At 39.4% G+C, this 63,201-nt stretch overlaps 3 protein-coding genes across 3 annotated transcripts; all 3 read left to right on the top strand.

Moving 5' to 3' along the window:
- The first annotated feature begins 13,205 nt into the window (after positions 1-13,205).
- LOC145003394 (7-deoxyloganetin glucosyltransferase-like) lies at positions 13,206-14,897 on the top strand. Its single transcript, XM_078962522.1, has 2 exons — positions 13,206-13,784; positions 13,903-14,897. Exons 1-2 carry the CDS (start codon positions 13,268-13,270, stop codon positions 14,838-14,840), a joined length of 1,455 nt encoding a protein of 484 aa, XP_078818648.1. The 5' UTR covers positions 13,206-13,267; the 3' UTR covers positions 14,841-14,897.
- A 13,647-nt stretch (positions 14,898-28,544) lies between these two features.
- Positions 28,545-29,910, top strand: LOC145003047 (uncharacterized). Its single transcript, XM_078962207.1, has 4 exons — positions 28,545-28,780; positions 28,843-29,503; positions 29,571-29,678; positions 29,782-29,910. The coding sequence occupies exons 1-4, from the start codon at positions 28,545-28,547 to the stop codon at positions 29,908-29,910; spliced, it is 1,134 nt and encodes a 377-aa protein (XP_078818333.1).
- An 18,481-nt stretch (positions 29,911-48,391) lies between these two features.
- Positions 48,392-51,399, top strand: LOC145003395 (7-deoxyloganetin glucosyltransferase-like). Its single transcript, XM_078962523.1, has 2 exons — positions 48,392-48,990; positions 50,351-51,399. The coding sequence occupies exons 1-2, from the start codon at positions 48,486-48,488 to the stop codon at positions 51,283-51,285; spliced, it is 1,440 nt and encodes a 479-aa protein (XP_078818649.1). The 5' UTR covers positions 48,392-48,485; the 3' UTR covers positions 51,286-51,399.
- Positions 51,400-63,201: the final 11,802 nt, after the last annotated feature.

The following is a 63,201-nucleotide window of genomic DNA, read 5'->3' as shown; positions in this document are numbered from 1 at the left end:
TTTGGCTTTCCTCCTTTCTTGACCTTATCAACTACATCAAGAGTTTGTTGCATCTCGGGAGTGATGACCCTTGAACACGAACCTTGAAGCTTCTTGTATTCCCCAATGATTTTGCTTGCACCAAACACACACCTATACATGGATTTAGGAATTGATCCCACAAATGAAAACTTGGAGGTGTCAGCAATGATGATCTCTGTGGTGTGAAACGTGGAGATTAAATACATTAGAGAGTCTGCAATTACTGAATTGTTGAGTTTTTTAATTGCTTGCTGCACCACGATGGTCCAAAATCGAGCACTGGAAATCTCCCTGTGTCAACTATTGGAATTAGTTCTTTGCACTAGCTGAACCCATAAAATAGAACCATAGTCCAGGTTGATGCCATGATAGAGACCATAGATGATGGTCATGAACAACTTACTTGCACAATCAGACCCAATTACCATTTTAGAGAAACCCTTATGGAGTAAGGTAAAGATATCGTTCCATTGAAGAGGAAGGTTAGGTTTTCTGAACTTGGAGATGGAGGGTATAAGTTCCGTGTACCCCATTTGATAAAACATTTCCATGATTTGAGCAGTAGAGATTGAGTCTGGGTTCACCATTGAGTCGAAAAAAGTAAGCCCTAGAAGTGAGCAAAACCTAGCCTTCGAAATTGAAGTTTTCTTCTCAAATATGTCAAAGGTAATATGTTCCTCCTCTTTGATGTAGGCTACTAAAGAATAAACATTGGATAGTAGCGACCTTGGAACACTCTCGAACTTGATTAGAGCGGTTACCAAAGGTGAGTACTTCAGATATTCGATAATCTTTAACATGTATGCGCCATACTTGATTGGATTCAAGTCTATAATCAGGTTTTGATTTTGTTTGATGGTGAGGACAGATGATTGAGCAGACTATTCATTTGCTGACGAAGAAAGAGCCATTATTGTTAAGCAAAGAAGAAGATGAGCAGTAAGCAGAGATTTCATTTACGGTTCTTCAGAATATTTGGAAATGGTAAGAATTAAAGGATGAAGCAAAATCCCTTTTATATGGAAAATGGAAACATTGGATATGATTCACCTTTGAAAATTCACTTGAAAAAGGGTGATATGACAGCTATTGCCCCTGAAAAGGTATCAGGCGGCGTCACGATTGGAAACCGTTCAAATTCCACGCGCTTAAATTTTAATTCTTATCCCCAAAAGACGCGTCATTAATATCCCCAACGATTCAAATTCCCTTTAGCGCTTTCAAATAACTTTGGAATCTTCTTTCGCTTTAGATAAACGTTCATCATAGTGACACATAAAACGAGTGTCAACTATTACTGCAAAAGAAAAGAAACTTAGGTGCCACGAACAAGACTGTGGAAAATCATAAAGATCTTCATGCAAGAGTGTGCCAAAGAGAAAGAAATAAATCAAAAATTATGTGTGTGATTTTAGTGATGTCAATCAAGACACGAAACTGTGGATCCTGGGGACATAAATCTCTTCCTTCAAAGTCAAGAGAGACTACGAAGTGTCTGTTTGGTTTCCCGTTGAAGTATGATCAATTTTTTGTTAAGAAACAATGAAAGGCATCTTTTAATTTTGCTCATAGGTTGGCTGACTCTGTAACCAAACAACAAACTCAATATAAGTATGAATGTCGGATGAAGTACTCGTGTAACCAGTGTAGTCAGTTGAACGAGTAGGTTTGGAATTATTTTAGTGACTAGATGAAAGTGTGAAATCTCAAAAAAAAAAAGGATCTTATAGGAAGAAAAGTCTTGGTATAAGAACAATTAATAAAGATCTCTCAAAAACAAAAAGATATTTCTTGGTACAATCCGCAAAGGTGGAGTTTCGTTAATTCCATGGTGAAAATCTAGAACTGTTAATTGTTCATCGTCAATTCACGTAAGTGTGTTGGATTGTGGGTTTCACTCAGTACATGGTGGACGAAGCTAAGATCATGAACATAGATGTTTCGTAACCATAAACCTTAGTGGTATTGTTGAGAGTCTCAAGGGTTACATTTTTTAGTGCGAAGGCAAATGGAGAAGAGTTAAGGTGGTTAAAGAACCGAAAGTACCTCTGCTAAACGAAGGTGACCAAGCAGATAACTCTTAATTCGATGTGAGAAGAGTAAGGTAGCTCATGACTAATGTGAATTTAACAACCTAGTTTGGAAGAAACAAATGGTAGATTCACTTCATTAAGGCTTCACATAGAGTCTATTGAGGCTTCAGACAACATGCAACAACATGTTTCTAGGAACACCTAGCTAGTACAAAGATATAGAAATAACACCTAACGTATCATTCATTTTTGCATGCTAACCTGCAATGCTTCTCAAGGAAATAATGAAATTTAAAAGGAAATAATTTTTGTATTTTGAAATTTTTCTGAAAAAGAAATAAAATACTTTTGTATTTTGAAAATTTTCTGAAAAAGAAATAAAAACTTAAATAAAATTTTTTTGTATTTTGAATTTTTTCTGAAAAAGAAACAAAAACAGAAATAAAATATTTTTGTATTTTGAAATTTTTCTGAAAAAGAAACAGAAATAAAATATTTTTGTATTTTGAAATTTTAGAGAAAAGTAAAACAAAAGAAGAAAGTCTAATATACAAAATATACAAAAACATTAGAATAAGATCATTCGTTTTAAAGAAAAAATTAAGACACGAGATAGGACAAGCGTTTCTCTCAATTTGTGTCCAAGAAATCGGAAACGAATTAGAGCGAGCATCCGTACCACTTTGTGTGCCTTGAAATAAAAACAAAAGCGAAAGGATTACTACGAAAGCGAAAGTAGTTTTGGAACTGATTCAACTTCCATCATTCCTGTGACATCCCCATTTTCACGGCTAGAAAAGACCGATTTGTTTATGATTTGTTTCAAAAACAGAGTAATCGTTTACAGAAAACAATTGTGGAATTTGTTCCCAAAACAAAATGTGATAAGAATTCATCAAAGAATTTCTTTAAAGAAATGTATTTTCATTAAATAACAAAATCTCGGGATGTCATGTTCCGATACATACCAAAAGCATAAACAGTATAAAATAGATCTTACAACAGTTATTTATAACTACTGATCTATAATCCAAAATCTTTCGTCAAGTCCACCAACTTATACTCTTGTGCCATTACCTGTAATGCAAAGAAAACTGAGTGGGTCAGGCTTGGGAGCGTAGTGAGCATATATGGTTTTCAACCCACAATAATATAATTATTATATTTAAGCATCAAACCATCAACCCAATTACCCATCCCCATTATCTTCTTTATTTCTTAAGGTTTTACCCTAAGAATCAACTATCCTTTATTCATTCGTTCTTAAGGATTTACCTAAGGAATTAGCATGAAGTCCATTGCTGCCAAAGTTTATGTATCAGGTACTAAATCCATAGCTATCAGGCACTAACTCCATAGTCACCAACGTTCACTTAACAAGCGCTAACTCCATAGTCACCAAGGTTCACTTTAACATGCTCTAACTCCATAGTCACCAATGTTCACTTTAACAGGCGCTAACTCCATAGTCACCTAGGTTCACTTTAACAGGCACGAAGTCACATCGTCGCCATGGTTTATCTAATAGGCACGAAGTCACTTCGTCGCTAGGGTTTATCTAATAGGCACTACGTCTCATAGTCACCAGGGTTTACTCATACCATCTATCATCACACACCAACTATTCCATCTACCCATGTTCTAACCAACATATTTGTAGATATAAATTACATATATGGTTTAAATCATATACAAACATGTATAAAACATTCATCCAACATCCATCTCAAATAAAAAAACAATATATAAACACATAACACATATTTCATAGCAAATACTTCATATCTATGTGTTACAAGAAAGTAACTACAAACTCACTTGATTAGACGATGCTCGGATAGCACTACAGCTTGTAAAAGTAGTATTCTTTGGTAGATCTGGAAGGTCTTCACACACCGGGCTTCTCGCAGGCAGAGCTTCGGCTCGGAAACTCTTTTCTTCTAGGGATCTTCGGGCTTCAGGACTTGCTTCGGGTCTCGGGATGATACCGGGGATTTTGAAGGGTTAAAATAGCGCTTAGAGAGGGTATCGGGACTGGGAGAGAAGAGATTGAGCAACCAAACTCGGTTGCCCCTTGAATTCTATTTATAGGACCATTTTCTGGATTCACGTCGTGAATCTCAAATATTCATGTAGTGAGTTCAATAGTCATCAGGTGCATCATCACAACTTCCATCTGTCAGGCTCTAGAAGTCATAAATACTGAGTTCATGTCGTGAACACTGCATTCACATCGTGAAATCTGATAGTTTTGGGGTTTCGCGTCCCGAACTTCACAAATTCATAACTTTTGCATACAACATCCGTTTTTGACGTTCTTTATACCGACGCGTAGGTAAGAAAAAGATATACAACTTTCATTTAGACTTGGTCTGCTAATTTTGACTTTGTTTTTATTAGATTATTTATATATTATTTTTAGTAGGCCGGGACAGGAAAATTCTGTTATAAACTCATAACTTCATCATCTGACGTCCGTTTTCGTCTGTCTTTTTACCGTTGAACTACTATCGACGATATCTTCGATTATCATTTAGAGTTTTTGGCTAGAAATCACTCGATCTCATATTCAAACTTCGGGATGCATACTGCTAATGTTGAAACTTTGAAAAAGCATAGCTTCCTCATACGAAGTCAGATTTAGACGTTCTTTTTATGCGCACTCTCTATTTAACGTATTCTACGACTTTCATTTAGATTGCTAAGTCCAAATATTGCTCTAACGTAAATTCACAATATACATCGCGTTGTGTCGTGCCGGTTCTGTCGTGAAACTTCGACAAGTCATAACTTCTTCGTTATAACTCGGATTTCGGCGTTATTTATATGTACGGAATCCTTGTAACATATACTATAACTTAGTTAACATTAATCCTTCTAAATAATCTTCCATCAAAAATTCATTTTTGATGTTTATCGTCTCTAAATTGACTAGCCCAGATCTACGGGCGTTACAATTCCTAGGCCTTGGAGTATTCTATTAAAGATTGCTTCAGACAAAGCTTTTATGAAAATGTTTTCCAATTGGTCTGCAGATCGTACAAAAGGTATCTCTACGTTGTCGTCTTCTACATGGTCGTTGATAAAATGGTACCTTAGTGCTATGTGTTTCGTCTTTGAGTGTTGCACTGGGTTATGACAGATATGAATCTCGTTTTCAGAATCAGAATAGAGTGGGATTCGCTTCATGCTTAGGCCATAGTCTTGTAATTGACTCTGAATCCATATGATCTGAGGAGTACAAGATGCAGTAGCAATGTAATCAACTTCGACTGTTGACAAAGAGACACATGTTTGTTTCTTGGACTGCCAACTGACAAGTTTGTCATTGTGAAATTGGCATCCTCTAGTTGTGCTTTTTCTATCTAACCCGCATCCTTCAAGATCAATATCTGAAAACGCTTGTACAAAGAAACCTGATTTCGCAGATACCATATACCAAGTGATGAGGTTTGTTTCAGGTATCTGAAGATATTCTTGATTGCCACCATTTGAGGTTCGCATGGATTTGCTTGGAACCTAGCACAATAACACAAAGAAAACATAATATTTGGCCTACTAGCTGTTAGATACATTAAGGACCCTATCATTTGGCTATAAAGAGTCATATCAACAGCTGGTTTTTCCAGAGAGGGTGTTAGTTTCGTTCTGAATGCTATTGGAACCTTCACTTTGGAGTCTCCCATCATGCCGAACATGGACAGTAAGGTCTTCGTGTATGCTTCCTGATTTATGAAAATGCCTTCTAGTCCTTATCTTATATTCAATCCAAGGAAAAAGTTAATTGGACCCATAACGCTCATCTCAAATTTAGTTTCCATCAATTTTTGGAATTCGGTTAGGAAGCTAGGATTAGTAGAGCCGAAAATGATGTCATCAACATAAATTTGGATGATCATCAAGTGTTCACCCTCTTTCTTGCAAAAGAAGGTTGGGTTAACCGAACCTTGTTTAAATTTAGACATTTTAAGGAAACGAGTAAGAGTTTAATACCAGGCTCTCAGAGCTTGTTTCAGACCATAGACTGCCTTGTTAAAAATATACCAGTGATCAGGATACTTCTCATTTACGAATCCAGGTGGTTGTTCCACGTATAAAGTCTCATTTAATTCTCCGTTCAGGAAACCACATTTAACTTCCATCTGGAACACCCTGAAATTCTTATGTGCTTCATATGCCAGGAATATGCAAACTGATTCCAACCTTGCAACAGGTGCGAAGGTTTCTTCATAGTCGATACCCTTTTCCTGGCAATAACCCTTAACCATGAGTCTCGCTTTCTTCCTTATAACATTACCCTCTTTGTCTGGTTTTTTGTTAAACACCCATTTCAGACCAACCAAAGATTCATCCGTTGTAGTGGGAATCAATCTCCAAACCTTGTTTCTTTCGAACTCATTGAGCTTGTCTTGCATTACCGGTACCCAATCAGAGTGATCGTATTGATAGTTTTAGGTTCTATCTTAGTGACAAATGAATTAAACATGCAGTATTCCACTTGAGAGAATGAAGAAGTATGCTTTTCCATTTGAGATCGTGTAAGAACTCCTGCAGACGATTTACCAATCACTTGTGCTTTTGGATGATCTTTGGTTCATTTCGTTAGTGGAGGGTAGTTCGGTCATAAGATGGATCCAGTTCAGCATTCAGGTCTCCAAATGCTGATTGAATGTCTATATCATCATATGCATCTGTATACTCCCCCTCAAATGATGAATGAGTCTCAAAGACCGAATTTGCTTCTTCCCTATCAACTGGAAATTCATGTGAAACGTTTGAATGTGAATCCTCTCCTTGGAGAGGATCATTAGATTTTTATGGCGCAAAAGGTTCCTCCTAAGCACTTGCATTGGAGTTAGAATTATCCCCCTGTAATGTAGGGCTCGTGTCTTGAGGCACGTTCGTAGTTGATGGTTGATGGTCCATGTCTTTCGTAGCTTCATCAATTATCTTCTTCAATTCATCGGCCTTGTTGTTAGTTGCTTTCGCTTCATAAGAGATAACCTTCTCTGGTTCATCAAATAGAAGCATGATTTCTTCATAAAGATTAGCTAATGGAATGGTCACTAGGTTCGTTTGAGGAAAGATCTATTTTTCTTGACAATCATTCGCTTGAGTTTTCTTCAAGTAATTATCAACGAATGTGACATAATGGGTTTCTTCAATCCTTTTGGATTGTTTGTTTAGAACCCTATATGATTTCGATGTCGGCGAATATCCCAGAAAAATGCCTTCTTCAGCCTTCTCATTAAACTTGTTTTGTTGTTCCTTGGAATTGAAAATAAAACACCTGAAATCGAAAACATGAAAGAATTTGACTTTAAATTTTCATTTATTGATGATTTCATAGGGAGTTACAGAGAATATTTGATTAAGAAGAGATTTGTTTGGAGTAAAACAAGCAGTAACAACAGCATCAACCCATAAGTATAAAGGCAGGTTTGTGGACGAAAGCATGGTCCTAGCAGCTTCACATAATGAACGGCTTCGTCTTTCGATGACCCCATTTTGCTGTGGAGTATAGGGAGCAGATAAAGTGTGAGAGACTCCCTTATCAGTAATAAATCTGTCGAACGCTTGGTTCTTGAACTCCAGATCATTGTCACTTCAAACATTGCAAACCACCTTTCACAGTTGTAACTCAATTCTCTTGAAAAAATCATCTACAATTACGAGAATATACTTATTACCACCAATACTTTCGATTGCTGATGGGCCACAAAGATCAATGTGAAGTAGTTCGAGTGGCTCAATATTTGTGGTCACTATATTTGGATGACTTTTTCTGCTTTGCATTCTCAATTCACATGCGGCACATAGATTAGGCCTGGAAATCATGTCGTGTTCGAGTTGGCGTGTCGTGGGTTGGCGGGTCAAAATATGCCAACCCAAACATGACCCATTTAAATATACAAGTCACGGGTTGGCGGGTTTGGGACATAAACCCATATATGACCCGTCAACCCATTTATTTATATGGGTTCACAGGGTGGAGTGTTTGTGGGTTACATTTGGGTTCGTGGGTAAGATTCCATAAATAAAATTAACAATTAAACATGAATAAATTCTTGATGGTTGATACAAACATATCCGAATTTTAAACACTTAACTACTTAGGCCTTAAACATCCAAATGGAAATTAAAAATATTCATATAAACAAGTTCAAACTAAACATTAATACAAACATAGATAATACTTATTATATAATACTTATTAAATATTGATACTTGATACATAAATATTTTTAAAAATAAATATATATTTTTTTGAGAAACCCCTATATGACCCGTTTAATAAACGGGTTGGTGGGTTGAAAAACTCAACCCAAACCCATTTATTTCGTGTCGTGTTGTGGGTCATGTCGCGGGTTGTGTCGAGAATTGTCAGCCCTAACATATATGATCCTTTTCATATTTCAAGAGGGGAAGACCTCGCACATGATTACCAAGAACTAGCTTGTTGATATCTTTGAAATTGAGGTGCGAAAGTCTCTTCTGACACAACCAACTATCGTCTATGGAAGCCTTAGTAAGTAGACAAATAGAAGGCTTCCCTCATATCGAATTCATGTTCAATGGATACATCTCGCCTTTGTGTTTTGATTTAAGCAGCACTGTTTTCGTCTTCTTTTCGATAATTTCAGAAGCTTCATCATCAAACGATACCTTTAATCCTATACCAACAACCAATTGCGAAACACTTATTAAGTTGTGTTGCAGTCCCTCAACATATGCCACTTTGCGAATAGAGAACTCCCCATTATTTATCATGACATAACCTTTAATTTCTCCAAGTACATTATTACCAAACTTTACAAAACCACCATTATTCAGTTCCATGTATTCTCTCAGCTCCTCCTTAATTCCTGTAATATGACACGAACAGTCACTGTCGATATACCATTCCGTATCAAACTGCTCGTCACAAATAATCTACAAAAATTAAGCAGATTTAGGAACCCAAAGGTGTTTGCGTCCCCGTGAGCCTTTTTCAGTAACTGGATAAGCAATAGAGAGCTCAATCATATACGTTCATTTTATTAAGTTTGTTTGATATTTCTTCTTTATTTTGAAGACCTTAATATGATCATCTTTCAAGTTAGTTTTTTTGTTGTTGTTTGATTCTTATTTGATTCAAAACAAACTTCCTCTCTTCCTCCTTAGATTTTAAAGGAATGTGAAGCAACCTTTACCTTCCCTTTATCTTGTCGCGAGAATTTGGAAGAGTGCAAATCTCCTGGTTTATAAACGAAGGTGGTTTTGGGAGATGATTTATGATTTGAATGAGAGGTAGTTTTTGAGACAATGGATCTATGATGAACTGTGTGGTTCAGATCCGGAGGGCTGTTAGACCGACAAGGTGAGGCGCCCTTCAGATTCGCGTGTGAATAGGCCTTCTGGCTTTTGGAATTGGCATCTGATCCAACATTCGTCTAAGGATGGAAACGCTTTTCATGATGAACATATTTAGGATTCCTTGACCTCCATAATTTCTTTCGTTCCCGTAGATTTTTCTTGTACCTGGCATTTCGTTGATGTTTTGTGCTGTGAACTGTTCAACAGATTTGTGAGCATTCGTTTTTGCCCTTGTCTTTCGCACATGAGTGTCTTCTTGAACGTAGGAATTATCAGTGGGATTATCCTTGGTCCACTGGAACTTCCCTTTTCGTAGGTGACATTAACCTTATTTAAAGGTTCAGATACATAACTTCCTTTAACTCTCCAGGAAGTCTTTTCAGATAGACCTACAGTTTTTTCGGCATTGTCAATTGTGGCGGACCAAAAGAAGACATAACGTTATAAGCTTTCTTTTTCTGCTTGATTTCCTCAAGCTTGCAAAGATGGTACGCCTCATCATCTTCTCCCTCCTTCTTCTTGTTCATTCTTCTCAGCATGCATTTCTTAGCCAAGTGATTCTTGCCGTGATAATAAGTGCAATCATAGCCTGAATCACCAGCAAGCCTTTTCTCTTTCTTATCTTTTTCTTTCTGAAAACTATTCACTTTATCCTCTTTCACCTTTTTGGAACTATAGCTTCACTACCAGTTTCGATTTTTATTAGAGGGAAACTTTTTCTTTGCGAATCTTTTAGGATTCGACACCATTAGAGCGAACTCTTCATTCGTGAGTTCACAGTCAGAAAGGTTAGACTCAGCATCATCCTCAGCAACATGTTTCCCCTTTGCAACTAGAGCCAACGTACCCATGCCTGACACAACTTTTGTTTCATTATTCACTTCACTTTCGTGTGATTTCAAGATCCCTACTAGCTTTGCTAAGGTATAATTTCTAAACTGCTCTTGAGCTTTCACCGTTAAAACCACTGCCATCCACTCCGACCTTAATACATTCATGAATGTTACCTTATGCTCGATGATATCTCGTCCAATCCCATGCTTAATCATCCTTCTCAAAAGATGATTGTAGCTATTCAATGTTTGACTCAGATTTTCATCTGCCTTTCGTGCGAAAGCACCAAATTCAGACAACAAGAGTGTTTGAGTAGCATGCTCCAGGTCAGCATTTGTTGAATAAAGCTGTTTAAGCCTGCCCATATGGCTTTGGCGGTATCACAAGAACTAACAAGAAGAAACGTATCAGCTTGCAATTCAAATCTAATGGTTCTCATTGCTTTGATGTTGCTATGTAGCTTGTCTCTCTCATCTTGAGGAACTTCTTTGACATCAAGAAGAAGTCAATTAAGGTTGGTCTGAGTTTTAATCTCCCTTCTTGTTCCAGAGTGAACAAAACTTCCAATAGTAATTGCTTGCCAGATGAAGTAACCATTATCTTCTAAACCTAGAACATAATCTTAAAAGTGAAGTGCCCAAACTTCATAGTCGTTGGGAAAGAGAATGGGAATCCTTGTTGTTGATCCAATACTGCTGATTGAATTGATTTGAGAATCGTCGTGCGACATTTTAACAAGATTTTCGAAACCTATTCAAGAATCGGACGTCTAAAAACTTAAGGTAATATTGAGATTACAATGACAACGTCAAGAACATAGAGATGACGACTGAACAAGATCCAATATTATCAAAAACCCTAATAACTTCTTTTGATAGAAGAAATGCGTATACATTACATAGTCTCCTGCTCTGATACCAATTGATGAGATTAAAATTTAAAAGATCGATAAGGTTCAAATAGGTAATGCAAAAACACAATGATAATCAAATAGATATCGAATGATTAAAAGTCACACCTGAGTTTAACTTGATGAAGAATTTCAATTATAGAGGCGTGATTAGGGTTTACAAAGATTTCCAAAGATAAAAGTGTTAACCTCGTACGGTGCATCGATGCACTATAAATACATAAACCCTAATTAATAAGACGGCTGGACAGGCCCAAACCGTATACATATTGGACTAAATACAAAACAGCCCATTGATGCAACACCTAACACCCAACAGAGTTGATCTGTGTTCGGAGTCATTACGGACTCGGGGTTGAGGCAGACCAGAGGGAGTCGATCTAGGCTCGGAGTTAATATGGACTCGGGGTTGATACAGGCCCGAGGTTGTTACAGACACGATACATCTTTGTGTTGTTATATATGCTGTATGTGGTATTTTGCAGGAACTCACTAAGATTCGTTCATACATATGTTGATTTATTGTGTTTCATGTACTTCAGATGATCGCGAGAAGACAAACGTTTGATTGTACACATTCACCTACAGTTTATGTGATTTTGCGTGCTTTGATACTCTCATATTTTGGAATGATTGTATTTGATACTTATGTTTTTCATGACATTGTTTTTGGGAAACAATATTTTATCCTTATTTAAAAATATAAAAAAAAATTGAAAAATGGGAAGTTAGAAAAGTCAACTATTTCTCTCTTACTGATTTATATCGAACTCTCATTTTTGTTGAATTGTAATTTTCAACTTTTGAATATAACTTAGGTTTCTTAAATCAACAAAAATTATTAAAAAAACCCTCTCTTTAGTTATATTGTTATTTTATAAATATTTATACGAAAGATTTTTATTAACTTGCAAACGGAACTAGTCTCCGTGGATTCGATCCACTTTCTTATTATACATTATCTTGTGTGCAATATCTAGGGTTATTTAGTTTGTTGGCACCGACAATCACTGTGCGAATCCTATCTTCTAATAATCTTCACACAGAACAATTGATTTTAATAAGAATCCACTTAACCCAATTGAAAGAGCACAAATTGTTATTCCATCTATATCCAACAGCAATCTCACATACTTGACAACAACACCACCTCTTTTGCCATCTCACCGTGTACAACTGTCCGGGCAACCTGAAAATGGAAATTCACAAGACGAATTATCAAATCAGAAGGTTGGTTAGCTTCTCGACCCCTCATCAGTTGCCTCGACCAAAACCAGTTTCGTTGAGCTTCCATACTGGGACTGAAAATCACTATATCCATGATTAAGCAATCTTTATTAATTTAACGGCATAAAGATTAAGACATCTATCTTTCAAAGAATGCCCCACACCAGCCATATTTTCAAAAGAAATGTTTTCTCCCTTTCCCACTAGTCTTTTGAAAGGATTCAGCCAATTAATTTTTCTATATTCAAACTCAATCTAAATTTGAGAAATGTTGAACCAAACACCTTTTAAAGTTCTTTTAGGCAAGGTTCCATCAAGCTTTAGATTATGAATGAATTTAACGCAAGAGAACCGAAAGGAACCGTCTTTATTTATTAGTCTCCACCATCATTTTCGAGAGAATAATCCTCATCAAGGCTCCCAGCTCCAAGAACTCCCTTATCCACCGGTTTAATAACCACTTCCCAAACAACCTAATTAAATTTTATTTTCACATTCTCACCTCTCCTAAAAAACTTGTTCTAAATTCTAATAATTTTAAACAAATTAATATCCTCTTGACAAATATTATATAATTATAGATAAGTTAAAAAGGGTAAAAGTGAAACTTAAAAGGGGCCTTAATGTAACTTCATCTAATCATTATTGAATCGGTGGCCCATAACCCTATCCCTGCACTCTATTATGGGAAAATAAATGGATAAGACTTAAGTGCTCTATTTTGGCAAAAAAAATCCACAAAATTGACATAGAAGAAAACTGTCGCTTTAAGTAATGACTGATAGATTATGTCAAAGAAAATTTGTGTTTTGCTTCTAACACGTGGCTATAAAAATAGAAAGACATTATGTATTAACTGCATACTGTCAACAGAATTTTGAAAAAAATGGAGAAGGCTTCCATGGATTCTTTACAAAAGAAACCACATGCGTTGTGCTTACCAGCCCCAGCACAAGGCCATATTAACCCCATGCTAAAAGTTGCTAAAATCCTCCATTCCAAAGGCTTTCATATAACCTTCGTTAACACCGAGTTCAACTATCAACGGCTCCTCAAATCTCAGGGCTCCGACGCCCTACATGGCCTCCCTTCCTTCTGCTTCGAGACGATTCCCGATGGCCTTCCTCCGTCACAGAACCCTGATGCCACGCAAGATGTTGAATCCTTATGCAAGTCCTTCGATAAAAATTTTATGGGTCCCTTTAAAAGTCTCCTTACCAAACTGAATGCTTCATCTTCTCCGGTGACTTGTATAGTGGCTGACGCTGTTATGGGCTTCACCCATGATGTGGCCAGCGAATTTGATATCCCCGAGATAGTTCTATGGACCAGCGGTGTTGGTTGTCTAATATGTATTCATGAGTATCCCAGTCTTTTAGAGAGAGGTTTAATGCCACGTAAAGGTAATTATACACTCAATTTCCTTCGAACATCAGATATATGTATGGATGTATGCGTTTGTACATATATACATTCATGTGCGTATGCACTTTAGTTTCTAATTTCATCAATTTTCTACAGATTCGAGTACTTTAGTAAATGGGTATTTAGATATCCCGATAGATTGTGCACCAACCATGTCTGGTTTACGACTAAAAGACATGCCTTCGTATTTCAGAAACGCCAGCTCTTTTGACGAATACATGGGTGAGTTTTTGTGTTTACAAGTAGAGAGAGCAAAAAGAGCTTCAGCTATCATCGTCAACACATTTCATGAACTAGACCATGACCTTTTGGAGATGCTTTGTTCAATATTTCCTCCATGTTATGAAATCGGTCCTTTAAATTTACTAGAGAAGACAATTGTTGATGAATCTGTAGCATCACTCAGTTCAAGTCTCTGGAAAGAAGAAGACAAATGTTTGAAATGGCTAGAATCTAAACCACCATCTTCAGTTATTTATGTGAACTTCGGTAGCCTCACAGTGATGACACATGAACACCTAGTCGAGTTTTGTTGGGGACTTGCTAAAAGCAATTGTTCGTTCTTATGGATAATACGTCCAGACCTCGTGAAGGGGGACTCTTCCGTTCTTCCAGCAGAGTTTTTGGAAGAGACAAACAGTAGAGGGATGTTGGCTAGTTGGTGCCAACAAGAACAAGTTCTAAATCATTCATCAATTGGAGGGTTTTTAACACATAGTGGATGGAATTCGACAATTGAAAGTATATCCGGTGGAGTCCCAATGATTTGTTGGCCATATCTTGGTGACCAACAAACAAATTGTTGGTCGTGTTGCAACAAGTGGGAGGTTGCCATGGAGATTGACAATGATGTAAAGAGAGAGGAAGTTGCGAAGCTTGTCATTGAGTTGATGAATGGAGAAAGAGGGAACGAGTTGAGGAAGAATGCAATCGACTTGAAGAACAAGGCCAAAAAAGCATGCGCCTCTCCTTTTGGTTCATCGATTGTTAATTTGGATAAAGTGATTCAGCTGCTACAAGCATTTACAAAATAACTCATTGTCTATGATGCATGTGTGTTTATTATATTATAGACCATTTGATTGCTCAAAGTGATCGATGTTGTGTTGTAGATGTGATTTTATTATTTTGCCTTAATTTGGAAATCTTAGAGCACTAGATATAATACCATTTTGATGTTAAATCATATATCATATCATCAATGGTGTTATAACATCAAGTGGAAAAATGATCATCATGTTGTATCTTTTTACGACACCATTTTTTTTCCATTTTATAATTTATTTTTTATTTAATTTTTGATTTTTTTTTAATTTAGACAAATATTTTTTAAATATAACATAATACATAAACATAATGTTTAAAAATTATGAATAACATATAATAATTTTTAAAGAATAAAATTAACTTAGAGACTAAATTACACATAACATCCAAATTAAAAAAAAAAAAAAAAAAAAAAAAAAAAAAAAAAAAAAAAAGTATATAACATCCAAATTCAAAAAAAAAATAAAATACAATGTTATTCGTTATCGTTATTGTTACCAAAGAAGATATAATCCGCCAAATCCTCTCGAAGTTGTCTGTGTTTATTTGAGTCATGAATGTCAACAACGCGATGCAAATAATCTGATATTCCTGGTTGAAACTGAACGTGTCTGGGCTCCGTTGGCATATAGTGTGCAATATTTCGCCCTTTATCTTCTACTACCATGTTATGCATTATGATACATGCATACATGATATATCGTAGAGTTTCTAACTCCAATGGTCGTGTTGTATGTTCGACTATATGTCACTTCGCCATCAACACTCCAAAAGCATGTTCCATATCCTTACGTGCTCCTTCTTGTCTTCTCTTAAAAAAATTGTCTCATTCTTCAACCGGGTGGCGGAACGCCTTCACGAATATAGAATACTAAGGATATATTCCATCTGTAAAGTAATATCCATATCTGGGTGTTGGCCTCCCCTTCGGTCCTCTCGACCGGATACTGCCTAGCATATCTGGGTGCTGGCCTCCCCTTCGGTCCTCTCGACCGGATACTGGGGAAACTATTTCTCCCCTCTACTACTACCACATAACATGTATCACAATATCATAATCTATCTAACATGGTTGGGTATGACTACCCCTTCGGCCCTACCGACCGAATATCTTGGGGATTATCTCCCCTTACTGTCACTAGCACATAAATACAACACAGGTAGTAGTAATCCCTTAGATGAATATCACAGAGACAATCATCTACATATAACTCCTGCTGGTGGGCGGTATTGTGGCCGTAGACCCACCACTACTGGAAGGTAACTCACCTCAAAGTAGCTGCTGATCTGATCGGAAACTGACTGTCTACTGTTGCTGCTGCGGACGCCCTCCAGCTATAATTCCCACAAAACGATCAGTCAAACACTGCTAGATGTACTTAGGGTAAAATGACCCTTTTACCCTTGACCAAGTCGAAATCCAAGTCAAAGTCAACTTCCAGTTGACTGGACTCGCCGAGTCCGCGAGTAACTCGTCGAGTCCTTCCCTTACTAATCCGGTCCTACTCGCCAAGTCCCTCTCCCCACTCAATGAGTCACCCTTGACTCACCACTTGGGACTATAGGGCCGACTCGAGTACCGACTCGCCGAGTCCGCGAGCAACTCGCCGAGTTTGAAGAACAACTCGGCGAGCTCCAGGCAATCTTCATAGGACTCGCCGAGTTGTTCATCCAACTCGCCGAGTCTAAGACCATCTTCATAGAACTCGCCGAGTTCCACTTTGGGACTCGCCGAGTTCCTCGACCCATTTCCCAAGTAGGCCAGATCTGAGACATGCAATGCTTCAAAACCACATATCTATGGTCCTAGGGCATGTTTACCACGTAAAGTTGCAAACTTTACGTGCATGCACGGCCCAATGAGCTCAAACATGCAATTCCAAGCTCTTTAAGTGGTCCTACACTCAATAGGGACCTCAATCACCTCAACCATAGAGACTTTATGCTACTAAGATGTCCTAAAGGTCCAAATCCGAAGTCCTTGCAGAACATTAACCATAAACACATAGAGATTTAGGTTCTTAGGGCTTAAAACCTCTTTTTAGGGACAAGAAGGGGGTTCAATGAACTAAAGATCAAGGTAGGAACTTTTCTACCTGAATAGAAGCCCCTCACAGAGTACATTCCGGATCTTCTTCTCTTCTTGCACTCCTTAACCTTCTCCTTCTTCTCCCAAGCTCCAAACCACCTTCACAATGCTAAAAAGATCACCTACAAGGACACAAAGGGCTAGGGTTTCGTTCTACAGACCTCTGGGAGTGCTAGGGGAAATGGAGGCTGGGTTAGATCATTTAAATAGGGTGCAAACACCCGGGTTAGGATTTTAGTCCAGACAGGGTCTACTCGCCGAGTCCCACAGGCCTACTCGCCGAGTAGACAGAGCTGATCCCGTGTCTATTCCTGCTTCTACTCGGCGACTTAGTCCTTCAACTCGCAGAGTCCAAGATTAAAATGAAATACAGAAGGAGAGTTAATAATCAAGAATACATACTAGGAACCAGGTGCTACAAATCTCCCCCACTTATTTTAGACTTCTTCCTCAAAGTCTGCTGCTCGATCCTAAAACAACTCGGGGTAATGCTCCATCATTTCTTCCACCGGCTCCCAAGTCCACTCGGACCCCTTTCGGTGCTGCCACTGCACCTTCACTAACTCCACCCTCTTGTTCCTCAGATCCTTCGACTTCTGGTCGAGGATTGCGACTGGGCGCTCAATGTAATTCAGGCTGTCATCAACCTGTATATCCTCTAATGGTACCACTGCTGAATCATCCACGAGACACTTCCGCAGCTGGGAGACATGGAAGTGTGTTGTGGATCTGGATGAGCTCAGCTGGCAGATCTATCCTATATGCCACCTTGCCCACCTGGGCTACAACCCTGAACGAACCAATGAATCTCGGGCCCAACTTGCCTCGCTTCCTTAATCGAATGACGCCTTTCCAAGGCAACACCTTCAGGAGAACCATATCCCCGACCTGGAACTCCAGGTCTGATCGACGCTTGTCGGCGTAACTTTTCTGCCGACTCTGCGCAGTCTGCAGCCTGCTCCGAACCTGTTGAATCATCTCGGTAGTCTTGAGCACCACTTCGGTGCTCCCCATAACTCTCTGACCAACCTCTCCCCAGCAAGTCGGGGTCCTACACCTCCGTCCGTACAACATCTCGAATGGAGGGCGGTCGATACTCGCGTGGTAGCTGTTGTTGTACGAGAACTCAACCAAGGGAAGATAAGTATCCCAGCTACCACCGAAGTCTAGCACACATGGCCGCAACATATCCTCCAGAGTCTGGATGGTCCGCTCGTTCTGACCATCTGTCTGCAGGTGAAAGGCGGTGCTGAAATGCAAACGAGTACCCAACTCGTCATGAAACCTCTTCCAAAACCTGGAAGTAAAACGCACATCCCTGTCCGAGATAACAGATATTGGCACCCCGTGCCGCGCCACAATCTCCCTAATATAGATATCGGCCAATTTCTCGGCCGAAATGCTCTCCTGAATCGGAATAAAATGAGCACTCTTGGTCAATCGATCCACGATGACCCAAATCGAATCTACTCCACGCGTGGTCCTGGGAAGCTTCATGATAAAATCCATCGTGATATCTTCCCATTTCCACAACGGGATGTCCAACAATCGCATCTTTCCATGCGGCCTCTAATGTTCGGCCTTGATCTTCCTGTAGGTCAATCACGGCTCGACGTACCATGCCACATCCCGCTTCATGCAGGGCCACCAATAGTCTAGGCGAAGATCCCGATACATCTTTGTCGCCCCTAGGTGAATAAAGAATCGGGATTTGTGCGCCTCCTCCATCAAGATCTGGCACACGCCTCCGTGATACGGCACCCACACCCTACAATGTAGTTTCAATAACCCCCGGCTATCATAATCGAAAGAGGTGACTTGACCCACTATTCGCTCACTCTTTCGATGCTCCTCCTTCATAGCCTCCCGTTGGGCCTCTCGAATCTGCTACAACAGAGGAGTCACCACGGTCATCCTCATGCAAACATCCCTGATCGGTGCTGCCTTGCGGCTAAGCGCATCGGCCACCGCATTGGCCTTCCCCGGGTGGTAAAGGATCTCGCAATCATAATCCTTTACCACGTCCAACCATCGACGCTGCCTCATGTTCAGATTCGGATGATCCATAAGGTACCTCAAACTCTTGTGGTTCGGGTAGATGGTACAACGAACCCCGTAGAGGTAATGACGCCAAATCTTGAGAGCAAAAACCACCGCCCCCAACTCCAAATCATACGTCGGGTATTTCGCCTCATGAGGCTTCAGCTGCCTCGAGGCATAAGCAATGACATGCCCCCTGCATCAATACTACGACCAGGCCTGAGATCGACGCATCACAATATACCACAAAATCCTCTACGCCCTCGGGCAGGGCTAAGATTGGCGCCTCGCACAATCTCTGTCTCAACGTCTCAAACACAGCCTGCTGCTCAGGTCCCCACCGAAAGACCACGGCTTTCTTCGTCAGTCGTGTCAGGGGTACGACTATCTTGGAGAAATCCTGAATGAATCTCCGATAGTATCCTGCTAATCCTAGGAAATTCCGAATCTCGGATGGAGACTTAGGAACCTCCCATCTCATCACGGCCTCGACCTTGGCCGGGTCAACTAGAATCCCGTTCTGGTTGACAAGGTGTCCTCAGAAATTGCACCTCACGCAACCAAAACTCGCACTTTGAGAACTTGGCATACAAGCTCTCCCTCCTCAGGGTCTCCAAAACCTCTCTCAGATGCTCCTAATGCTCCTTCTGTGTCTTGGAATAAACCAAGATGTCGTCAATGAAAACTATCACAGACCGACCCAGCATCGGTCTGCATACGTGGTTCATGAGGTCCATGAACGCGGCAGGAGCATTGGTGAGCCCAAACGGCATCACCACGAACTCATAATGGCCATAGCGCGTCTGAAACACGGTCTTCTGCGCATCCTCCTCTCTGGCCCTCATCTGATGATAACCCGAACGCAAATCGATCTTGGAAAACCAAGACGCTCCCTGAAGCTGGTCAAAGAGATCATCAATCCTCGGGAGTGGGTATCGGTTCTTCACCGTTACCTTGTTCAGCTCCCACTAATCTATACACATCCGATGTGACCCGTCCTTCTTTTTCACGAACAAAATCGGGGCTCCCCAGGGTAAACTGCTCGGTCGAATGAATTCCTTGTCTAATAGCTCCTGTAGCTGCGTAGACAACTCCTGCATATCAGGAGGAGCCAACCGATTCGGTGCCTTGGCTATTGGAGCCGCACCAGGAACGAGGTCAATCCTGAACTCCACCTGTCGCTCTGGAGGTATCCCAGGAAGCTCCTCTGGAAAAACATCTATGAAATCTCGCACCACCAGAACCTCACTCACCGTCACCTTACCCGCCTCCCGGGTATCCATCACATACGCGACATAACCTGTGTATCCCTGCTGAAGGTATCATCTAGCCCTCGCTGCTGAACAGACTGAGGGTCCACAGTGGGGCCTCTCGCCATGAATCACTAACTCTCCCGCACTTGGGGTCCTGACCTGCACTAGCTGCTGTGCGCAATCTATCACCGCCCCATTGGGGCTCAACCAATCCATTCCTATAATCACCTTGTTCCCACGCAACGGAATGGGAACCAAGTCCACTAGATAACGCTCCTCAAATAACCTCAAAACACAATCCTTGAACACTGCTGATGCTCGCACCGATCGATCATCGGCAATCTCTACCTCTAAAGGGCAATCCAACATGCCCGAAGACTCAGTGAACTTCTTGCTAAGCGCAAGGGAAACAAACGACCGGGTAGCACCCGAGTCGAACAACACCTGGACTAGGATACCGTTCACATGGAACGATCCTAACACACACACACACACACATATATATATATATATATATATATATATATATATATATATATATATATATATGTATATATATGTATATATATATATATATATATATATATATATATATAAACCGAGCACATATCAATATCATAACATCATAAAAATGAATGAGAAGGAACGAATCATACCCGTCACCACATCAGGTGCAGCGCGTACCTCCTCGGCGGTCAGCTGAAATACCCGGCTCCTCACCACTGGAGTCTCTGCCTTGCCCTGCTGGCCATCCGTGATCCGCAGGGTCGCTGGAGCTGGCGCCTTTACCGGCGCTGGAACTGTCAACTGGGGGCAATTGGCCTTCTTGTGGCCCCTCTGGTTGCAGTGGAAGCACAACAACTCAGACGTCTAAATAACTGCTGTCAGAGCAGTGCAATCTCTGCTAAAGTGCCCAGTCTTGCCGCACTTATAGCAGCCTGATGATCCCGACCTGCACGCCCCCTCGTGTGACTTGCTGCATTTCCTGCAGCGGCCCCGTCCTTGTTGGCCTTTCGGCCCCACATCTGATCACTTGGGCTTCTTCCCCGAAGCCCCTCCTGACTGTCCCTCTTCCACCTTCCATTTCCGGATGTGCTCCAAATCTATCTCCCTCTCCCTCACCCTGGCAATCATGGAGTCCAAGGTAGGGCAAGCTGAAAAACTAACGTGCTCCCGGATATTAGCCCGGAGCATATCATGATAGCGGGTCCTCCTCATGTCCTCGTCGCCCGTGTAATGGGGCACCAGCAGTGCCCTCTCCCGAAACTTGGCGGTGATCTCCACCACAGTCTCTGACGTCTGTCTCATGTCCAAAAACTCCCTGGCCAGCTGCTGAAGCTCAACAGCCGGCGCAAACTCTGCCCTGAATCTGGTCACAAAATCTGACCAAGTCATAGCCTCAATCGCTGAGGCTCCCAACGAGTCACCCACTGAATCCCACTAGTCTCGAGCTCGGTCTCGTAAGCACCCTGCTGCATACCTCACCTTCGACCCCTCGGGGCAGAAGCTAGTCAACTGTGTAGACTCAATGTCTGCAATCCATCATCTGGCAGCTATGGGGTCCTTCGCCCAATGAAAGTCCGGTGCACCACTGCCCCAAAAGTCCTTGAAGGACAGTGTGCGAGATCCCGACTGGCCAGATACCATGTCAATCCTGAATGCCCGGAGGCGATCCTCCATCATCTCCAATATCCCCTCCTTGATCGACCCGAAGATAATGGGGGTCGACTCAAGGATACCTCTGGTGATCTCAGACGCGATGAACTCGCGCAGCCTCTCATCTCCTGGCTCAGAACCTGATCCCGAACCCGCTCCCTCTCCTGAACTACCAACTGTTGGCCTCGGGCATAGTACCACCATTCTGAAATACAAATAAATAACAACTATTAGCGATACTGATACCCCTGGAGGGATCCCACCGACTACAAGTTCCCTGGTCTTATCTTAGCCTTCCTCGGGTCGGGTACGGATCCTCTGCTTTCAGTAGTACGGGCCCATACTACCTTCCACATCTATCCGTACCTTCCCCAAAGACCGCCTCGACTCAACCAGGTCCCTTCCACTACAGCTGATCACTACTACTCTTTATCCTAGGCTTACCATAGGAAACCTCTGACTCCACCCAACCCAGTCCTCAGCTGATGAAGGCCTCTTGGTGATGTCAATTAACTATTACCTGAATACAATCACATGTGATGAGGCTCGGATAATGCTTCGAGTAAGGGACTCATCTCTACAACGGTTAGGACTCAAACAAGAGCTACGCAATAGAGTCAAATCCAACACTCTGAGATTATTCAACCCTGATCACATGTGGCTTTACCATATTCACCTAACAGTTAACTCCCATCACTTCAAAACCCACATAGCACAAAGAAAACATCATTTGGACATAAGGAAAACAATCTCAAGCAACTCTATCCTCGTAGAGAAAACTGAACTAGCATACAATGCTAAACTCGTATTATCAGGAATAACCTAAACAGGCTACCCTACTGTTGTCTACTCAGCTCTGGCATGTAACTCTTTCATATACTGAAGCACATAAAGCAAGCACATAAGGCATCACTCCTAGATCCTTAGTCCTATTCTAGCATGCTGTTCTACAAAAACTGATAACATAAATAAACTTGTATGGGTACATTGGGGAATACTTACTTGAGCTCGGCCGGTCACGCACATCACACACTTTGTTCTTTCGTAAAACCCTTTACTTAGCCTTTTAGAAAACATTTTCTCTTTCCAAAATCTTTTAATCCCTCGATTTGAGTTCAAACACCCCCAAAGGTGTGTCCGAATCCCTCAAACCAGGGCTCTGATACCAACTTGTAACGACCCAATTTTCACGTCCAGAAATTTTGTTTTTAAAACTTTACTTAGAAAACACTAATAATTAAAACATTGTTTAATTAAACTATTTCACATCGAAAACCCAAATTTGAAATCCACAACATGTAAACAACCAAAATATCAGAGTATCAATCCCAGAATATCCTTATCTATTCTCTTAGTTATCTATAACTACTTTATTTGCTTAGACTTTAATTTCGGGACAAAATTCCCTTTAACGGGGGGATGATGTGACAACCCGAAATTTTCATTCGGTCAAACCATAAAGTCAAACACTTCAAATTATAAGTCAAGCTCATTTTTATTTGTTGTTATCAAATTTAAAGTTCGTTTGATTATTCTGATAATTATTCTTCAAACAAACGGGTGAAAGGACGTGTCGTCTTGAGTCCGCAAGTACCACGTAGTTAGGAAATTCACGGCCAAACTTTTATGTTTGGGCCGTAAATCCTTCCAAAACCGCAAACTCACACCTTAAGCATGATTTTACTCCCCAAAACACCTCACTTCTTACTTGCAATCTCAAGAGCAAACTCCAAACATTCTCAACTACCATCCCGTCTTTCACCCGATTTCCCGAAAACGTAAGTACTTCTTGGCTTGATTTGTTGTTATATCATAACAACTAGTGATTATACATCATTTCATCCATTCAATTTATGGTTTTCATTAGATCTTCAAAACACCAAGAACACACACTAGTGTTCTTGGACCTTAAACACCCAATCGAGCTTCGATCTTGTAAGTGCACTTGCTATAGCTTCTTGTATGCTTAGTATGACCCTTATAACACTTGAACATCATCAAGAAACCATAGAATAAAGGAGTTTATGTCCAAGGATGATCTTGGGCCGTAAACCCCTTTCAAGGTGGTAAATTGGACCTTAGCTCCTTCTTATGCCTTGGATGCCAACCTTGAACCCTCCTATAAGAGTTTTTGACCTTAAACAACAATAAAAACATGTCCCTAAGAGATTTTACAACCATGAACACATAAGAATACGGTCATTTGGCTGTAAACTCCAAAAGGTGGTCTTATTATGCCCTAATGCTTTCCTAAGGCTTAGACTTGATCATTTGATGCCCAATCATGACTTGTAATACCTCAAAACACAATTTGGCACATTTTACCATGCGTTTACGGCCCTAAACTCATGGGGAAATGGTCATGGGCCGCAAACTCCATAAAGGGGTGGTTCATGGGCCATAAACTCCAATACCATGTCATACAACCCTTAGGAGCAACCCTTTCGTACCTATAGCACTTGAATCAAAGTGTTTCTATGATCTAGGGTGCCTTAACCTGATTAATTAGTTATTAATTAACTAATTATATACATATATGTTTGATTATATGTTAACTAGGACCATTGTGTGTGTTCAAGTCCTCACTTGACACTTAGAACCTTGTCCGACACTTCCAAACGATCCGCTTACTATAGGTGAGTTCATACCCCTTAATTAACCTTTTTAAATGTTCTTAAATGTTTTTAAATGCTTTATGGGGGGATACAAGTTGAAACATGCTAGTTATTAAATCAATCACATGTGATTAATAACTAGCATGCAAATAGATTTACTACACTTTTAGCGGTTTTACCAAACAAATTACTTCAAATGACTTTCCAAAACATTTTTACTAGTTTAGAACTCTTTATCAAACTGTCTTACATACTAAATGTTTCTTTTCCAAACCCTGTTACAATTGTGTTTCCAAAACAAAGGATTCATTATACTTTAAACTGTTCTTATCAAATAAACTGTTTTACAAACTGACATCAAGTCACCTTTTCTTAGTTCTTAAACTCTTCAAAGGTTTTTACAAAACTTCTTTTATACTTTGATATTGTCAATTGCATGCCTAGATATGTATAGTTATATAAGTAATGTTTGAAGGACTTAGGAAGGCTGACCCGCCTTATTTCCTTTTCCCCGTTGGGATGTGGTCTGGTAGGGTATCCGTCTGAAGGTCGTTTAACTATTAATTATATATCATGTGTACATATATAGTCATAAAGGTTCTTCCAGTCAATTCAATACCCTTGGGTAGCAAGGGTATACTTCCATGTTTATACGTACAAGTTATATTACTAGTAAGCTACAATAGGCATAGTTTAGGGTTTTACTAATACTAATACTAGAACAATGAAACATATAAAGAGTCGGTTCATACATGATTCATAACTTATAGTGATGAGAAACAAACATAATACATAGTGATGAGAAACAAACATAATACTTAGTGATGAGAAACAAACATAATACATAGTGATGAGAAACAAACATAATACTTAGTGATGGGAAACAAACATAATACTTAGTGATGAGAAACAAACATAATACATAGTGATGAGAAACAAACATAATACATAGTGATGATAAACAAACATACATGCTAGACAGAGGAAGAACACACAATACAACTTGCACATACATTACATATACATTACATTCAGTTATGTGAGCTATTAAACGGGTCATGGCACTATCTTCCATGACCATTTTTGTATCCATAATCTCCTTAATTAGGGAGCGTATGAGTTTTCGTATAGATCTATACTCGATTGACTATCCTACACCTTGCTGCTCGCTACAATGGGACTTGCAATTCTACAGGTGCCAAATGTCATTTCTTACGACATCTTACATCATCGTTTTACTATTGAGTTGGTAGCAGGATACAGGCCGATCACATGTTACTTTAAAATTCATTTGGTTTACGGTAGTTAGTACAGTAATAGTCACTTATTATAAAACTACAGTACATTATTATTTCCCCATTACATTCACTTCGTGAACATTCACACGATGCACGATAATGTAAATCTATATTTTTGGTTAATGAAAGTTAGACTAGGGAAAATAGACACTCTTACAATAAACACAGTTAGATACTAGATGCCTTGGTAGAAGGCTACTTTCAGTAGGAAGCATAGGGTTTTCTAGGTTATTCAAAACTTTCACATACTCATACTTACAAATACAGTCTTACAAATACATTATTAAAAATACAGACACTAAAATACTTATGATCTCACCAGCTTTAAAGCTGATACTCTCTTTGAAAATAACTTATATGCTCAGGTCAACAGTAGACAGGTACTGATGCAAGGTTTAGAGAAGATGGAGTTCGTTCAAGACTCATCTTTCATTTTGATTCATACTTTAGTGTATATTAAACATGTCAGAACACTTGTATTAAAATTATATTATTAATGCAATGGATGATGTTGTTGCCTGTTTACTACTATTCATTGTTGTGATACTGTACATAACGTCCTCTGCCCCAGAACGTTTCCGCCGTTCTCGGTTTTGGGGTGTGACATATATGCCCTAAATAAACAAGGAAATATCATATTTACCCTAACTAATATATATATATATATATATATATATATATATATATATATATATATATATATATATATATCTTAAATGAACAACCATAATATCATATTTGCCCTAATTTTAAATCTTAATACTTTTATAATCAGTAATTGGTATTTAAAATCATTTTAATTATAAAAAACAAATAAATTGACCATAATAACCCTTTCCAAACACATTACCAAAGCCCTACGTTGATGAAAGATGCAATCCACACACATCGCCTCCATGATTCTTGCCACGTCATCATCTGCACCACAAAAAACCTCGATTGATCGTAGCCAATTAGCGATTTTGATCATTAGTGGCTTGACACTAGGTGATATGTCATTCATATATCTAGTGATTTCATCTTTGGATTCTTGATTATACCTGCATGGAGTGTGATAATACATGTGTGTAGTGTGTTTTATGTGATTATACACGTGTGTCGAGTGTTTCAATACCATTGATGGTTGTGTGGGGTGTTTATATGTCATGAATTATCTATTTTATTTTTGAAAACTGAAGCTTTTTAATGTACATTAATTACACAAATTATGACCCATACAAACCTGTTATACATACGTTCATGCATAATAACACAAAAACAACTAATTGCTTTAAAGATCTTTGTCACGCTAAACATTTTGTTTTTTGAAAACTAAAGCCTTTTAATGTACATTAATTTCAATAAGTGTCGTTATTAAGTTTTGAGTCTTCAACTATAAGCAATTGACTACTTTATAAACCTAATCAAGCCAATATTACATTACATCTATTGATGGATATGTATTATTTCTACAAAGGCATGTATCAACGGTTTAAAGGAAACCCTTTGTCTTCTTTGATTAAGGCTCTTATGGCCATGCGTACCCCAAATTTCAGATTATGCCTTTTTATTCTAGAAACTGTAGAAGTGGATGAGTAGTTCATGACTCTTAAAGTTCTTTCCCACTATGATGAGGCTGCCGAATTTTCTCAATTTTATGATAAAGCTACTAACAACATAATATTCTAGATGTTTAAGATTATTAGTTTTTTTAGAGATGTTAATGTATATTAATGTTTTGCTTATTTTTTAAGATTTTTTTACCAAGATCGAGAATTGATAGATGGAAGATACTTTTGACATTATCCTTGACAACACCTCGAAACCGGTATCAGAAAATATGGTCGAGTCTTCAATAAGCGATTACGTTCCTGCAAGTATACCAATGGGCAAGTACAAGCTAAAATTAAAATACGATGGTTTCTTTCGGTTAGCGAAGAACACTTGTAAGAAAAATATATTGCTTTGGCTCTCAACAATGCATCCACATAGACACATGGTCATACAATTTGAGTCAACTAAACAAAGAAGTTATAAAGCGTTATTCATCAAAGAACAATCCAAAATTTTCAATTTCCTATGTTGATAAGTGTGCATCAGGCCAATCCTTTATTGAGCTTGATTCTGATGAGAAGTTCATGGATATGCTTAATATGTATGAAAAAGAGAAACAAGTAACCATTAACATCACAACAGAGAATAACCACAACTCAAATAATCACTATGCGCATAACCATTTATGTGACAACATAGATGAACCCCATGATGATTCAGATTACTGTCCTAGTGAAGAAAGCTATTATAGTCACCTTAGTTCTGAGAATGATGACAAGCCAACAACTGATGAAGAAAAAGCTTACTCTTTTAGTAAGAATACTCTATGCATGAAAGTTGCCAAAAAATTTGAAAATGTGGTTGCTTTTCGGAGAGCTTTGAACGATTACGCAATCATAAATGAGTTTGACTACTATATTCAAAAAAGTGACCCGACACAATTCACAGCAAGGTGTGAAAACATAGATTGCAATTGGAGAATTTATGCGTCTGTCATACAAGATGGTATTACCTTTGAAGTAAGTACATACCTAAGTTATTTTTAACATGATTTCCAACTAAAATATATTTATATATGTTCATTTAGTTATTGTGCAGGTTAGGAAACTTGAATAAGGACATACTTGTACTCGAAGTAACATGGGTGGTAATAAGCGTGCCACTCAAGGATGGATTGCAAATATAGTTACTGAAAAGTTGAAGTCTGATGGGGACATTTCTCACATGGAGCTTAGAAAAGTGGATTATGAAAACCTACAATGTTAACGTACCATACCTGAAAGTATTTAAAGGGAAAGAGCAAGCATATACTAATATGCATGGTAAATGGGAAGACTCTTTCATGAAGATGGATGCATTTAGGGAAGAATTGCTAAATTGGAACCAAGGAAGCATTGTCGAAATTGACTTTGATGTAGTTGGTGGCAAGAAACGCTTCAAAAGGTTTTTTATTTCTCTGGACGCTTATTCGAGATGGTTTCTTGTTGTTGTCTCCCTTATATTAGTCTTGATGCTTGCCATTTAAAAGGAAAATTCAACGGTGTATTGGTCGTGACAACTAGTGTTGACGCTAACAATTTCATCTTCTCGATAGCCTATTATGTGTTTGAATCAGAGAACACACAATCATGGACATGGTTCCTTGGATCACCTCAAAAAGAAATTAGGACACCAAGTGGTCTTGTTATCTCATTAGACATGCAAAAAAGGTTAGAACTTGCCATCATGCATGTTTATCCTAATGTTGAGCATAGAGAATGTATACGATCCTTAAATAGCAATTTCAAGAAACATTTTCATGGTAAATTCTTCAGTAATAAACTATGGAGGGCTGTAAAAATCTACTTGCCTACCAAGCATGATAGATTATTGAAGGACGTTGGTGATTTAAGTCAAGACGACATCACATATCTAAATACCAACCACAAAAAGGTATGGAGTAGAAGCAAGTTTCGCATAACTTCGAAGTGTGATTATGTCACTAATAATATTTCAGAATCATTTAATTCTTGGATTGGTGTATTGCGCTATCAACCCGTGCTTGATCTACTTGACGCAATTAGAGAAAAACTTATGAAAATATTTGATAAGAAAAGAATGTTAGTGAACAAATGGAATGGTACATTGGTTCCTATTGTTAAGAATCATGTTAACGACATTTCAAAGGTAAGTATGTTAAATTATAATTGAATTACATATCTATAATCATCTTAACAATATCTTTTTTATGTAGAACTTGGGTGAATATGAAGTTTGTAGAAGTTGCGACAATAAAGCTGAAGTGAAATGCAAGGGACAACGATGGGAGGTCTACCTAAATGAAAGAAAAAGCAATTGTCAGGTGTGGCAAGTTACGGGCCTTCCATGTGTACACGCAACAACTTTTATTTCTTTTACGAGAGATGTTAATTGTGACAAACATGTTGATTCGTGTTGCACTATAGAGAAATTCAAAGAAGCATATGCTTTTTAAATTTCTACGATGCCTCGAGTGGATGAATGGATGCAAAAAGATGGGGAGAAAATATATCCACCTATTATCAAACGCCCGGTTGGACGGACCAAAAAAATAGGATCAAATCGTCAGATGAGTCGAAAAGAAGACACAAGTATCCATGATGTGGGGAGTACGGACATCATGAAAAGACATGCAAGAACCCCGCACTTCAATATTTAGATCCAAGTGAAACATCAATCTCAAGAAAAAAGAACCGGTGTCCGTGATAGTTGGTTGTTTTCAGTAGTTTTAATTGTTAGTTAAAGTTATTTTGTTTTTTGAAAACTTTGTAAAGTTGTTTGAGACACACAAGGTTAAGTGTCAACTTGAAAAAAGATATGTCGTTAGTTTTAATTTTTTTAAACTTGGTAAACTTGTTTATTAGTTGAATTTGCTTGATTTCTTGTTCTTAGATGTAGTATTTTTGATTTTTTGCGCATATATATATATATATATATATATATATATATATATATATATATATATATATATATATATATATATATATATATATATATATATATATATATATATATATATATATATATATATCGATGGTTTTTCTCATAGACTAATAGGTTAATAATTAATTTTATTGTTGTCATTTCTCAACTTTATTATTTATCTTTCTAATTAAAAATGTAATCACAAACATATAAAATAACATCTTAATGGATTAAAACACTTTTATTTATATTAATTTATAAAATGATCATTTTAGGTAAATATGAAATTTCGACAATTTAAGAGCAGATATTATATTTCATTGTTTATTTAGGATATATATGAAATTTCCCTATAATTATAATACTTTCACAATAAATTAAATTTCACTTTGTTAAAGTTCAAAATCTAACAAATCAAGGAACTAAAATACTAAACAACTAAAATACACAAACGATATTCCTAAAAAACTATGTCAAAATGCTAGTTCGCAGTCGTTATTATTAAACACAAATAAAAACGTAATCATCAATGAGAAATTAAGTTAGTAAATTACAAATTATGTTGTTCAAACTCCAAAAAAATTGAAATCGGTCTTCAATATCCTCCTCTCTATAGAGCCCAATTAATATTAATTAAACATTTATAAGTTTGATACATGGAAAATAAATCTAACATCAAATTAACAAAGACAAATGCCAATTGGATTCACTGAATAAAAACATTTTCACCAACATCGAAAATCGTTTAAAAAAATCATTGATTCTCAATGGGAATTCCGAATTCAGAAATTGGCAGAATCAATGTAGAATAAAAATATCATGTACATATTTTTAAATTGGAGTACCTGATTCTTCACATCAGTAACTACACCATGATCTCTCTAACTGAAATCACTGGAAGATTCATTTGTCGGAAGGATCGGAGCCTCTTTGGCTTCAGTAGGGAACCTAAGACGAGATCTCAGTCCGAGATGCTTTCAGAATTTCAATGTAGTCATGCCTCCATGGGAAAATTGCAACGAAGGGCTGATGTCGTTGGAAGGGAGCCGCCGATCGGGGACATATGTCGTCGAAGAAGAGGGTGAACGAAGCTGGAAAATTGGGTGAAATGGAATTAGGGTTGAATAACGAAAGGTAAATGTCGTACGGGATTTATGTAAGTGTTTAAGAATTAATTATGTTACTATAATTAAAAAGAGAAAACTTATTAATATACTTTATCAAATGATTGGTCTAAAATTGGTTTGGTTAATAATGGATCAGTTATCCTATAAAACCAAAACCAAACCGTTTTTTGTCGGCTAACAAAACCTAGAAACATAATCATTGGTTTTAAAACTGGTTCAGTTATTATGGTCCATTTTTATTGGTTAATTTGCTTTTGGTTCGATTTTTTGGTTATCATGTTCAAGAAAAATCTCACTTACAACCATATGCGAGTATTTGGATGTCTTGCATAGGAAGAGATAAATTTAAGGTGAGGGGGAGATCATTGGTCTTCATTGGTTACCCTCAAGGTCAAAAAGGTTATCATGTTTATGACTTGGTTGATGGGAAAATAAATGTTTCTTGAGATGTGTTGTTCATAGAAAACAACGTTCCTTTCATGAATATTGTAACATCCCAGAATAGCAAGAGTAGAGTTGAAGGACTAAAAGTGTAATTTTGGAAGGGCAACTCGGCGAGTCCATGGATGGACTCGTCGAGTAGGGTCGCGACTTTAGTCGCGAGTCAAGTGGCCTACTCGGTGAGTCCAAAGATGGACTCGGCGAGTAGGTGCTGAGTGGAGGAAACCTTAAATCCGGGGAATGAGCCATATTTAAAGAACATTATATCCTCTCCCCAGCCTCTTTGATCCCCCTTGAAGTCCAGAAACCCTAGAAAGCATGATTGAAGAGGATTGGAGTGCATTTGGAGCTTGGGGAGGTGTTTGTTGAAGAAATCTTGAAGGAGAAGAGGCTTGGATCAAAGGGCTTTGCTTGGATTCGAGTTTCATTGCAGTTGGGGAATTCTTTTGAGGTAATATCTCGTTCTTGGGCTATCACTCATATGGATTCATCATTTTGGAGTTTATGGGGAGATTATCTTTGTATGTTTTAGAGTTTGGAGGATAGATCTGAGGTTGCTACCTCAGATCTGGGTTGGGGAAGGCCTAGAGAGCATTAAAGTCCCTGTGTTTGAGTGCTTAGGGAAGATATCATGTCCCAAACCCTAGCTCTAAAGTGAATGAGGCCTAGATCTCTTTGGATTCACGTAAAGTTTGCCACTTTATGTGATGGATGGATTGTAGGAGGCTAGATATATGTTTTGGATCAATTGCATGGCCTGGAATGCTTCTGAATGGATTCAGACTGGTGGTACCCGGCGAGTCACATGGGTGGACTCGACGAGTTGCTTGAAGATAAGCTGGAACTCGACGAGTTGGATGAACAACTCGGCGAGTAGGTTGAAGATAGCCTTAGACTCGGTGAGTCTGTTCTTGGACTCGGCGAGTCTTGTCGAAGAGTCCCAACATTTTCTTGTTGAGTCGAGAATCGGTGAGTCGAGGGATGACTCGGTGAGTTGGGTGCGAGTGGACTCAAAGTTGTTGGACTCGGCGAGTCTCAGGGTGACTCGTCAAGTTAGGTCGCGAATTGAGGGAAGTTCTAAGCATAGGGACTCGGCGAGTCATCAGGTCGACTCGGCGAGTAGAGTCAGTCAGGGGTTGACTATGACTTTATCTATGGTTGACCAGTTGTCTTCCAGGGGTATTTTGGTAATTAAGGGTATATTTTGAGTTGAGTGTTTTGGTGTTCAGTGGCGGAGTTCGTGTCGGAGTCCGGAGCAGCAGGATCTTATCCTTTCAGCCGGCAGTTTCGAGGTGAGTTATCCTCACTATATCAACAGGGTCTAAGGAACCAAGGTCGGCCCTTTTATCGGATTGAGATCCGGGTATCTGTTGTTATGTTATTGCTTTGATATGTTTGCATCCTAGTAGTTAGGATGGTATTCGTTAGAGACCTGGTTAAGGTCGGTATCCTGGTATGTAGGGTGAGGCTATGCTAGTGACCGGTTAGGTCGGTATCCTGTTAGAGTATGTTGTGATATGTGATCTGCTAGATCGGTTGCCTGAATTTGATTAGTTATGTGATTGTTTGTTTATGTGCACATGGTTGTTTGGATTGGAGTTGGGTTGAGGCGGGTCCTACTTCGTGCTGTAGGCCAGGATACCCAGGGCGGACCAGTTATTCCGAAGGCCCTGTAAGCGGTCCGGATAGGTTGTAGGCCCCACGAGGACGGACCAGACGTGCCGAGGCTTGGAGAGTGGACTAGGCCGACTGAAGGCCCGATGCAGGCGGACCAGTCATACTGTAGACTCAGAGAGTGGACCAGGTGAGTTGAAGGCCCAGTGCGGGCGGACCAACTACACTGCAGACTCGAGGGACAGGATTGGACACGGAGGGTGGACCAGGTGGACTGAAGGCCAGACAGGGCGGACCAGTCCCACAGTAGACCCGATATGCATGGCTGTTCTGTGATTCGTTATGAGATAGCATGTTACGTGTATGGTATATGTGGTTGGTATTTTGGGGGTATCTCACTAAGCTTTCGGGCTTACAATTGTGGTTTAATGTTTTTCAGGTTCTTCAGGAGACTGTGGCAAGGGGAAGGTGTGATCATACCGCTCCTCATGATTTTGTAGCAATGAGATTCTGGGAATACTCTAAATGATTTCTATTGGAAACCTTTTTGTAATAATTTAATAAAATCGGATTGTTTTTGAAAAATTTAAATTGGTTGGATTTTTCGGTCATTACAAGTTCATACACGTAACATGCTATCTCATAACGAATCACAGAACAACCATGCATATCGGGTCTACTGTGGGACTGGTCCGCCCTGTCGGGCCTTCAGTCCACCTGGTCCACCCTCCGTGTCCAATCCTGTCCCTCGAGTCTGCAGTGTGGTTGGTATTTTGGGGGTATCTCACTAAGCTTTCGGGCTTGCAGTTGTGGTTTAATGTTTTTCAGGTTCTTCGGGAGACTGTGGCAAGGCGAAGGCATGATCGTACCGCTCCTCATGATTTTGTAGCAATGGGATTTTGGGAATACTCTAAATGATTTGTATTGGAAACCTTTTTGTAATAATTTAATAAAATCGGGTTGTTTTTGAAAAATTTAAATTGGTTGGATTTTTCGGTCGTTACAAGTTGGTATCAGAGCCTTGGTTTGAGTGAATTGGAGTAACACTTGTGTGACTCCAGTCTCAAATTGAGAAGGGTTTTCAAAAGATAATTTAAAATGGTTTTCAAAATAAGTAAAGGAGGACGCGGAGGTACGATCAGCCGGAGCCAGTAAGTAACCCCAAAATACCATACATGATAATTGTTTTATTGATCTTTGATAGAACAACATGCTAGAGTTAGGCTAGGGATCTTCAGGATTTCTTGATGTGTTGCCTGATTTATGATGTCTGCTAGCCTAGGGTTTTCTTACGAGAGATTTCTAGTGTTCCTCTAGCTGTGAGGATAGAGCGTTGTTATGTATGTTTTCGCTAGGGTGTTGTGGAAGTACTTCATACAAATATGGGTAGGTGTGGAAGGTAGTATGGGCCCGTACTACTGAAAGCACATGACCCATACGCGTATAAAGGAAACCATGACCTCTAGGGTTGGGTTGAGAGTTGGTTCCCGGGATAGTGGGAAGTGCCTGAGATTTTTGGTGGTTTATTTTCAGTATGGAGATTTCAGGGCATGCTGGGAGTGGATCCAGGTCAGGATCAGGAGCAGGAGAGGGAGTTCCGGGTGGGTCCGTACCGCCCGAGGTTGTCGGTCAGATGAGTACGCGTGAGTTGGATGCGAGGATTCGTGAGATCCTGCATGATGAGGTTGCTGCATTATTTCGAGCTGAGCTGTCGGAGTTGTTTGGGTCGATCAAGACCGCCATGGTGGAGTATTTTGATAAGCCCTATGCAGCTCTCACGGAGACGACTGTCGTAGCGGCTAAAGTGGCTGTAGCAGCGGCAGGGGGAGGAGCTAGTAGAGGTTTTTAGTATCGGGACTTCGAGAATGCGAAGCCTCCCACCTTTGATGGAGTTCAGGATCCGATCATTGCTATGAGATGGTTATCAGACGTGGAGGGATGTTTCTTCACATGTTCATGCCCTGCAGATCAGAGGGTGAGGTGCGATCTGAACCTATTAAGGATTGGGGCAAAGGATTGGTGGAGGTTGACCACGGGGTCATATTCGGATGCGTAGAGGGTTGCGGTTTCTTGGGATCAGTTCAGAGAGATGTTCAGCACTCGTTATGTTCCGCAGGTCGATAGGGAGAGGTTGGCTCAGGAGTTCCTTGAGCTGAAGCAGGAGTCGGAGTCGGTGACGGAAATCACCAGGATGTTTACTAAGAGGGCGATGTTTTGCCCTGAGTTCGCTTCAGAGCAGGCTCAGATGTCTCGATATCTAAGTATGCTAAAGAGGGACATCAGACAGTTTGTGTCTGCACAGAGGTGCGAGACCTTGTTGGAGTTGCAGGAGGACGCCAGGCGGCGTGAGTTAGAGATTAAGTTGCAGTTGCGTGAGCTGAGGCAAGCTCCGGTTCAGTCGCAGCCGGCGACGAAACGGTCTAAGACCATTGATTCCAGGATGGGAGATCAGGGCAGCCACATTTGTGGAAAGTGTGGGAGGAGTCACGCCGGAGTTTGTAGGTCCGGTGGTACATGCCGCAAATGCGGAAAGGAGGGACACTATGCGAGGTATTGTCGGCAGTCAGTGCCAGTTCGGGATTTGAGGATATGTTATCATTGTCATCAGGTTGGACACTTGAGGGTCAACTGTCCACAGCTTGCTGCAGGAGCGGTGCAGGCTCCAACACCGGCCACGTAGAGGATCACAGGTGGAGGTCAGGGTGGAGCGGAGCCCCCAAGGGCTTAGGGTCGTGCTTTTCATCTTGCAGCGGAGGAGGTTCGCGCAGTGCCGGATGCAGCTGCGGGTATGTTTCTTTCTTGTTGTGTTGTTTATTATGATTATTGTGAAGTATCGTTTATCTGCTAGTCTCGTTGGGTGGTTTTCGTTTTGGTATTTGTTGATCCTTGAGGTTTTGTCATGGGTATGGGTTAGTATTTCGAATTTTCGCTGGTTATCTTTTGTGAGGATTATTGGTGGATGCGACGTTGGTTTGAATGTCGGGTAGCATCTGCAGTCTGAGGAATAGATATTTGAAGATAGGGTTCCTTTCGAGCGGGATGAGCGGTGTGGAAATGTGTTTTTGCGAAGGTTGCTAGTGCTAGTGGGAATCAGTTTAAGTGTAAATGTTGGTTTTGGTGCAAGGTTATCTTGTAAGGTCGGTGATAGTGACCGGGGGTTGGTAGTCAGTGCCTTAAGTGGGGGAGAAATTGGAGAGGACTCCGGAGGATCGACGAGTATAAAAGGTTGTTTACCTGCATGGAATTCAGTAGTGTCTCGGTCAGCCAAGGGCATTGGTTGGTATGAGTAAATGGCAGGCGTACGGGGTGGGTTACAGACCAAGAGTTTGATTGTGCAGGGCCTGGGATCGGGTCAGGATCGAGTATGTATGATGGAGATAGAGTTCGGAACCCTAGGGGGGCTAGAACAGTATGCATGGGAGGTTTTCCCGGAGAGGTAACTCGGAATGTTGATTGCTAGTTGAGCGGTCCGGATAGACTAAAAGCCAATGGGCGTACCAGTCAGGTTGAAGGCTCGGTTAACGATCCAGCTAGACTGAAGGCCCTGGAGGGCGGTCCAGGTCTGCTGAAGGTTATGAGAGTGGTCCAGTTTGACTGAAGGCCTGGTAAGGCGGTTCAGTCATGCTGAAGACTCTGCATATGTCGTTAGATCAGTGCGAGGTAATGGATTGAGTATGTCGCGATATGTTGGCGTTGCAAGGTCTAGCCCCGGATATTGATCGCACTCAGTAGAGGTAGTGCACGGATTTGAGAGTCTTCTCGGGTGGATTCAGAGTATGTATGGTGCATGGGATAGAGGTTATGCTATAAAGAGGTAGTATAGCGTTGGGTGAGCACCGTAGTACTTGTCGTGGTGACAAGGCGGTCGAGTGGTTTTCTTTGGTAAGGAAAAAAGGGAGGAATATAATTCCAAAGGGGAGTGAAAATTCGCGGAAGTGAAAGCGGCAGTGTAGAGTTATGATCAGAGTGGTCCGACGGTGATCATTGAGCAGCATGTACGGCGGCGGTTTGGGATGACATCATGAGGGGATGTCTGTTGGGGTCGCTGAAGGGATTTCCAAGGCTGTAAAGTCAAGAGTCTCGTAAGCGATGCAGATATGGGGTTTTGGATTCCCAGCTTGATTTCGGTAAAGGATTTGTGTATCAGTGGTTCATCCTGAGGGATGTATTGAGGGTCGTCAGAGTGATGGGTTTCCTAACCTAAAGGTGCTAGAGCTAGTTTAGCATGTGCATGCGATTGCAAGAAGAGAACCCATGGGAGTTACTCTGAAGAGTGTGTCTTTCTGTCAGCATGGTATGGATAGAGTTGGATTCGGATCGGGAATCGGGTGGTGCATGGTTATTTATAGCTCATATGAGTCGAGTAATGGTTGTGATTTGGAGCAGTGCTGCATCATGAGTGGTACTCAGTTGTTGTGTGTGGTTATCAGAGGGTAAAGCCGGTGCCCGGTTTGAGACGGTGGTCAGGACATCGCAAGGAAGGAGAAAGTGAGTTCGAGTTTCGATGGGTATGCCTTGAGGGACCTGGTCCCGTTAAGGCCAGGTGGCATGTTGTGGGAGTATTTTTTTTAGAGATGAGTTGTCGTAGGCTTCGAGGACGAAGCCTAATTTAAGTGGGGGAGAATTGTAACATCCCGGAATAGCAAGAGTAGAGTTGAAGGACTAAAAGTGTAATTTTGGAAGGGCAACTCAGCGAGTAGGGTCGCGACTTTGGTCGCGAGTCAAGTGGCCTACTCGGCGAGTAGGTGCTAAGTGGAGGAAACCCTAAATCCGGGGAATGAGCCCAATTTAAAGAACATTATATCCTCTCTGCAGCCTCTTTGATCCCCCTTGAAGTCGAGAAACCCTAGAAAGCGTGATTGAAGAGGATTGGAGTGCATTTGGAGCTTGGGGAGGTGTTTGTTGAAGAAATCTTGAAGGAGAAGAGGCTTGGATCAAAGGGCTTTGCTTGGATTCGAGTTTCATTGCATTTGGGGCATTCTTTTGAGGTAATATCTCGTTCTTGGGCTATCACTCATAAGGATTCATCATTTTGGAGTTTATGGGGAGATTATCTTTGTATGTTTTAGAGTTTGGAGGATAGATCTGAGGTTGCTACCTCAGATCTGGGTTGGGGAAGGCCTAGAGAATATTAAAGTCCCTGTGTTTGAGTGCTTAGGGAAGATATCATGTCCCAAACCCTAGCTCAAAAGTGAATGAGGCCTAGATCTCTTTGGATTCACGTAAAGTTTGCCACTTTATGTGATGGATGGATTGTAGGAGGCTAGATATATGTTTTGGATCAATTGCATAGCCTGGAATGCTTCTATATGGATTCAGACCGGTGGTACCCGGCGAGTCACATGGGTGGACTCGACGAGTTGCTTGAAGATAAGCTGGAACTCGACGAGTTGGATGAACAACTTAGCGAATAGGTTGAAGATAGCCTTAGACTTGGCGAGTCTGTTCTTGGACTCGGCGAGTCTTGTCGAAGAGTCCCAATATTTTCTGGTTGAGTCGAGAATCGGTGAGTCGAGGGATGACTCGGTGAGTTGGGTGCGAGTGGACTCAAAGTTGTTGGACTCAGCGAGTCTCGGGGTGACTCGTCGAGTTAGGTCGCGGATTGAGGGAAGTTCTAAGCATAGGGACTCGGCGAGTCATCAGGTCGACTCGGCGAGTAGAGTCAGTCAGGGGTTGACTATGACTTTGTCTATGGTTGACCAGTTGTCTTCCAGGGGTATTTTGGTAATTAAGGGTATATTTTGAGTTGAGTGTTTTGGTGTTCAGTGGCAGAGTTCGTGTCGGAGTCCGGAGCAGCGGGATCTTATCCTTTCAGCCGGCAGTTTCGAGGTGAGTTATCCTCACTATATCAACAGGGTCTAACGCACCAAGGCCGGCCCTTTTATCGAATTGAGATCCGGGTATCTGTTGTTATGTTATTGCTTTGATATGTTTGCATCCTGGTAGTTAGGATGGTATTCGTTAGAGACCTGGTTAAGGTCGGTATCCTGGTATGTAGGGTGAGGCTATGCTAGTGACCGGTTAGGTCGGTATCCTGTTAGAGTATGTTGTGATATGTGATCTGCTAGATCGGTTGCCGGAATATGATTTGTTATGTGATTGTTTGCTTATGTGCACATGGTTGTTTGGACTGGAGTTGGGTTGAGGTGGGTCCTGCTTCGTGCTGTAGTCCAAGATACCCAGGGCGGACCGGTTATTCCGAAGGCCCAGCGAGCAGTCCGGATAGGTTGTAGGCCTCATGAGGGCGGACCAGACGTGCCGACGCTCGAAGAGTGGACCAGGCCGACTGAAGGCCCGATGCGGGCGGACCAGTCATACTGTAGACTCAGAGAGTGGACCAGGTGAGTTGAAGGCCCAGTGCGGGCGGACCAACCACACTGCAGACTCGAGGGATAGGATTGGACACGGAGGGTGGACCAGGTGGACTGAAGGCCCGACAGGGCGGACCAGTCCCACAGTAGACCCGATATGCATGGCTGTTCTGTGATTCGTTATGAGATAGCATGTTACGTGTATGGTATATGTGGTTGGTATTTTGGGGGTATCTCACTAAGCTTTCGGGCTTACCGTTGTGGTTTAATGTTTTTCAGGTTCTTCAGGAGACTGTGGCAAGGCGAAGGCGTGATCGTACCGCTCCTCATGATTTTGTAGCAATGAGATTCTGGGAATACTCTAAATGATTTGTATTGGAAACCTTTTTGTAATAATTTAATAAAATCGGGTTGTTTTTGAAAAATTTAAATTGGTTGGATTTTTCGGTCGTTACAAATATGATTTTAGAAAATAAAATGATCAAGTCCTATTTGCAAATATTGTCAACAATGAAGTCAACACAACTGAAGCAAACTTTGCAAATGATAATGAAGAATAAGAGATAGAGACTTATCAAACATTAATAAATGATGAACAAGATTAGAGTTCGATTCCTACAGATGGAAACAACACTCCAACGGCTGATAATGGTGGTATAGAAATCGATGAAAATGTTAATGTGAATAATGACTTGAACAACACTACGCTCAGAAGACGTAGTGAGAGGGTCAAGAAAAAGTAATCAAAAAAGCTCTACGATACATCCTTTGTCTAACTTTGTCTCATATAAAAAGTTTTCTAAATCTCACAAATGTTATCTAGCCGCCATCACTGAACATGATGGGCCAGGAAATTATTACGAGGCTTCCAAAGATACACGCTAGCAAAAAACCATGCAAAATGAAATCAATGCACTGGAACGAAACGAGACATGGACCCTTAAGACCTTGCCCTCTAAAAGCCGATCGATTGACTCAAAATTGGTGTAGAAAATCAAGTTCAACCCAACAGGAGAAGTGGATCGTTAAAAGGCTTGTCTACTTGCTAAAAGCTTTACACAGATGAAAAGGGGTTGACTTCCATGATACCTTCGCTCATATCGCTAAATTGGTCACTATTCGTACCTTGCTAGTCGTAGCAACCAAGAAGAATTGGATTACCCATCAACTGGTTGTAAATAATGTCTTTCTTTACGGTGATTTGGTAATTAAATAGACAAAGTTTACATGAAGATTCCTCATGGTTTTATAAGAAACAGAGACAATCGAGTGTGTCGTCTACATAAATCTCTTTATGGTCTATACCAAGCCTCTTGAAACTGGTATCAAAAGTTCACGTCTGCCTTACTAAACATTTTTTCACGCAATCCAAGGTAGAGCATTCACTCCTCATCTACAAGACATATATTTCTTTCATCATTGTCCTCATTTATGTATATGATGTAATTATAACCGGAAACGGTGATGCCAAAATTAAAGAACTCAAACTCCATCTACACAATCAGTTCAGCATCAAAGATATTTCCCTCTAAAATATTTCTTGGTAATGAAGTAGATTGAACATAGAAGGGTTGGTGCTTAGTCAAAGAAAGTACACTCTTGACATCCTTAAAGATTATGGTGAGTAAGGATGTAGAGCAAGGGAATTCCCTATGGATCCAAACGTACGACTTGATCAATAAACCGATAACCCTCTCGTTGATAACACTCAATACTGTCTACTGATTGGACGAATCTGTATTTACATGTATGAAGACCAAACATCTCATATTTAGTGAACTTGCTCAGCCAATCGATTTCTGATCCTCAACAAAAACACTTAGATGTTTCCATTCATGTGGTACATTAGTTAAAAGCCACTCCAAGTCAAGGTATTCTTCTTCCAAAAATGGGAGGCCTTGATATTACTACCTTTTGCGATGTTGATTGGTTAGGATGCCAGTTCCCTAGACGATCTTGAATTAGACATCTTGTTCTATTGGGAGGAGATCTGACTTCGTTGAGAACAAAGAAGCAATCAGTCATATCACGTTTTTCTGTTGAAGCTAAATATATAGCAATGACTACCACTGTAAGTGAGATTCTTTGGTTGTGTTGATTGTTGAGTGAACTTAATGTGGTTCAAGATGCTCCGACTCAACTTTTCTGTGATAATCAAGCTGCTAGACAAATTGCTGTTAATCCCGTCTTTCATGAAAACAAAACACGTGTTGAAATGGATTGTTACTTTGTTCGAGAGCGAGTTGATTCTAAAGAAATTATTACAAAATACATCAACACTACAAACCAAGTGGCTGACATTTTTACTAAGGCTCTCGGTGTCGAGCGTCTATGTTCTTTTTGGTGAAAGTTAGGCATTTGAAATCTACATACTTCAACTTGAAGGGGAGTGAAGGACTCCATCAGTATCTCTCTCTCTCTCTCTCTCTCTCTATATATATATATATATATATATATATATATATATATATATATATATATATATATATATATATATATATATCCTTTTGTTTTAGAGATTATCTTTTCCTGTTTTTGCTAACCTTTTGTGTATATACTTGTGACTTTTATCAATAATATTTAGAAGCTTTTAATATTAAATATCACCAACAAAATACACATTTAGTCCTAATAGACATCCCGATAAAGGTGGATGATCGGAGAATTGAAAGCCACTGACGTGGGGAACCCCAACGGTCGGGAATTAATGTTCAACTGCAATCGGAATTTGAAACCTTTGGTTGTAACGATAGCATTAATGTTGTGGTTCATAAAGACGGATTGAAAATGTATTGGATAGAGATGACACAGATGTAGCGGCGAATAGAATTGGGGATCTTGGTGGGTCACCTAATGGGCTTCTAAATAAACTAAATAACCTAGCTAAAATCGGTTACTTTGGGCCCTTTCCAAATAATTTGGGTTTTAAAGAGATCCAAATGGGTGGGCAAGATGTTAACTTTGATAGTAGGGGTGAGCATTTGGACCGATGGACCGGACCGGATCGGTGAACCGGACCGGACTGGACTGTTTTTTGGACCCCCGGGCCGGTTCTTGGTTCTAAGATTTCTATCCGGTCCGGTTTTTTTCCAACATTTAGTTTAAAGTTTGTAGATGGATTTAGACTATAATTTTGTTTATTATTATATTATATTCACTGAGTTACAATCCTTCAAAGTAGAGCTATCAAAGCTGAAAAAATTCAGCTTTTCAGCAAGATTTTGTAATATGTGAAGTTTTTTAAACACTCATAACTCATTCGTTTTAAGTCGGATTGAACTCTAGTTTTTGCCAACATTTAGTTTAAAGTTTGTAGATGAATTTAGACTATAATTTTGTTTATTTTGGTATTATATTCACTGAGTTACAATCCTTTAAAGTAGAGCTATCAAAGCGGGAAAAAAACAGCTTTTCATCAAGATTTTGTAATATGTGATGTTTTTTAAACACCCATAACTCATTCGTTTCAAGTCGGATAGACCTCCGGTTTTTTCCAACATTTAGTTTACAGTTTGTAGATGAATTTAGACTATAATTTTGTTTATTTTGGTATTATATTCACTGAGTTACAATCCTTTAAAGTAGAGCTATCAAAGCGGGAAAAAAAACAGCTTTTCATCAAGATTTTGTAATATGTGATGTTTTTTAAACACCCATAACTCATTCGTTTTAAGTCGGATTGACCTCCGGTTTTTTCGAAAATTTAGTTTATATTTTTTAGATGAATTTAGACTATAATTTTGTTTATTTTGGTATTAAATTCACCGAGTTACAATCTTTCAAAGTAGAGCTATAAAAGCTGAAAAAATTCAGCTTTTCAGCAACATTTTGTAATATGTGATGTTTTTTAAACACCCATAACTCATTCGTTTTAAGTCGGATTGACCTTCGGGTTTTTCCACAATTTAGTTTATAGTTTTTAGATAAATTTAGACTATAATTTTGTTTATTTTGGTATTAAATTCACTGAGTTAAAATCCTTCAAAGTAGAGTTATCAAAGCTGAAAAAAATTCAGCTTTTGAGTGGAAGATTAGATTATGAGTTTATGAAGTTTGTTAGTTTGATTGATTTTAAAGTTTAAACTATCATTTTTGTTGTTACAGTAATACTATGTTTGTCTTAAAATTGTATAACTTTTATTGATGAACTTGATTTATATGTTAGTTGCTTTTATTTGGAAAATTAATTTTTGCAAGTTATAATATTATACATCAATGTAGATTAGTTATGCATGAAACGGAAACGTATTAATTTTGCAAGTTTTAATATTATACATCAATGTAGATTACTTATACTCTATGCAATTAAAGTTATACCAGTCCAAAAACCAGAAAACCTGGACCTGGACCCAGACACGGACACGACTCATCCGGTCCGGTCCATGGTCCACAAAATTCTCCATAATTGGTCTGGTCCAAGAGCTGGTCCGATTCGGTCCGGTCCAAATGCTCACCCCTATTTGATAGTGCCCAAGATAAAAGGAGAAGAATATTGATAAATGTCGATGATACTCCTATCGATTCTTCTAAACCTTCTGTGCCTCAAGCCTCCTTTGATCTAAATAAATGATAGATTCCTACTCACGTTCCTCTCTCAGACACTGAGGTTGATTCTCCATCTCTATCCTACTCGTCAGAAGTTTGAAACGCTGTGGTGGTGGGGAATATATTGGGATTTGAGGTTGACGTTAATAATTCGGTACTTAACGAAGTCCTTGGTGAAAATGGCAAAAACATAATCATTCAATGAATATTATAACTCTAAACATAAGAGGTCTAGGAGAGAAACACGAGGTTGACTGGGTTCACAAGCTTCGGAGTGAGCATAAGTTATGTATGATTGGCATCCAAGAATCTAAATTGGGAGAATCTTCCGCGCCCTTAAATACTATAAGTTGTTATGGTGATTCTGACTGTAGATTTGAGCAGGTTTTCACCACGGGAAGATCTGGTGGCCTGGTAATAATATTGTATATTAAACCATTTTCTTTGGTTCAGACTATTAAATCTAGGTATTACATTGCGACATTGGGTAACTTCGTTGGCATTACCAGTCTCACTGGAATAGTGAATCTCTATGGTCCTCAATTGGTACATGAGAAATCAAAATCATGGGATGATTTGTTAGCCTTAAAATCCTCGATATCTGCTACCTAGATATTTATGGATGACTTTAATGTGGTTCGTAGACCGGAAGAGAGGATAAACTTCGTATTTTGCCAAACCATTGTTGATGCTTTTAATCAATTCATTCGCATATGTGAACTTACCGATTTGAAGATGGGAGGCCAAAGATTCACCTTTTTCAAAATGCAGGGTGCCAAACTGAGTAAGTTAGATCAAATTTTGGTGTGTAATAGTTTCTTATCTACGTATCCCCTCGCCTCCTGCTTTTCGTTAGATAGAGACCTCTCAAATCATTCTCGTACTATTTTGAGAGCTCGGTGTGATGATTTCGGGCCCCCCTCATTCAAATTATTCAATTCATGGATACTTAAGGATGGTTTTGACGACGTACTTAGGAAGGCATGTTTTGAGTTTGTGGGGTTCGGAACTCCTAATGTATTTCTGCTAAATAAATTAAAACATTAAAAAAAGCTATCAAGGGTTGGAAATCAATTACAGTAAAGGATGATAACAAGTTTTTGGACTCTTTGAAGAAAAGAACAATAGAGATTGAATTGGCGGCGGAATCCAGGCCTTTGACTACAACAGAAATTGAATAAAGATCAATTAGAGGTATTAAAATTGTTGAACATTCCACGACGATCGCCTTGGACTTGAAGCAAAGAGCTAAATTGAAATGGGTGGTGGATGGTGATGAAAATGCGTGATTTTTTATGGCTATGTGAATAACAGGAACCGGAAAAATAATATTCGCGGGATTATGGCGAATGGAGTTTGGATAATCGATCTGTCTCAAAATTAAACAAGATGCGGCAAAATTTTTTGAGGAAAAATATAGAGAACGTTGGCAAAACAAACTGTTGTTTCACAACTCAGGCTTTAATAAACTTTGTGATACTGATGCCCGTTTTCTCGAAGGAGAGTTCTCTATTGAAGAAGTAAAAAATGCAGTCTAGTCGTGTGGAGGGGATACGTCACTTGCACCGGACGCTTTCACTTTTACATTTCACAAAAAATATTGGGATTTGTTAAAAGACGATATCGTTGGGTTGGTGAAGTACTTTGAAGTGGGAGGCAAAATCACTAAAGGTTGCAACTCTTCGTTTATATCCCTTTCTGCCAAGTCTAAAGACCCAATTCACTTTGGGGATTTTAGACCTATAAGCCTGATCAGATCCTTATACAAACTCATTGCAAAGTTGTTAGCACTCAGACTAAAGAAGGTCATCGGTAATATCATTGATGAGGTTTAATCCGCATATGTTGAAGGAAGAAATATCCTTAAGGGTCCAATGGTGGTTAATGAGATCTGTACTTGGGCAAAAGGAAAAGGAAAAAAGATGTTGCTTTTTAAAGATGACTTTAGCAAAGATTTTGACTTTGTAAATTGGGTATTTATGAACTCAATTATGGATCAAATGGGCTTTGGTAATAAATTGAGATATTAGATTCGTAATTGTTTAGAATCGGGAAGAGCATCGGTGATTATCAATGGAAGTCCAACAAAAGAATTCTCTATGGAGAAAGGAGTGACACAAGGAGACATGCTTTCTCCATTCATATTCATCATTGTAATGGAAAGGTTAAATGTTGCAATGAAGACAGCGGTTGAGAAAAGAGTTTTTGATGGAATTAAATTCAAAACTCTAATATTTGTTGGTTCATCTATTTTATTCATCAGAGAATGGTCGAGACGTAATATTGCTAACTTGGCAAGGATATTGAGGTGCTTCTATGTTTTGTTGGGATTGAAAGTTAACTTTAGCAAGTCTAAAGTGTTTATAGTCGGAGCATCACCTAGTGAAATATCGAATTAGGTTGCTTCTCTTGGTTTCGAGCCATCATCTCTCCCGTTCACTTATCTCAGCATTCCAGTGGGAGAAAACATGAACTTAAAGAATGCTTGGAGGCCGATTATTGAGAAATTCCATTCTAAGCTATCGATATGGAAAGCGAAATCGCTTAGCTTTGGTGGAAGAGTGACTTTAGCAAAGGCGGTTCTTGGTAATCTTCCTACCTTTTTTATGTCCATCTTTGTTGTTCCGAAAGGTGTCATTGAGACCCTTGAGAAGAAAAGTATCAGTTGGGTGGTCTCGGAAACACTTATTGCTCAAAAAAGTTGGAGGGGTACTGGGCTTGGATCTATCAAAAGTCTTAACATATCTCTTCTAGCTAAATGGATGTGGCGATTGAAAAGTGATACTTCTACACTATGGGCGAAAGCTATTCGGTGTATCCATGACTTAGATGGAAGACATTGGTCTATTTTTGCTAAAAGATCCAAAACGGGTGTTTGGAAGAATATTGTCAAAATAAGGTTGGTTTTAAAAAAAAACTCAATATCGACCTTAAGGAGATTGTGTACTAGAACCTAAATGAATACCGTTGGGCCTCTAATTTCGTGATTGACCATTGTTTTTTTGTGAGATTGTTATGCGAACGGATTTAATTGGCAGGTCATGTGGTGTGTGATTGACAATTTGCGTGGTGTAAGGTGATATCGTTTTAAGTTTTATACTTTAGATGGAGAGCGAGGATGTGCAAAATACCATCAACAGTAGCACTTAAACGGAGGGGTGTCAGAGTTCTATCAATTATGTGTGGTTTATGTAACTATCATGAGGAGTTGAGCGATCACATTTTACTCATATGCCCATCAGTGAAAGAGGTTATGGACTCTATACTTTTATGGTGTGAAATCTCCTGTGATGACTTTGATTTGGTGAAGGATATGTTATTTTTCATATTGCGATGATCTAAATGCAAAAAGAAACGAAAACTGTTGAATGTGATCGTATGCGGAGTACTATGGTGTATATGGAATGATAGAAATAAAAGGGTTTTCAATAAAATTCATTTTGTTCCGGCAAACACAATGGAAATGATAAAATCGATAACTTTCATTTGTTGCAAAGATAAAGAATTGCTTAAGAACATGAACCTCGGAGTATAGTATTTAAATCATTTTCTTTGTTTGTAATATTTCATGTTTTACGTATGTTATTCTTTTTTCATGTTTTGTATTATTCCTCACATCGCCTTGATGTGAGTTTTTAATATATTTCTCGTTATAAAAAAAAAAAAAAAAATCATTCTGCTAATTTTTCACAATATAAATTAAGTTGAATGATCGATCACATAAAAAAAAAATAATGACTAAAATTACTTATAATTACAAAAGTTGGTCAATAAAGTTAGTTATTTGAAAAAAAAAAAAAAAAAAAAGGTACCAAACTCTACGAAAATCTATAAACCAAATCATATGGTAGGTAGTCGTAGATGATAATGCATGTTAAATGATCGCAGGACAGGTCGGTAATGTTGGACAAATTAATAATGCATGGTCAGTTTAGAAAATATAGACAAATGTGAAATGTCGCTAATGAATACGAATAAAAAGTGAAGATATAGACAAATACCTACACATTTTGAGTTGTAATTACTGTAGAAGTCAAATAAAAGAAGGCAATTTGAGTACAGACTGGAGAAAAGCTAATATATATACCATAGAGTAGGCATATCAACCCCGCTACACTAAAACTTCGGTATTCATATTTTAGAGAGAGAGAGAAAAAGAAAGTCTTCATGGCTATGGAACAGGAGAAGAAGCCTCATGCAGTATGCATACCAGCCCCACTACAAGGTCACATTAACCCAATGCTAAAACTTGCCAAAATCCTCCATTCAAAAGGCTTCATCATCACCTTCGTAAACACTGAGTTCAACCACCAACGGCTTCTCAGATCTCAGGGATCCGACGCCCTAAGCAACCTCCCTTCCTTCCACTTTGAGACTATTCCCGATGGCCTTCCACCGCCGGAAAATCATGACGCCTCACAGGACATCCCTTCTCTTGCAAAATCCGTTGATGAAACTTGTTTGGATCCATTTAAAAATCTACTCACCAAAGTAAGTGATTCTTATTCACCGATTACTTGCATAGTGTCGGACTTCCTTATGGGTTTCACACTTGCTGCCGCCACTGAATTGGGTATCCCGGAGATACTCGTGTGGACAAGTGGAGCTGGTTCTCTATTATGTTATAATCAGTATCAAAATCTTTTGGAAAAGGGTTTAATGCCCCTTAAAGGTAATATTTTTATTTAGTTAGATTGTTTTAAGTTTTAATTCAAACGATTCAAAATGTATTGAACTTTATATAATTAAATAATCAATTCTCACATCATTATTTTATTTTTATTTTATAGTTAATACAAGTTTATCAAAAAAAGAAAAAAAAAAAAAAAAAAAAAAACGAACTCTGCAAAGATCAATGGAAATGTAATAGTTTTATAGTTAATACAATTTTAAGCATTAAAAAACTTTATTTTTTCTATTAAAAGTTTAAATGGTTATTGAATATGAATGAGATACATCTTACAATGGTAAATTTTAATTAAATGATAAATAATTTTAATATTTTATTCGGCTCTACTATTGAACTTTCTATAGTAGATGTTCTCATCATATTATTTGTTTTGTTAAAAGCTTAACTTTAATATTACTAAAAAATGGAATAACTGCAAAATTGAATAATTTAAGTTTTTGAAAAAAGTAATAATGTCATATAAGAATTAAACTAAGAAAACTTGATTATTTGTTAATTAGTACTTGCCTACGTGGTATATATATTATATAAGTTTCATTTTCATATGTCATATCTCTCTTGCAAGTTGCACATTAATTAATTAGAGGTGTCAGTTTACAAGAAAACTAAAAAATTTAATTTATATCACATGCTTCTTACATATGGTTAATTGTGACCTGACAGTGTCATCGTGTTTTGTAATTTTCTATTACGTATTTTCTACGGAGTTTATACTTTTACTTCATAATGATTGATAAGGTTTTTATGGTTCACCTGGAAAGAGAAAATTCTTCCTCAAAGGTTTACACCAAACATTTAATGTTGAAATATGATCACAAAGCTAAGGATTTTTTTCTTCTTTATAATTATTTCTTCTTTATAAGTATATAAACTGACAAGTCTATTTATACAAGCATGTGTGTCGGTGCGTTTTGAATGTTTATGCATATATGTATTGTCTATATATGCATGTGTCAACCAATTCTGATCGAGACTAATGAAGACTGATTAAGTGACGTTCACATTTTATAGAATATCATGTATAAATTACATGGTATCTTAACTAATTTGGGGGCATTAAATGAATCAAGAATATATGGCCCTTTGGTCTTACTTTTGTTTAACGTTATATAAAATAATAAACTAAAAGTTTAAAAATGATAAAGTTAATTTTTGTCTTCAAAAATCAAGATGTGGCATATGGGACAATTAGTACCTAACTAATTGGGTTTTGAAATATATTAATATTGGTTTAAATTAAGCTCTATGTTAAAATAATATAAGCTTGAATCGCCCTGATAAATTAATATTTTTGGTGCAAATTTGAAGCTAATATCATTATTTTTGTTTGATATATACGCAGATTCGAGTTTTCTAGTAAATGGTTATTTGGATACAGTTGTAGATTGTATACCTACCATGTCTGGAATACGTCTAAAAGATTTCCCTCCATTCATTAGAATTATCTACCCTGGTGATGAGTATATGGTTAAATTCTTATGTGCGCAAGTAGAGAGAGCAAAAATGGCTTCCGCTATCATTTTCAACACATTTCATGAACTAGAAAGTGACATTTTGGACACAATTTCTTCAATGTTTCCTCCTTCCTACGCAATTGGCCCATTTCATTTCCTTGAAGACAAGATCGCTGATAAATCTCTAGCGTCCATCAAATCGAACCTCTGGAAAGAAGAACCAGAATGTCTTAAATGGCTAGACTCCAAACCACCATTATCGGTTATTTACGTGAATTTTGGTAGCATTGTCGTGATGACACCTCAACAACTAGTGGAGTTTTGTTGGGGACTCGCAAAGAGCAATTATTCATTCTTGTGGATAATACGTCCAGACCTTGTGATTGGTGACTCTGCAGTGCTTCCACCCGAGTTTTTAGAAGAGACAAGTGATAGAAGGTTTTTGGCAGGATGGTGTCCTCAAGAACAAGTTCTAAACCACCCATCAATAGGAGGGTTTTTAACGCATAGTGGATGGAATTCAACACTCGAAAGCATTTCCTGTGGAGTACCAATGATTTGTTGGCCTTTTTTTGCAGACCAACAAACGAATTGTTGGTTGAGTTGCAACAAATGGGGTATTGCCATGGAGATTGATAATGATGTGAAGAGTGATGAAGTTAAAAACTTGGTTGTTGAGTTGATGAGTGGAGCAAAAGGAAATGTCATAAGGAAGAATGTCACTGACTTGAAGAACAAGGCTGAGAAAGCATGTACCTCTTCGGGTTCATCCATGGCTGATTTCGAGAAATTGATCCACTTGATGCAGGAATTTTCAAAATGATTCGTAATTTATTTTACGATATTTGTCTTTGTTACAAGTTAAGAATCCATTGGTTTGTTATTTTTTGTACTTTTGAATTGAATAATAAGGCTAAGCAATAAGTGCTGCAAAATATATATATATATATATATATATATATATATATATATATATATATATATATATATATATATATATATATATATATATATATATATATATATATATATATATATATATATAGAGAGAGAGAGAGAGAGAGATAGAGATAGAGGATGAAAAAGATCCCACTATATTGCGATTCAGAAAGTGCAATTAGGATCTGTCATAACCCAGTGCAACACTCTAAGACCAAGCATATAGCACTGAGGTATCACTTCATTAAGGATCATGTGGAGGATGGAAATATCGAAATTCACTTTGTTCGAACCACCGATCAACTGGTAGATATCTTCACCAAAGCCCTACCTGAAGCCAGTTTCAATAAAATCCTTCATGGTCTAGGAATGATGGAATCCGAATCGGTACCAAAGACTTCATCCCAAAGTTAAAAGTAAGGAGCGAAATGAACCGAAATGAACCGAACGTTCGGTCTATTTCGGGTTCGGTTCACATGGGAACCGAAATGAACCGAACATTCGGTCTATTTTGGGTTTGGTCCCATAGCACATATTATTTCTCCATCTCAAAAAGGTGTTGTCTATGGTTGTACACATTTGTATAGTTGTTTTCCAAAAATCCAAAAATATTTTTTTTAGGAACCAAAATGAACCGAGCGTTCGGTCCATTTCGGGTTCGGTTCAATTTTTTTTCATTATTTCTTATTATTACTTATTCTGTTTTGGTTCTTCCCTTTTGTAAAGTTGTTTTCCAAAAATCCAAAAATATTTTTTTTAGGAACCGAAATGAACCGAGCGTTTGGTCCATTTCGGGTTCGGTTCAATTTTTTTTTTATTACTTATTTTGTTTGGTTTTTCTCTTTTCACAATCTTAAAATCTCCAAAAATAATTTTCTCTCATTCTTATTTAAATATACTTGGAATAGGTTTGGTTCTCATACTTTATATTAACTAGTTAAGCGTCCCTAGAAGCATGTTGCTGCATGTTGTCCAAAGCCTCAACTGATTTTGAATAAAAGCCTTAATGACTAGGTATATACAAACCCTGTCTTCCCAATAAGGCTGCTCCATTTATTCTAATCCTGAGCTACCTTACTCTTTTCTCATATGGGTTGAGAGTTTACTGCTTGGTCACTATTTTCAGCAGAGGTACTATCGCTTTCCTTCACCACCTTACTCTTCGTCATCATATTTCGGTCCCATATCATAACCCTTGAGACTCTCAGAATTAACCACTGAGGTCTATGGTTACAAAATATCTGTGTTTATGATCTAAGCCACGTGTCACTACGTGCTTAGTGAAACCCAAAATTCAATATCTATCAATGAATTGACGGTCAACATGAAATCTCTCTTTGGTTGTGTGATTCTTATGAATTTGTTATTTACCATAACATTTCTTCCCTTAGAATCCAGTTTAAATTTTTTTTGAGATTTCACCATCATATATCTTCTCCAAGTCATTATATCTATTATCCAGCCTACTTGTTCAACAGACCACATCGGTCTCACAAGTACTTCATTTAGTCTCGGTCTTATGTCAAGGTCCGGGATTCTAAACTGAAGCGAAAGCCACCCTTTTATGCCTAACAAAAAGATGCCTTTCAACACTTCTTAGAAAGTGATTGATCATAATTCAACGGGAATCCATACAAACATTTTAAGGTCTCTCTTGACCTTGAAGGAAGTGATTCGTGCCCAGGATCAACTGTTTTGTGTCTATTTTGACATCACTACTTCCCATATATATCTCGCTTTATTTCCTTATCTTTCACACTCTATGCACGAAAATCTTTGATTTTCCAACATTCTCGTTCGGTTACCTTATAATCTTATGTTTGGATGACAGCTATTAAACAGATAAGATGCTGACTCAGCCAACAGAGTAACGGGCTCAATAGTGAGGTGACGGGCACGCATGCAACATGGAACAGTTCTTCTCTCTCATGCGTAATCATCGAGGGTGCCAACCGTCGTGCTTCAGTCAAATCCGAAACCGTTTTCTTGTATCAAGAAGATTTGGGGATGATCTTTCTCTCTCCTCTACCCACGGTATAAAGGGAACACATCTACTTCATTCCAAATTTACCATAATCAAAACTCAAACGAACAAAATCAGGCGATTTCTCATCTACTATTCATCATCTTCTACCTTCAACAATGGCGGATTCTTCATCAGTTCAGGAAACCTCCTCCCGCACAAATATTCTTCCAATCCGTGCTCAACAAAGCCTGGTGATTGATCTCAACCCTAAAGCTTATGAGAATTATATGTATCCCATGGTGGAGTGCCTCAAATACTCTCCAATGATGCTCGCTCTTTCCAAGGTCGAGGTTGTGCCGATGGAATGCCTTTCCCAGGTCTTCTCCACAACCCATTATGATAGATCAGTGAATCACATCTACTTTGATCTTCTCTCTCACAAGACCTCCATCTCCAAGCAACGATTCTGTTGGCTCCTAGGTTTCGAATCCGATGAATCTAGGGTTAATCCCGACACCATTACCGTCGGGCAATTATTTTCGATGTTCTACAATATGGGTTACACAGAGACTCTCACCATGGTCACAAGATTCAAGAAATCGTGTCTCCCTCCTCCATGAAATGGTTTCTTCACCATTCTATTCAAAAGGCTCTCAGAGCGTAGTTCTGGTTCTGATGGGGCCATCAAATTGTTTATGACCATTCTCTATGGTCTATATCACGGCCTTAACCTCGACTACGGCTCGGTTCTATGGCAGCAACTCATTCAGAGCCTAGCCTCCTCCTCTCACCACACTGAGGTATCCTACGCCAGGTTCTGGACGCTCATCACCAAGTAGGCCATGGATAAACTTCATGTTCCTACTGTTGCAGGTTCCCTTCTCTCCACCATCAGCGTCTTCCACACCACCAAAATAATTGTCACCGATCTGACAAAATTTTCTTTCGTCGGATCCATTCCGGACTCTATGTCCGCTGGGGTGTCCAAGGAGAGCATCATAATGAAAGCCTACAAGGACTTTCGTCCTTCGGGCCCAAGGGAACTTTCTGCTGAAATGGTTCAGTCCATTAATGATGCAGATAAACCTGCTGCTAGAGGAAAGAAAGCCGAGCAAGGGAAGATAAAGAAAGCAGCAAAGGGGGCAAAGGATCCTTCTCCTAAGAAGCGAAAACCCTCAAAACCAGATCCTTCCCCACTAGCGAAGAAGAAGAAAGTCCAACACAAGAGAAAACTTATTCTCTCTTCTTCCTCCAGCGACTCCGAAGGGAAACACTCTGACTCAAATGAGTCAGCTAGAGGCGAAACTCCGCCTCACTCGCCTGGTCATGAGGTACATGTTTCTTCAAAACCTCCTTCCCCTTCTCCTATACCCACCTCCTCCATTCCCATCATAACCTCCTCCATTTCCATTCCCTCCATATCTAACCCTATTTCTATTCCCCCCATAACTACTTCTCTTCAAACCACAACAACCACCCTTCCCCCACCACTTTTTACAGAAGCCACCACAACTACCACCTGTGAGGTTCTAACCAACGTATCTGATACGGGGGTTTCTACTTCACAACCGGAACCTACTTCTGCAACCGAACCCACTATCACTACCGAACCACCAACCGCACCCTTATCTCCCACTCCATCTGCTGAAACTGAAACCTTTTTGGGAGGGGAGGATACCGTTTTTGACTCCATCTACTACAACCCCTATCAACTTCAGAGTGATGATGATGATGATGCTCTGGTCACTAAAAAGCACATCAAGGAACTCCACGAAAAGATTGACAATCTTGTGGCTTCTTCCTCTTCCTCAACATCTCACTTTTCAGAGGCTGCTATTCAAGGTATGGTGGAGTCACTCTCCAAAGCACATGAAGCCTCTATCAGCTCAGCTGCTGCTGCCATTGATAAATCCACGAAGGCTAGTGCTGTAGCGACCGAAAAAGTCGAAAAACTATTCCAAGACGCCCAGATCTGGCTGGAGTCTTTACAGGCAGCATCAGAGACAAACACTAAGAAGATCCGCACAGTTGTGGAGAAGCTGGTCCATTCCTTCGAAACTGAAAAAGATCAATTTGCCAGCTTTCGCCAAAAACTCAAAGAAGACAACCAATCATTTCAGTCTTCGGTTGCGGATCGTCTTCTTTCCTTCCAAGCCACTCTTGCCGCCGAATCTACCACAAAGGAAGAGCTTGCCCGAAAGTCTTCCGAGCTTACCTTGGCAACTCATCAGCTCTCTCAAGCCGAGAAGGAGATCGATTCTCTTTGGTCTGAGAAAGCTGTGGTCAAGAGTTGTGTTTCAGATGTCCACGGAGCTCTGTCTAACATCATTGAAGCCCATGATCCGATTCTCAACTATTCGGTGAGGCGTAGTCTTGCAGAGAAGCTCGCTCCTGCTCTTGTCCTACTTAGCCGTATTGAAGGCATACCTGAGCAGGAGGACCATCCGAAACAAGGGGGAGAAAAGAAGTCCACAGCTCAACAGAAACCCCCTCCAAGTTCCAAAGCTCAATCTATTCCATTTTCATCACTTGTCCCTCCGAAAGCACCCAAACCAACATCTGGTCCTTCATCAGGTTTGAGTGCTCAAACCAAAGCCAAACAAATTGCCGACGACAGTGATGAAAGTGATGATCAAGAACCAATTGTCAGCTTGGTCAGGAAGCAGACCAGAGAGAGAGCTGGATGAAAATGCTCGCATAGTTAGGGAAGCCGAGGCCAAGGAGAGGAAGATAAAGGAGGCTCATGATCTCCTTGAAAGCAGGAAAACTTTGTTTCCTCCTTGGACCCTCGAAGTGCTCATCAAAGAAGCCATTGAGTCCCCTTGCACTCTGTGGCTAGAACCGGTCATCTCCCTAGACCGTGTCAATTTGGTCGATTCCCAGTTCGACATGCCCCTGACCCGAAAGGCCTTCATCTTCCATGCGTTCGCTCATACAGCTGAAGTTCCCCATCCTCACCCGAAGGTGGATAGGGAGCTTATAGACTATTACCTGAGGACTGCTCAACCTCAGTACCAAACTTGGAGCGCACAGAAGATAACCAACGTTCGGGTACTCAAGCCTGTTCGTGAAGGTAATTTTATTAATGTTAAATTCAAGGTCTTGAGGGGATCTGAAAAATCTGAGCATTCCATCTCTCTGGCTGATCTTCCCAACCTCAACCCTCACGATTGGATTGTCTTGCACAACATTCTTCTTGTCAATGAAGCTGAATATGGTCCGATCATAGACCATTTCAAGAGAATGTTAGTTTGCTATATTTTGGAGGTGGCTAAGCTTGATCAAGAGGTTGCTAATGTTCTGAGGAAGAAGCCCATCATCACTCCGGTCGGTTCTGCAAGTGATATAAACCGAATGAAGATGGGAAAGATTGATCCGAAACAGAACTCAGTCATGTTCACCAGAGCAGAAGGTCAGAAATGCCTGTTTGCTTTGGCTGACAAACATCTCTACACCACTACCTGTCTGGAGCATGTTCTGGGTATAATCAATCGTTGCAAGCAGAACTCGGATAGTGATAAAAAGTACTTCAATGATATGATAAACTGGTACATTCACTTCCGAAAAACACTTCTTGCCATCATCCCCTGCCTATTCAAGACCATCAAGAAAGCCAGTGTTGCGGGGGCAAACAAGCTGGAGTGAGGTCTCGCCCCAATTGACGCAAAGGGGGAGATTGTTGGGTACTTGGTGTTGCATCTTGGGCTCTCTTCCTAGCCCATCTTTTATGCGGTATGGGCCTGTCCATCCGTATCTTATTTTCTAGGGTTTGTGTATTAATAGATGTTTGCATGCATCTTTTTAGTTACTGACAGATCGGGGTTTTTACGTGTAATTTTAGAAGATATCTTTTTGTAACCCTAGAATCCTCTACAGCGGAAGTTCTTCATCGAGCTCTGCTGAGGATTGAAAGTTCTAATCATTCAACTCATTCAAATCCATTCTTGATTATTGTTTCCATGCTTTACATTCTTTATATACGTGTTTCAAGGATCTAATTGATCTAAGAGATTTATATCTCAACACTCGCTATTCCTTGGTCATACATTCCGTTCAACAACGAATCAATGGTGGATATTGTGCACACTAACAAGAAATCGACAAAGAGAAAAAAGGGAAATAGAGAGGGGGGATGTTGGTTTCTTTGTTTTGGGTGTTTCTTGAATTCTTGTTTCCTGATACATATTCTTGAATTAGGCTTAAGCTTGATAAAGCAAGATGATGAAGCTGAGAAATCTGGTTCAAGGAAAAGGAAAAACCAATACAGAAGAATCCGTTAATGACCTTGGGGTATTGATTTGCATTACTATTCCCTGGTCATACATTCTCTTCAAAAACCCTATAGAGAAAAAGAAGAATTGAGGTGAATCAGAAGGCAACTCATTCAAATCCATTCTTGAGTATTGTTTCCATGCTTTACATTCTTTATATACTTGTTTCAAGGATCTAATCGATCTAAGAGATTTATATCTCAACAATTGGTATCAGAGCGGGAGGCTGTGTAATTCATACACATCTCTTCTGTGAAAGAAGCTATTAGGTTTTTTTTTCGCATTAACTAATATTTATTGAGCCGTCAACCCATAATTGACGTATCTCATTACTTGTTCGTTTTGCCCTAATATTATATATTACAAGTCCGATCTGTCAAACAAGTTACTCGATCAAGCATGGACGAGTCGCCGTCTAATCCCATTAATATTTCGAACAGCATTGGATCAACAACGAAGATTCCCATCCTTTACACCCAAGATTATGAAGTTTGGGCGCATCACTTTGAAGATTATGTTATAGGATCTGAGGACAATGGATACCTCATCTGGGAAGCAATCGTATCGGGACCCTTCGCTTATTTTGCAACTTCAAGGATTATTAAAACTCAAAAGGAGTATAATGATCTTTTGAAAGACGTTAAAGATGTTGCCCAAGACGAAAAAGATAAATTTCAGTGCAACATTAAAGCATTGAGATTAATCAGATTTGCTCTTCAATCTGACACTTTCAGGCTGGTAAGTTTGTGTACTACTGCCAAAGAAATATGGGACAGGCTTCGAGAATTGTATTCTACGGACGAAGATCTTGAACACTCCATTCAAACCTTACTCTTATCCGAGTTTGGTGAATTCAAGCAAGGAGCCGAAGAAACCGTGACTCAAACGTTCGATCGCTTCAATCATCTTCTTAGCAAGATGATTAAACATGATATTGAAAGGAAGTTAATTGAGCAGAAGGTCACGTTTTTGAACGGCCTCAGATATGAGTGGAGAGCTGTCGTGTCCACAGTTAAAGCGCATGAGCAATTCAAATCTTATTCTCTGGCGAAACTGGTGGACATTCTGAAATCTCAAGAAAAGATCGTATTACAGGAGAAAAATGTAGTTTCAAGCCTGGATTCATTGGCTCTACTATCCAAAAGTAAAGCGGTGATTGAAGATGAAGATCTCAACATAGAAGACTATGATCTTACTTCTGAAGACTATGCTATGATGGTATCAAACCCCAAGAGATTCATCAAGAAAAGATTTCCCACCAATAAGAACCGAAATTGGCAGGGAAGTCATAGCTCTGAAAAGGTCAAAGACGAACCGAAAGTAGAAGAATCAAAGAAGGAACAGAAAGCTGAAGGAGATTCGGGGGTAAGCTGCTATTACTGTGGAGGAAAGAATCACTATGCTAAAGATTGTGTCCTCAATAAAATGGTAGAAAAGGATGAGGAAAAAGATGAAGAAGCTTTGTTGCTGAAAAAGCTGGATGAGATCAGGAAGAAGAAATCTACTGCTAACCCGTCTATGAATGCTTTAATTGTGCAGGGTTCGATAGCAAATGATGAATTCGGAGGTGTGGAGGTCTGGTCAACCGACTCCGAGGATGATGAAGTAAGGAGGCCTTCTCATGGAAAGGCTTATGTGGCGAAAGAGAAGAATAGCAGTGAAAAATACTTGATGGTATCTGATGTATCTCATATGAGGGGATACAACACAGATGGTGGGAATAAAGACACGAAGGAGCAAAAGGACATGTGCTTTACAGCAAAACCGCTCAGCGTGCAATTCAACGAGCTTGATGAACTGATCAAGAAGGTACAATCCGTTTTTGTTTCATTCAAAGTCCCACAATGCTCATATGAAAAAGAATTAAAAATGTTAATTCAAGAATTTCTCATCTAGACAGCAGTTTAACTCAAACTCGAGTCACCAATTCTAACCTAACTGACCAAATAAGCAGGGTGTCTTCGAAGAGTGAGGAACGGAGGATGTGGATCGAACTGAAGGAGTTGGAATTAATCAAAACCAAGGACGAAAACATTTATTTGCAAAGAGACAATTTAAAACTTTTGAAACAGTGAAATGCTTTTTGTTTGATTGCTAAGTGTCTTTACAATAATATTACTCAACTTCATTTGAACTGTGAAATAGGGCAGACAATTCATCGTATGATTTTGCCCTTCCTTGAGTTTAAGGAGGATGAAATCGACGCTGAAGCATACAATTGTGAAAGTGTGGTTTCGTCTAATGATGTTAATCCAACGTATATGTATGGTCTAGACAAAATTGAATCTTTCATTAAGTCCAAGGACCATAAGGACATGCTGAAAAACCTTTTGGATGAAAATGACAAACTGAATCTATGGATCGAAACCATACAAAAATTTGACTCATTGAATGCCAATTTGAGCTCAGAAAATAAAATTGATGTTTAAAATGCATCTGAGCTTAATGAGGATAATGACATGAGTGAAATTTCTGTAGAAGATGAAGTTGAATGTTCTGAGTTTGTCAAGAGCGAACCCGAAATCCACAAAAATCTCATCTCAGAAAATTCTGTGGAGTTTGCTCGCTTGTCCCAACAAAAGTCCCTGAGACTTGAAGAAAAGGCTGTTGTTTACCAAAACGTAAGGACAACACCAAATCAGGTGTCTAAGGTCACAGGTGTAACCGAACATCAGACAGCCGAACTCACAGCCATTGTAAACGAAGACAATGCTGATGGTTGTGATGAATTCTTCTGGTCTACCCCTATCAACAATGTTGATGAAACTGTTGGTCTATCAGAGCAAACATACTGGAAGACAAAAGGAAGATATATTCCTGAGCCACTGAACAAGCCTGATAACTTTGATGTACCAAGTACTAGTGGTACAAAAGATGTTCCTAAAGAAAAAGCAAATTCGAGTGAATCATCATCGGTTCAAAGTGGACATGTTGACTCAAATAAAAAAAAAGGCATACATCCATCATCAGCCGAAACAGATGAGAAATCAAAAACAACAAAGGAATCAGAGATACAAGAAGAATCTTTCTGAAAGAAAACAGTTTTGGCAGTTTCACAATGCTTATTTCTCATATCGTGACAGAAATTTAAAGTCAAAGCAAAATACTGTTGGATCTCAAGAGAGAAATATCAACCGAAAGCAGAAGTTCGGTTCAGAGAACAGTATCAACCGAAAGCAGAGTTTCGGTTCAGAGAGCAAAAGAGACCAAAATTCTAGGTTCGGTCCCACTGATAATCAAAACCAAATGAGTCACCTAGAATATCAAGTCAAGAAATCATCTCAGTCTAAATTCTCTCATTCTAACTCTTCTAATTCTTCCAATCATTCTTCTTCTCAACCCCATTCTAAATCCAATTCTGCTCGAACTCAAAAACCTAAATCTTCAACTGACCTGAAAGGGAAATCAAAGGTTTCGTCAGTTAAATCCGAGACCAAACCAAAAGCATCAAATCCCACTAAAATTAAAGTTTTCACCATCAAAAGGAAAGATGAAACAACGTTACTAAAAAGAACATATTTTGTTGACATCTCTCTTGCTACCCCTATTCCTGTGAAAGACTCACGTGGACCCAAGAAACTTTGGGTTCCTAATTATGTTTAATTTGTGCAGGTTATCAGTGACGAGCAGTTCGACGAAGAATGGTATATCGACAGTGGCTGCTCACGTCACATGACTGGGAGGAAGGAAGAGCTAAGGGAATTCAGGTCTCTTTCAAACGGTGGAAATGTCAAGTTCGGGAACAACTCCTTTGGAACCATAAAAGGCTATGGAATGATTACAAACGGTGATTTCACGATCAGGAAGGTTGCATATGTAGAAGGACTACAACATAATCTCATCAGTGTATCTCAGCTTGTTGGAGGTACTGGTCTCAAGGTCTCGTTCAATGATGAGGGTTCGAAAATTATTGAGAAGCAAACGAACAAAGTTATTCTCAAATCAGAGCACAAAGGTGAAATGTTTCCCCTAAATCTCAAACCAATCAAAGGGAATCCAACAATCTGCTTGTTATCAAAAGCACAATCTGACGAAAGCTGGTTGTGGCACCGAAGGCTTTCTCTTCTCAACTTTAAGGATATCAACAAACTTGTCACTGGAGGTCATGTTCGTGATCTTCCATTGCTCAAGTACGATAGAGAACATTTGTGTGCGGCATGTGAAATGGGGAAGCAGAGTCGTCAAAGTCATCCATCAATCATAAACACAAAAGTTGTTGAACCACTAGAGTTACTTCACATTGACTTGTGTGGTCCATCATCAATCAAAAGTATCGGTGGTAGCAAGTACATTCTTGTTATTGTTGATGACTTTTCGTGTTTTACATGGGTGTTCTTTCTGAAGATTAAATCTGAAGCGACTCACAAGCTAAAGATGTTCATCAAGCAGGTGGAAGTACAGCTGAAGAAAGTCGTTCGGAACATCAGGAGCGACAATGGTCTGGAGTTCAAAAATAAAGAATTCGAAGAATTTCTGGCAGAAAGAGGAACTAGTCACAACTTCTCAGCTCCCTACACACCTCAACAAAACGGAATAGTCGAGAGGCGAAACGGATCCTTGTGTGAAGTAGCTCGAACCATGCTAAGTTTTGCTTCTTTACCTTTATATTTTTGGGCTGATGCTATATCTGCAGCTTGTTTTACACAGAACAGGTCATATCTTAATAAGCGATTCATGCTCACTCCTTATGAGATTATCAACAACAGGAAGCCGAATGTTAAATTCTTCCATGTGTTCGGCTCCCGGTGCTTCATCTTCAATTCTAAAGAGCATCGCAACAAATTTGATGTCAAAGCCGATGAAGGGATTTTTCTGGGCTATCCTCTCACCTCTAAAGCGTACAGGGTATTAAAATAAACGTTTAAGGAAAATAGAAGAGACGTATTACGTGACCTTTGATGATAGCTATGTCAAAAAGTCAACAACAAACGTCGACACAACCGGTGAAATCTTTTCTCAAACAGGTCAAGTCACAGTATCAATTGCAAATCTCTTTGAGAAGTTTGTCAAGTTATTTAATGAACTAGAGAAGGCCATTAACTCGGAAGCTAGCGCAGCAGACAACAAAGTGGATCATCTGAAGCAACTAGTAGAAGATGCTACAAGGCGAATGAATGAAGGAGTGTCCAGTTCCAGCGCTTCAGTCGAGGGGTAGCACACCGATACTGTAGCACTCGAAGGTACTGTAGCACCCGAAGGTACTATAGCACCCGAACACTCCACAACACCCGAAGGTACTGTAGCACCCGAACGTTCCGCAGCACCAGAAGGTACTGGAGCACCCGAAGGTACTGTAGCACCTGAACACTCCACAGCATCTGAAGGCACCGGAGCACCCGAACTCTTCACTGTACCCGAAAGTCCGACTGTTCCAGAAAGCTCATCATTCGAGGGGGAGAATGCCAATATGCTTTATGACGATGAAAGTCAATCCGAACCAGAAGAGATGGTAAACACTGAATTTGATCCTTCCTATGATCCAAATTACCCTCCTCTCATCAAATGGACCAGAAATCATCCTATCTCTCAAGTTGTAGGTGATGTTTCTGAAAAAGTTCTGACC

This window comes from Lactuca saligna, chromosome 6, assembly GCF_052625555.1.
Source record: "Lactuca saligna cultivar CGN05327 chromosome 6, ASM5262555v1, whole genome shotgun sequence".
Taxonomy (NCBI): domain Eukaryota; kingdom Viridiplantae; phylum Streptophyta; class Magnoliopsida; order Asterales; family Asteraceae; genus Lactuca; species Lactuca saligna.
This window is presented reverse-complemented; position numbering and strand designations above follow the sequence as displayed.

What these genes read in the sequence shown, in the direction of transcription:
- LOC145003394 (XM_078962522.1), top strand. Translation starts at nt 13,268, where the DNA reads ATGGAGAAGGCTTCCATGGATTCTTTACAAAAGAAACCACATGCGTTG. An exon ending in AGGTTTAATGCCACGTAAAG is followed by an intron (nt 13,785 to 13,902) that starts GTAATTATACAC and finishes AATTTTCTACAG; the next exon opens with ATTCGAGTACTTTAGTAAAT.
- LOC145003047 (XM_078962207.1), top strand. Translation starts at nt 28,545, where the DNA reads ATGGGGACATTTCTCACATGGAGCTTAGAAAAGTGGATTATGAAAACC. An exon ending in ATGTTAACGACATTTCAAAG is followed by an intron (nt 29,504 to 29,570) that starts GTAAGTATGTTA and finishes TTTTTTATGTAG; the next exon opens with AACTTGGGTGAATATGAAGT. An exon ending in AAAGAAAAAGCAATTGTCAG is followed by an intron (nt 29,679 to 29,781) that starts GTGTGGCAAGTT and finishes GTTGCACTATAG; the next exon opens with AGAAATTCAAAGAAGCATAT.
- LOC145003395 (XM_078962523.1), top strand. Translation starts at nt 48,486, where the DNA reads ATGGCTATGGAACAGGAGAAGAAGCCTCATGCAGTATGCATACCAGCC. An exon ending in GGGTTTAATGCCCCTTAAAG is followed by an intron (nt 48,991 to 50,350) that starts GTAATATTTTTA and finishes ATATATACGCAG; the next exon opens with ATTCGAGTTTTCTAGTAAAT.